The sequence below is a fragment of the Spinacia oleracea genome, chromosome 4, assembly GCF_020520425.1.
Source record: "Spinacia oleracea cultivar Varoflay chromosome 4, BTI_SOV_V1, whole genome shotgun sequence".
Taxonomy (NCBI): Eukaryota; Viridiplantae; Streptophyta; class Magnoliopsida; order Caryophyllales; family Amaranthaceae; genus Spinacia; species Spinacia oleracea.
In genome coordinates, this window is record NC_079490.1 from 121,521,533 (window position 1) to 121,593,621 (window position 72,089).

Consider the following 72,089-nt stretch of genomic DNA (forward strand, 5'->3'; position numbering starts at 1 on the left):
TTCTGTTTCAGTTACACAATTTTGTAGTTTTTGCTTCCTTTTTTAAAAATGTATTGTGAAATTGTTGAGAATTTAGGGGAATTTGTGTGAAAGTGTTAATCTGAATTGTAGAATTTTGTGAGTTTTGATAGAAGTGAAAACCCTAACCCATTATGAAAGTACTCAAACATGAAGAGGGTCCATTAAAGGGGTTGTCGGAAGATCTGATCCTTGAATCAACCCTAAAATCATTAGGAAGGCTCAATCGAAATTCAAAGTAATTATCTCTTATTCATAATTTTCTGGGTTATATATCAGTTTTAGGGTTTTAATTCCGATTCCAATTCCAATTCCAATTTTAATTTTTTATTTCAGTAATTGGAAGCAGGGGAATAAAATATAAATGAGTTCTTATACTCCAATTGATTTGATTCCTCTTCTTGCTAATTCTTGTGAAGACTGACCCCTCTTTCCGGTCTTAATTAGATATTTGACTCCTCTTTCTAGACTTTTGAACTAGTTCCAATTTATTCTAAAATAACAGGCACAAAGTTCAGTTTTATGGTTTTTATTCTGAGATCGTATTTTGTTGATTTATGCTCAGTTTCTTCATAAAGAGCTTCATATTCGAATTTCCCGCCAGCTATTGAACTTGATAATAAGTTATTGAATTCGGGTGAGATTTTAACAATTTTTTTATTAAGTAATCAGTTTTTTCGAATTGATTCTGAAGATTTTGTTGATTTGATGTGTTTTTTTTCCTATTTTTGTTTGAATTTCTTAACAGGCTCTTCAATAATCAAATGGTATGACATCTTACCTAATTTCAGTTTAAAATCTAGCACCCACTATTTAGATATTATTAAATTTTTGTGTAATATTTCGTCTTTCGATAGGATTTTGAAACCTGTAATGGCATTGAGGAAGTTGCGGAATTATTAGAATCAATCAATCATTTTATTTTCTTAATGTTAGTATTTGTATAAAGTTGTTATGTTTAGTTGATTATCATTTCCTTTTTTCCAGATGGAAATTTGTATTTGATTGTTGATGATGTAATTTTGTTGTGGTTTTTTCACCATGATTTGGAGCATCCTGTGAAGACTGACTCCTCTTTCTTGGTGATGAATAAATATTTCCTTGGTATGAATATCTTAATGTTCTGCTTTAAGGAACATATATTTAAATGTGAGTACTTCATTTTTTTAATGAAAATCAATGGTAGTTGTTGGATCACAATTTTGATGGTACATTTTGTTTTTGTTCATTGATGAGACCATTCCCTCTGTATTTTCGGGGTGTTGATATAGTTACGGAATATGTCACAATTTATATAGGTCATTTTTTCTTTGTTTTGATGTTTTTTGTGTTCAAAGTTTTTATTCATTGTTGTGTGTCCATGTCTCTTCTAATCCATTAACCCACCATTAAATAAAAATGGTTTAAATTTTGACAAATATAAAAAGAAGGGTTAGGAGTATGTAAAGTATAGTACGGAGTACAAAGTATAAAATGGTAATTAAGTGACAGTATAAAATATGAATACGTATACGGTGATAAAGTAATGTTGTTTATGTACTTTTGGGGTTTTTCGGAACAGTATACATGTAACACTATTTGGGAGATAAGATGCTGAAGTTGGAAATGAGGTAAAATTCAATTCATTAAACAACTAAAATCTTTTTAGGCCATTTTATCAAAATGTAGAATTGGAGGAAAGTGATTGTTTTGAATTTGGTGGTTCACAAGTATGTAGTTTGGTCTAAAATGCAGATTTAACATGTAAACGAATGAAAGTTACAATTATGAGCTTTGGCTTGTTACTATTTCTTTGTTGCTAACTTGGAATTCTTTTAAAAAAAAGGTTTTAAGGATGATATTGTTGTTTTTCGTTCTTAATCAGGTATCGATCAGTCAAGAGATAGCATCCAAGAATTTTAGCAAAGAGATATTGAATAAGTTTGTACAAGATCACTAGTCATTTTTGGGGAACAAGATTATGGCATATGATGGAAATAAGAGCATCTACACTGCAGGTCCTTTGCCTGGCCTTGTTGCAGGTAATGGTTTATTCCTTATTGTATTACTACTACTGATGTTTCACGAACCCAAGACTAAGATCGAATTTGGTATACATCATGGCATGTCTTTGTGGCTTATGTTGTTAGTTAGATGTTGTTTACTATATTTAGTATGATTAACTTATGTTGATATGTCAATGTTTTGTATTCTATATTCTAGGATTGATTGGAATCATTTTGTGTTATTGATATTGATCGTGTCCATTGGAGGTACCAAAGAAGTAACTAATTTGGATGCGTCATATGTATGTTGTTATGGTTCGCTAGAAATGATCAGAATTCAGAATCCCTTGAGTTTGCTCTGAAACATTTTTAAAATATGTGTTGTCAGTGTGAATGTGACCCTTAGAGAGAAATAGAATAGAGTGATGATGACTAGGATGCATACCGTGGCTGATATATTATGTGTGGGAAGTGGATCAATTGTGAGATGGAAATATGTAAGCTAAATTATGCATGCTGAAATTCTATCATTTCTCATGTAAAGTACGATTGGATAAATGTATGCCGGTTTAGTTACTGTTGTGGAATGTCATTCTTTCAGGAGATTTATCATGAAAAGAACCAGAAGTACAAAGAAGGGAAATTCGATATTGATTTATCATATTTATATCATTTCGCAGCAAATTGATCTAATTTCTTTATTTTTGTACGCAGATTTAGATTATTTTTCATGTGTAGACATGATTAATCTGTTTCACTATTTAGATGTATGATTATATAGTATAACCTTAATTTTTTTTAAATATGAACTTTGTGAACATTGTTTTATCTAATATTTATATTTAGTGGTAATAATACAATTTTAAGTTTTTATATATGCACGCAACGCGTGCATATAAGAATAGTTTATAATATGGAACTTGCCATCTAACTTGCAGAATTAACAAACTTAAAGCAAGTAAAGAGATAGTGCACTTTAAAAAAAAAGAAAAGGAAAGAGACAGTGCAAAAGAGATTTGCGAAAGGAAAACTTCTTATACCCAATGGGCTAGTGAAAATCCTCACCCATAAGGGACTTTTGACTCAAACATACTTCTTCACTAACACGGCCAAAGACTCTGTACAACTAATAAGAAAATCCCTTTGATGGTAGCAGCTTTCAAACTTTCCTCAAAGTTATCTCTCTTGACTCTAAACTTCACTCATATCCTTACTCTCTCTCTCTCTCTCTTTGTCTCTTAAGCTTAATTTAAATCTCTATTCATTCTAGCTCTTGCCCATATCTCTGATACAAGAGTTTATTCAAACCCTAAACTAACTTTTAAAATACAGGCATTCTCAACCCTTGCTCGCCTCTCAAATATGTACTACTTATATAATAAAATGATAAAAGCTTTCTCTATAATACGTGCGGCCCTGAAAAGGTACATAATATCTTATTCCAAAGTACAAGGATACACCGTCAAAGTTACATCTATAACCTTTAAAAAGTGGGCCTATGAATAGTGTTCACATGTCTGACTTACCACATGCGAGTGGAATGTATTTTCTTTATTCCCCCCTCCCACACCTGTCTCCTTTTGCCCCTTCTCCTTCACTCTTTAGTGAGTCACAAATTTATGAAATACATGTTCACTTTAACGGAAAATCAACAAGTCAACCCGGATAATAGTTAAACAAAAGATCTTGTACGCAAAAGGTGTTCAATACATTTATTGTACACCAGAATAACTTTTACCCAACTGTAACTTTTCGTATGTGTTGATTAACTTTTATATTATAAAAAAAGTTCATAATTAACATTTTAAAGGATTACATGATTAATATTATGAAGGAAATAGTGCCCTTGGTCCAAGTATGCATATAATATTAAGTCTAATAAATGCGGTTCAGTATTAATTAACAAGTTAATAATTCAGTGAGATCAAGTGAGCTGAATGCCTAGCTAGAGGCCGCTTCAGTTCAAGTGGAATTAATGATATTAATCCACAGCTTACTCTTGACTGAACCCGTAGGGTCACACAAATAGTACGTAAACGGATCAAGTATTTAATGGCATTAAATACTCCATCTATGGATATTCGGAATCGACGGATCTTAGGTTTCAGTGGGAGCTGAGATCGTCACAGGCAAGAAATGAATGCTCCGGAAACGATGATATTGCCGGAAACGGAAATATGGATCGTATCGGAAATATAAATATTATCCAAGTCGTAGATGTTGCCGGAAACGGAAACATGGTACGTATTGGAAAATATTATCGAAAATGGAAATATTGCCGGAATCGGAAATATTGCCGGAAACGGAAATATTGTCAGAATCGGAAATATTGTCGGAATCGGAAAATAATTCCGGAAACGGAAATATTAAATATTTGTTCGAAACGGAAATTAATTCCGGAATCGGAAATATTAAATATTGTTCGTATCGGAAATGAATTCCGGAATCGGGAAATTAATCGGAAGCGTATCGTACGAATTAGCATTAGACGAGGCCTGCCAAACGAAGGCCCAGCACGAAGCCGGGCCATCGCCCAGCAAGCCAGCGCACCACAACGCACCAGCCAAGGCTGCGCCAGGCCCACCGCAAGGCAGGCCCAGCGCGCGCCAACGCTGCGGCAGCGTGTGGGCCTCGTGGCAATGGGCTGCGAGCTCGCGGGCTGCGCGCGCGCGCATGGCGCCCCTCGTGGGCTGCTGTGCGTGCGTGTGTGTGTTTGTGTGCTATACGAATCCTAAAGCTATCAGGTTTCGACATATAATTAAATTCCTAAACCTAAAAGGATGAATTAATTAAATAAGAATTCTATTAGGATTCTAGTTTAATTAATTCGTATCCTAATAGGATTACAATTCCCTTTCCATACCTCTATAAATAAAGGCCTAGGGTCATTATTTTGCATAGAGTATTCAAGTATTCAAAGTGATTTTTGAGAGCAAAAATTCAGTCATATAATTGCCTACATTAGCCGAAAATTCTAAGTACCTTAAGGGCGATCCTAGTTGGTCAAGCTTAAGGCGGATCCGGACGTGCTGTGGACTATCTACGGAGGGACGACACTTGGAGTCCTAAAGACTTGTTCTTGTTCGGTTCGGGTGCAGCTAGGGAGGGCACGCAACAAAGTGTATGCATCTAAACTATGCTAAATGATTATGTGTAAATAATATGCTTTCCTGGCTTTATGGTTTTTCCGCATGATTTATGAATTATCATATGTATCATAACCTAACAGTGGTATCACGAGCCTCTTATTATTTTCATAATCTAAATTGCATGAACATGGTTAAATATTACAAAATTGCAAGAATTAAAAGGCGTGATTAATTTTCGTAATTGTTAATTAATTGCAAATTGCGTTTATTTAATTATACGTACGCAGTTTTTCGGCAGTTTCTTCGTTACTCATCCAAATCGAGTGATTTTTGTGTCAATTCCGCATGTAAAAGGCATTCTAAAATTTTGACAAAAAAAAAATATTTTTCGGCCGAACCCAGAATTCTGAAATTCGAAGCCTAACTATGACTTTTCGGAGGTTTTAGTTTTTCGAATGCAAAATTTCGTAAAATTAAGATGTTAAATTAAATATTTGCGATTCTTGTTGATAAATCTTGAATTTTTGATTGACCTACTGTTTATGTTTAACAAGTTTGAATGCCTAGCCTTGTTAATTATGCAATCTAATTTGTAATTATGATTAATTTGTTGAAAATTGGAATAATTTAGAATTAATTTGATTTTCATAATTAGTTATAATTTAATTAGATACCTATGATTAAAAACCACCATAAAAATTGTAAATTTATGTTAAATTTTAAATTTTTATGACCTAGACTTGAATCCATGTTAATCGGAAATCAATTAAATAATAAATTTTCGATTTTTCGCCTTAAAATTATGAAATTAATATTATTTATTAATTTGTCATTAATTTTGAATATAAATTTTTAATTTTTATGCGATTCGCTCATATAACTTGCACGCACAAAGCAATGGACGCTACGTGTTACCCTTAAGGGGTGTTGTATAGTGCGGGCATGCGATGACGAGCAAGGGAGCTCGTCGCCCATGCGGTACGAATGCAGCGAGCAAGGGCATGGTGCACGAGCACAAGGCAGCAGACCTGCCTTGTGTCGTGGGCTGTGAGCAATGGGCGCATGGGCAGGGGCGAAAGCAAGGCACGTGCAGTCGCGTGTGGGCAGCAAGCGTGCTGCGCCACAGCGCGCACTGCCTCGCGCAAGCATGCGGAGCCTCGCGCGCAGCGAGCGCAAGCTCGCGTGCCACGAGCCCTACGCACAGCGTCGATGGCTCGCGCGCAGCGAGCGCCAGCTCGCATACTGCTGCCTCGTGCGATGAGCGCAAGCTCGCGTGCGGGAAAGGCAGGCGCGCAGCGAGCGATGGCTCGCATAAATCGAGCGCTGGGGCGCGCAGCGAGCGATGGCTCGCGTGCATCGAGCGCTGGCGCGCGCAGCGAGCACCAGCTCGCGTGATGCCTTGCGGTGGTGAGCAGTAGCGATGCGACGCAGCGCATGGGCTGCGCGCACATGGCCAGCGATGGCTGTGTGCGTGTGGCCCATGGGCGTGCGTTGCGTGGGGTTGTTGCGTTGCGATTAGATCGTTTTGAAATTTTAATTTGAAATTTTCAGTTTACGTAATTTTAATTAATTTTAAAATTAATAATTTAAATTATTTTCTTGGATTTTAATTTTGAATATTGTAATTATAATAAATTTAATTTATTCTAATTATTTTACTAAAATTAAAATCATGAATTAATTTAAATACGACTGAAATTAAATTAAATTTTGGATTCAATTATAAATTTATATGAGCTTTAAATTTTAATTAAATTTGTATGTTTCCGGTTAGACTAGAAATACATTTTTATGTTTAAAATTAGTAAAGCATATGAATTTATTGGTTTAAGTGGGAGCTCTTTTTAGTCATATACTCTTGATTAGGTCTACAAATCCTTAAGGTTAAAACAACTTGATTAGAATTAATAAGGACTGAATAATTTGTAGATTATTGGTGCCCTTGATTAATTGCTGCAAATGTTTATGTGATGCATAATGTGTTTTACTAACCAGCTATGTGGGCCATTCATGATAATAAATGGGTGAATGGTATATATTGTATATGTACTGTTTTGCAGGTTATGAAGTGACTAGTATGGCCCAAATAGGATAGAAAATATGGTTTGCGAACCATTAATTTGAATGTAATTGGTCTAAAGTACCAAAGTTGTTTTTCAATTCAAATATGGTCTGCGTACCATCAAATAGTTGTAATTAGTTTTAATTATAGCTTATCCTATTTGAAGAAAATGGTGCCTCCCACGGAGATTTTCAAGACGTACTTTGAAGTTAAAACTTCAAGATGAAGTCGGGCCATACTAGATCACATTTATCTTATGCATGTTTTAAGTTATTTATTGCTTTTAAATATGTCTTAAAATGCATGAGATCAAAGCTTGATTATGTTGCATGATTAATGATTTTAGTTCACTTAAAATCTAACCAACATAGTAAGAGCCTTAAGTTCCAAATTTAAAAATTGAGTTAAAAGGTGCCATGCCAAAATATACACTTGCTTGGATATCCTTTACATCAATCTAGTAATAGTTTTCGCTCAGCGAGGTGTTACTTATTGGTCCTAAAGGGGCAAGGTACACAAATAATTGTGAGTACATGTTAGTTTTGGTGAAACTCAACGATATAAGTAAGGAGTCCTTTTATGTCGTGGCAAAATCGATAGGTTTACCTAATAAGTTCTTAGACGTACCTATCAACCAAGAGTAGTTTCTAGACTATTAGCAAAAGGCTTTTGCTTACCTAAAATGTTTTAGAATTGAGTCGACAAACTGTGCTTAATTCTTCAATGGTTTTAGGGTCTTGGAATCATTTTATTCACACCTGCCGGAACACATAATTCGAATAAAATGCTAATGACTTGTTTAAATGGCATGATTGCTTTAATTTTCAAGTTATTACTCATGATAAATGTTTAGACTTTGCATGCTTCAATGTATGTTTTAATTATTGTTTATAATTAAATATCTTGCACTGCAATAAATCCTTTTAGAAAGGTAACAGTAAATTTCCTTGATTGGTAATGAATCCAAGAACGATTCACGGAAATGAGAGAAAATGAGCAATTTAAATGTACGTTTCTTTTAATGACTTTTATGGTTGTTTTCGAGTATCAAAATCGAATGGCAAACCGATTGGTGCTTGTGAATTCAAAATACAATATAGTTTTGAGATCATAAAGCATTGAGTTTAAACACTCAGCTTTACCAATGGTTAACAACCTAATATCTTTGTCCATTTAATTCTCGAATGAGTCTAGTCCCTAGACATTCGAATAGATCGATGCTTAGAGAACTTTAGAAGCTTCTGGTAAGATCATCTAGTTGAAACAGAATATTCAACATAAATTAAAATGGTAAAGAACCTTGTTGGTGACATTGGACATGTCTAACAAAGTATAAAAGTCAACACTAGAGAATTCAATTCTTAAGACTATAAGAAAGGGTACAAGAAATAGGAAAACGAGGAACAAATGAAAGGAATTTACGATTACGTTTCTACCTATAAGTTTATGTTTAAAGAGAAGTGACCTAGCAATCAAACTTCCTTGGTATCATATACCGCTTGAGGTTCTTACTTCGGTAATAACTCAAACAATGGAAGCTAGGATACACTAATGGCCTACAAGTGGGGAAATGAAGCATGGCAATGCTACATTAGTTGTAGGGTCATCTAGTTTGTTTTAAGTCCTTTCAAATGCTGGAACTTAATGGCTATTTTGTTCCATAATCAACTTACCTAAATTTCTGTTTTCAAACACAGAAAGACTCACATTCAAGAAAAACAAAAACAATGTTTGTTTGTTTATTTGAATGAAATGGTCAATTACAGGTTGAGTCAATATTCTTGATTAAAACAAACAACTCTTTAAAGAACTTTACTAGGTTCAAATCAACCCCTTGATTTGAGTTCCACTAATCTTTGGCATTGTTGCTTAGACCATATCAACAAGTTAACATTCAAAAGCTCTATTTTAATGGACTTTTGAAAGTTCATTGATTTCTAGATCAATTTAAGACGACTAGTCTTACTTGTTAAAAGTAACAAAATATATGAACTATTGTTAGAACGCCTAGACAATAGAGTTCAAAGCTAAAGAAAGATTTTATGACTTTATATGGATTTGAGTGAATATAGGTTTATTTACTCAAATGTGATATAAGTTGAATCTGTTTGACTAGTTCAAAGATTCAGAAGTATAAAATCCACTTGGCAAGAAATCATAAAGATCTAGGTTATATCATGTTGATGATTACTTGAGACCAAATATGATCATCAATGATTGTGTGTTGTAATTTCACAATCTAGGTCCATAAGATATGGCATATCTTAGTTGGAATAATCGAAGTCAATTAGTACTTGATTCGATCAATGATGAATCATAAAGACTTTTCCTATAATTTCTAAAACAAAATGCTCAACTACCACCAAACTAAACCAAATACATCAAAGCTATTGAAAAGTAATTTCAGGATATCTTTTCAATTATTTATATCTAAAGAGTTGCTAAACTCAGTGGGAGCTTAGTGTTTGTTATTCAACAAACTAAGGCCCAAGTCTAGATATATGTTTCATTGTGATTTATTCAAATGAGACACAAGGGTATTGTTTCTACCACGAATTTTTGAGAACATAATGTTTGTTTGCTCGAAATAATGTCCTTTTGGAGATTCGTTTCCAAAATGACAAGTGGGAGAAAATAGACTTCGAAAGTCTTCGAGGCGAACAACAAACATAAACGGACATTCCGGAGGCTTTTCGAAGTGCTTCAGAAAATCCGAACTTATTCTTTGAAGACTTCAGAAGTGGCTTTAAAGAATAGACATCTCTTAGAAGACTTTACAAGTGCTTCAAGGAGAACAGAATATTTAAAGGACTTTCAAGTGGCTATTGATATTCTATTGTTTGATGTTCTATATCCAAGTAGGCATAGAGTTCAAATCACTGAAACTATGAGATTCTTCTATTAGATAGTAAAGAAACATAGAGTTCTGGTCAATGAAACTATGAGATTCTTCTATTAGATAGTGAAGAAACCTACAACTTGCAGTCAAACTATTATCATGTAGATTAATGAGTTTGTGACTTGTAAGAAAGCTATGACGAAACCTAGATTCCCTAAAATGGTTAGAGGCCATATATAGACTCAAATGTTTTAAATGGTTAGAGGCCATAAAACATACTCAATGTTTTGATGACAAAATTGAAATTTTGTTGATTTGCAAGAATAGTTTCACACCTATTGGTTGCAAGTTTGTTTTAAGGATTAAAACCATCAAACATGGAATTGTGTTCACACACAAAGCTAGATTAGTTGCTAAAGGTCACAAGCAAATTCATGACATGGATTGTGTTGAAACCTCATGCATAATCGTAATGCTTAAGTCTATAATTCAAGTAATGATTGCATATTGGTACATATGGCAATTGGATGACAAAACGTATTCCTCAATCAAATGTTGGAAGAAAACTATGTACATGGCATGTCATAGGATTTGTGGATCCAAATAAATGCTTGAAAATGAATGCTAGCTTATAAAATCTAAGTACAGATTTAAGCAAGCAATTGGGAATTGGAATTGTATTTTAGTGAAGCTAATAAGCATTTTAGTTTCATAAAATGTACATGATTCTTATAGATATATAAGAAGTTTAGTGGGAGTACGTAAAACTTATTTGGTCCTATGTGTATCACACATATCTCTCTATTGTGAAATAACATTCAAATGTTAATGACTTAGGTTTGAAATTATTCATCAATGATGGACCAAGGCGAAACTTAGTACATACTGGGTATTAAGATCTATTTACAAAGATCTTATATTAATGTTTTGGATTAAGTAATGGCATTTACTAAATCAAACCCGAAAGACTCCATTGGAGATATTCGATCCATATGAATAAATCTAAGTAATGAATGTTTGAACTATGTATAAGCATTTACTAAGTTAAACATCAAAGAATCTAATGAGATTCTTCACCTATATTATATGTCTAAGTAAAGATCAACTAGATTGAGATCAAGAATACTTATGGTACTTGAAAAGGTACATAGGAATAGTTCTTGATTCAAGGAAATAAAGATATGCTAAATATTGATGCTACACGCATAAACACTGGCAAAGGATCAAGCAAGACCCTTTGGAGTTAACCATTGACAAGGCTGAGCTAAAGAGCATCGTGTTTTGAAATGGCAACATGGATTGAAGACCATGAGTTGTTGCGTGGGAAATTAAAATCATAATTTCTATGTTCTAAGATATAGTTGGAGAGTCTTCCACATATCTGTGAACTGCTTGGATAAGTAGATCCAAACAAAGCATCACTAACAACCTATACAGTTGAAGTAAAAGTAATTATTGCCTAAGAAGCAATAAAATAGAGTTGTTTATATGAGTTCTTCATTGAACTTGGGAAGATCACATGTCTGTTGACTTAATGGTTCTTCATTGCAAAATGCGTAGAACCACTAATGTAGCAAGAAAGACTAGATCACAAAATAAACATACTCAAAAGTTCTTATCATCATATCTCGAAGAACATTCGATGAAAAGGATGTTAAGATTGGCAAAGCGTGATAACTAAACCTATGCAACAAGTGAGAAGCAACACTCACGTTGTAGCACTGGAAATCAAGCATAGCTTTGAATTCCATGAAATGTTTTAAAGATGGGTTAGAGGCCCATGGTTGTAAAACAATGGGGTTGAACATTTATCATATATGAAATGTATTTTCATATTCCATTTAATCTTGGTTTAGTATTAAATGATGAGTCCCTTCAATTTGACGATATATTCAAGATAGACTGTCAGGACCAGTCCTGTGACTAAGAAATGTCTATCAAGTGAGCTTGAATGTCAAAAGTTGAAAATGGTCCCTAGTCGGAGTTTTCTATAAAATTGGACGCATAGAAAACGTTAGACGATTAGAATGCAAGATGACTAGTAGTTCTGTTTCTTGAACTATGTGGACATGGCAATGTCATAATCATTTTCATAGATACTTACTTTGGGAAGACTAGTATCGGACAAGACCTATGAAACTTTACTGTAAGAGATGAAAATCTGTCATAAGTAAATTTCATTAAAATTATTAGACACTAAATCCTCAATACCTGAGTGATTTGAGATTACTTGTTTGAGAACTGGTTGCTTTGACGTTGACCAACCGTCGCACCGTAAAAGGAGGCTATAAAGGCAACGCTCAGGTAATCACCTATCAAACGAAGTCTAATCTCAAGATCGCAAGATTGGGATTGTCCTCCCATAAATCGGGATGAGATGCTTAAAAGTTGTACAAGGCCACTCGGAGAGCTAGAAACTGTGAAATGCATGGCCGTGCTCGGATGAATCATAGGCTATGATTATCTGTTTATTTGATCAGTTGAACTCTGAAACCGAGGAACACCTCTGGACATAATAAGGATGACAACTTTTACCTTATGTTCAAGAGCAAGCATCGAGCGACAAAGGAATTAGGAAATGCACACTTGTCCCTAAGGACAAGTGGGAGACTGAAGGAAATAGTGCCCTTGGTCCAAGTATGCATATAATATTAAGTCTAATAAATGCGGTTCAGTATTAATTAACAAGTTAATAATTCAGTGAGATCAAGTGAGCTGAATGCCTAGCTAGAGGCCGCTTCAGTTCAAGTGGAATTAATGATATTAATCCACAGCTTACTCTTGACTGAACCCGTAGGGTCACACAAATAGTACGTAAACGGATCAAGTATTTAATGGCATTAAATACTCCATCTATGGATATTAGGAATCGACGGATCTTGGTTTCAGTGGGAGCTGAGATCGTCACAGGCAAGAAATGAATGCTCCGGAAACGATGATATTGCCCGAAACGGAAATATGGATCGTATCGGAAATATAAATATTATCCAAGTCGTAGATGTTGCCGGAAACGGAAACATGGTACTTATTGGAAAATATTATCGGAAATGGAAATATTGCCGGAATCGGAAATATTGCCGGAAACGGAAATATTGTCAGAATCGGAAATATTGTCGGAATCGGAAAATAATTCCGGAAACGGAAATATTAAATATTTGTTCGAAACGGAAATTAATTCCGGAATCGGAAATATTAAATATTGTTCGTATCGGAAATGAATTCCGGAATCGGAAAATTAATCGGAAGCGTATCGTACGAATTAGCATCGGACGAGGCCTGCCAGACGAAGGCCCAGCACGAAGCCGGGCCATCGCCCAACAAGCCAGCGCGCCACAACGCACCAGCCAAGGCTGCGCCAGGCCCACCGCAAGGCAGGCCCAGCGCGCGCCAACGCTGCGGCAACGTGTGGGCCTCGTGGCAATGGGCTGGGAGCTCGCGGGCTGCGCGCGCGCGCATGGCGCCCCTCGTGGGATGTTGTGCGTGCGTGTGTGTGTTTGTGTGCTATACGAATCCTAAAGCTATCAGGTTTCGACATATGATTAAATTTCTAAACCTAAAAGGATGAATTAATTAAATAAGAATTCTATTAGGATTCTAGTTTAATTAATTCGTATCCTAATAGGATTACAATTCCCTTTCCATACCTCTATAAATAAAGGCCTAGGGTCATTATTTTGCATAGAGTATTCAAGTATTCAAAGTGATTTTTGAGAGCAAAAATTCAGTCATATAATTGCCTACATTAGCCGAAAATTCTAAGTACCTTAAGGGCGATCCTAGTTGGTCAAGCTTAAGGCGGATCCGGACGTGCTGTGGACTATCTACGGAGGGACGACACTTGGAGTCCTAAAGACTTGTTCTTGTTCGGTTCGGGCGCAGCTAGGGAGGGCACGCAACAAAGTGTATGCATCTAAACTATGCTAAATGATTATGTGTAAATAATATGCTTTCCTGGCTTTATGGTTTTTCCGCATGATTTATGAATTGTCATATGTATCATAACCTAACATATTATACATTCTTAGTGATTTTAAAAATATACTTTTAGGCGACTCTCTCGACCCCCATGGGAAGACCTCGCAAGGAACCTAGCCAACCCATAAATGGGAAGAAGGACAAGGATACTACAATAATGGCGCGGCCGGTGACTCGCTCACAAGCTCAGAACATCCCTGCACCATCAACGGAGGTATTGGATGATAACTCTGTTTTGACAATTTCGCACCCAGACATTGAATAATTGCTCGAAGATCAAAGTCTCTCACCCGAATCTGGTCTCCGTGATTTGCAGCAGCAATCTCAGGTGAAATCTAACTTCAATGCTTGGTTATCTGGACTTAATAGTGGCAAGAACATTTGTACCCATTTTTCTGGCTGGAATGGAACTGAATGAAATTTGTCCTTCACCCAAGGTGCATTAATTCTAATACCAAGGTTCAGATTAATTGCGAACAATTAATTCAGTGAGATCAAGTGATCGGAACAGCTAGCTGGAGCAATGCTTCCGATCAGTGAGTTCTAATGGATATTGAACTCACAACTTACTCTTGACTGAACCTACAAGGTCACACCAATGACACGTAACAGATCACCGGATTAAATGAATCGGAAATTCATTTAATAGCTTTTCGGGAATTAGTTGGAAACGTATTAAACGATACAACCTTTGTCGGAATCGTATATCGTATCGCGAATATTCGTAAGCTGGGCGACACGAATAAATCGTATCGTACGACGGTGATTCGTCGTATACGAACCGATAAATAATATATCGGAAATATATTAAATCGCGAATACGAAGGGCATCGGAGTTGCAGGCCCGTCGAGCCAAGCACGTAAGCGTGCAAGGCCCAACGAGCCAGCAAGCTCGCGAGCAAAGGCGAGCAAGGCCAGCCAATTGGGCGCGAGCACGCACAGCACGCAACATCACAAGCATCGCAGCGACGAGCGAGCAGGCCCACGACCCAGCTGCTCGGCGCGCGCGCTGTGGGCTTCGGCCTGCAGTGTGTCGCTGGGCGCGGGGCTGTGCGGTCCGTGGCTTGCGTGATGTGGCCGGTCAAGGCCTTTGGTTCTTGGCCGGTTACATCATTAATACAATAGGCATATTGTATTTTCCAAAAACACACAATTCATATTACTCAAACCCTAGAGACACATAGAACCCTAATTCTCTCTGTGCCTCCAAAGTGAGTTCTTCCCAAAAGCAAAGTATCTTGATCGATTGTCTAAGCTACGATAATCAAGACGGATCTGATCGTGTCGGTGAACCAAGTAGAGGAACGACAAGTGGAGTTATTTGTTCGTGTTCGTTGACAGATTATTGTGGAAAACACGCTTAGAATGTAAGTTTGCTTAATCTGTGCTTTATACATGTTTCCTGGCTTTGGGGATTGTTCCGCACATGTTATTATGTTTAACTGTATTCCCCTACAGGAACCATTTTTGAATCCTTAACACCCTGACTAGAAGCTGCTAATAATCAAACTAATTTGAATAATATTGCAATTGAGAACCCTAATCTAGTTCAGATTAAATTAGAGGATGTGGAAGATGAAATCTCGTATTGGCAATCCTCTATTGTTTGTTATGTTTAAGGTGCAAACCCACCTCAGAACGTCATGATTGGGTTTGTTCATCGCATTCGGGGGAAGTATGGAATTGATAAGGTGTTGCTAGTAGGAAGGGGGGTGTTTCTCATTTGGTTTAAAACAAAAGAGAATTGTCAGAAGGTATTGCAGGGGAGCACACACTTATTTGATTCAAAGCCTGTTATGATTAAACCATGGATTGCTGATCAAAACTTTGCCAAAGACCTTATCAAATTGCTGCCTATTTGGATCAAGTTGATCAGCCTAGGTGTGAAATTTTATGGTGAAAAGAGTTTAAATAAGATTGTTGGCCTCATTGGTCGAATTATCAAGGTAGATCAAGCTACCTTGCATAGAGATAAGCTGATATATGCTAAAGTTCTAGTGGAGTTATGTGTTGATCAGGTGTTCCCCACTGAAATCCAGTTCAAGGATGAAAAAGGGTGATTGTTCATCAAACTATGGAATATAATTGGGTTCCTACTACTTGTGGGGTGTGTAAGGGTATTGGACATAAACAATAAGTTTTTTCTAGGAGGAACACTCAGACTAGAAGAAGGTGGCAACCTAAAGCAGTTCAGCCTACAAGACTCCCTCCCACTGCTTTTGTGATCACTGAACCCATGCTATCCCTAATCACATTCCCACCTCTCCCAAGCATGATGGATTTTTAATGGCGAATGGATTTAGTAGATAGAGATGTAATCAACTTAAGAATGTGAGTATTGGGAACAAATTCCAAGTTCTTGAAGATGTTGAGACCATGGCTGACAGCAATGAACATACTCAACCTTTAGAGGGTCTAGTAGAGGCATCAGGGAAGGGGGTGAGATCCCCTTAGCCTGATGGATATCATTCTTTGTTGGAATGTGAGAGGTCTGAACAAGAAAGATAACCAAAATGTGGTGAGAGGCATGATTATGTGCTTGGAATTACAAGCAACTAGGTGAGGATAGGGTGTTCTCAAGGATAGATAGAGTGCTTGCTAATGCAGAATGGGATGCACTACATGAAAATATGGAATCTTCTTTCCTCCCTGAAGGAGGGTTTTACCACTGCCTTATTGTCCTCTCATGCTATGTAACAAGAGCATAGAGGAAACCTTTTAGGTTTTTTAACATGTGGACCACTGCCCCTTCCTACACTGAGTTAATTGAGAGTAACTGGAATAAATATGTCTATGGTTTCCCTATGTACAACGTCTTGTAGAGGATGAAAGGATAAAAGCTGATCTCAAAACCTTGAACAAGGAAGCTTTTAGTAATGTGGAAGCTGAAAAACACAACAGCCACAAGGCTTTCTTGGAGGCATAGGAGCATATGCATGTTGATCCCTATAGTGCTAACCTTGCCACTGAAGAAAAGACTGCTTCACAGAATTGCAGGATTGCTAATGACAGATGCACCTCCTTTTTACAACAGACTGCAAAAGTCCATTGGTTGCAACATGGAGATGAAAACTCTAAGGCTTTTCACCAGAGTATAAAACAAAGAAGGAAGCAAAATCGAATTCACTCTATTCAAAATGAGTTTGGTGAGTGGATCAGAACAGAAGATGGGGTGCAGGCTGCTTTTGTTCAGTTTTATAATTCTGCTCAGAGAAAGAGAATAAAGTTAAGGTTCTGCCTGAGATCCTAGATAGAGAGGCAAGACTCACTGACAATCATAGGAGTAAGCTTCACTGTCAATTTTCTGCTAATGATATCAAAAGAGTTCTTGATGACATTCTGATAGGGAGATTTCCGGTCGTTGACGAATATCACTCAATCAAACAAAATTTATAAACTCCTAAACTAACCGACTATATTGGTTATAGAGGCAAGCAAGGGATCGTCCCAAGAGAAGGGATATATTTGATTTTTTGAACTAATGCATTCACAAGCTAGCTCAAGCGGAAAATGTATGTATGTATGTATGAATCTATTGAAATCAAAATGTAAATGGAATAATCTAGGGAATTGGGGATTGGCTTGGGTTCATTGGGAAAGGTCGAAGTTCAATCAATCAACATTGCAAGGAAATGATAATTAGGGGGAAAACCGACAAATATTAGATTCGCCACCTCTCCGATAGAGTGCATTGAGTTGGCTAATCCAAAGTAGAGCTCTCGCATGACCTCTACACTAGGCACCTACCAATTAGAACTAGTTCATCCCATATGCCTATACTAATCCTCGATCTTTTAAAAAATTAGCATAAAACATTCCAATCAACTAACTAGAATTAGTATTTGCAACTACCAATCTAATTAGACATGGAGATCCTAATCACCAAATCAAAGTTTAATCACAACATCATCATGAATTCACTTCAAAAATCCCTAATTAATCCCCAAACTTCACCCCTATTCTCTAGACTATGACTCCTCAATTAGCATGATCAAAATCAAGATTAAACTAAAACTAATCCTAATCATGAAACTAATTGCAACAACAAAACTAATTGAATGAACAAAATTCATAAAATTCAAACATCAAAATTAAGCCAAAATTCAACAAAATTCAAAATATAAAACTAATTAAAATCAAACAATGAAATCAATGCATAAACGAATTTGATGAAGTAATTAAAGAATTAAGAACGAATTAAAGAATAGAGTTGAGAATTATACCAAATGAAGCTTGAAATTGAAATTCAAAAGTGTTGAAAAGTTGAGGAACAAAATTTGTAAATTGACATGAGAAGAGCTACGAATTTGAAGAACAAAATAGAAATCTAGTGTTTGAATTGTGGAATCAAAGCCTAAAATCTAATTCTAATCTACTCTAATCTATTTCTCTCTCTAGGCCTAAAATAATTTTGAAAATAAATTCTAATTAATGAAATCCCTCCGGAACAATGCTGCGATTTTTGCTTTTAAACATCAGCTCCTCGTAGCTGTGCGCCCGCATAAGAGGGTATGTGCGCCAGCACAGCCCTTGTCGCACAGCCCTTGTGCGCCCACACAGCAAACCTGTGCGCACGTACAAAAGTTACAGGAACTCCTGTTGTTCATGTGCGCCCGCACATCCTGTGTTCTTGTTGTTTCATTGCTGCACTTTGTTAGCTATTGTTGATGCACTTTGCTAGCTTCTCGGCTTGCTTCATCGCTGCACATCAAAACTCGTCGCTGCGCACAACAAACAACGCATAGCTAAGTTGTAAAATCGCCTAGCACATTTATTAAATCGCATAGCATATTATTAATTCGTATCGCATTTTTACAAATCGTAAAATCATATTAAACTTAGTCAACCATCATGACACATTATTTAACACGTTAATACTCAAAATTACCTTTATGCAATAAGAATGCGCACAAAAGGCACGTTTAGAGAAAAAACGACTAAAATATACGCAAGATGAGAGAATATTACCATTAATGCAAAAATGCGATAAACGAACTAAAAACGATAAAACTAAGCAAAAATAATAATAAAATGCTAATAAAATGAACTAAAATTCTAAGCTAGGAGCGACATAAATGCCGCTCATCAAACTCCCCCTCGCTGAACCTTTGCTTGTCCTTAAGCAAAGCTAGAATGAGAAACGGGAAGGAGAATGAGCTTATTTATTCAAAATCAAAATTACGAAAATAAGAACTACAAGAATGCACACTACCTAACTGTTGCAGGAATCACGGTTGAATTTAAGCACATGCAACAAGCTCTTTGAACCCCACAATCGCTCATGAGGGCGAGGGGGCTCTCGCAAGGGTTTCCTAAGAGTTTACCCCATAACTCTTCCAGAAATTGGCCAAGGCGAGACCTAAAAAGGAAAACAAACCAAAAACAAGCAAAGAAAAGAGAAAAAAGAAAAACAAAACAAAACAAAACTACAAAAATCCAAGAACCGGGCTTTTATTATTGAACGAGCACAAGAGGATGCAAATATTCCAAAATCGACAAACGAGCACACGCTAATCAATGTCTAAGGTCGAGTGAAAGATTCAAAAGTAAAGCATAGAGAACTAAGTAGTTTACACTCCTCTATCCCTCTACAACCAAGCATACCGCGTCCACTCTCTAGATAAAATCTACCATCAAAGATAGCTTCTCGTGACGCCGCGAAGGCGCCGGAAAAGACAAGAATTTCAAGAGGGGAAAGAAATCTATTCGACAATCTCGGCATGACAATCCCGCTCTATAAGCTTGACAACTTCCTTTCTCCACAGGCAATGACTCAACTCCCTAGGGTCAAGAGGTCTTTTATGGTGTAACGTTTAGGCTAGGGGTAAGGGCGTGGATAAATATGGTATTTGGAGCTCAATCCTAAAGTGAAGCATAAAATGAACTCAACTCGAGCAACAAGATCAAAACCAAATCATACCACTTATTTGGGACTCCCCCAAGCTTATTCAACGAATAAAATAAAACTATACTTCTATTTTGTAATTTCCTTATTTCATTTTCTCATTTTTTTTGTGTTTCAAGTGAAACTTTTCAATTTACCTTGTTTTTCTCTATTTTGGCTTTTTCTAAACTTTATGCTTTGCCTCTTTTATTCAATATTATACAACATACTTCTCCAAACTTTCCTTTAACCAATATCCATCATTTCTCACCATTTTGCATATTCAATCAAAATCACAAAGCACAATAACACTAGGCTTCACTATCACTTCTAAGGGTGAAAATAAAACAAAGGCTAATCGGCTTGTAATGAGCTTATAAGAAATGAAGGGATAAGTCTCAAATGGCTAGCAAGGGGGAAAGTCAAATAAAATACAAGAGAAAAATAAAAAATTATGTCCTAATCTATAAAAAGAAAATAGTCAGCGAAAGAAATGCCTCTATCGTCCCCTAAAGTAGCTCGGTCGCGGTCTCATGAAGGAGAATTGCAAGTTCTAGATATAGGAGGGTCAATGCGAAGGATCCATGCCACTCATTCAATGTGTTTGTGAAATAGGCTAGAAAGAACAAAATCCTCACACATAGGTAGCAAATACTATCCTCTCCGGTTTTAAATCACTAGAGAGAGCGACACCATCTTACCACAATCAAGAGTTCAAGAATTGTGCTCTCCGAAGTTCTATCGACTACCTTAATCCTAGACTCGAACAAAGACATTCAAAACCGTGCACAACTCTACCAATTAGGAGTAAAAGAATTCTAACCTACAAGTTCCAATTTTATTTTGCCCGAATCAAGAATAAATCCTCAAAACTAGAAAAACTTGCCTTGACTAAAAGGAAAAAGGAAAGAAAAAGAAAAGAAAAAGAAAAGAAAAGAAAAAGAAATGAAAGAAAGAAAAAGGAAAAAAGAAGAAAGATAACAAATAAGAAAGAAAAAAGAAAATAAAATCAATGAAACTAATCAAGAAATATGCACAAAAGCACACAAAAGAACGCAATCTATCACATGGAGATCATAGTGGCAACCACACCATAAAATCTGCCCCCAAGCTCGAATTAGGCCATGTCCTAAAGGCCTAAAACGAAACAAGGGGAGGCACAACTACCCATCCAACCAATGCCCCAACATAAGGTATGCCCGATCCCAAAGAATGCAAAAGAGTTAGAATGATATTACCGGAAATGTCGTGGGAGAAAGTCCCGCAAAGAACCGAAATAATGATTGAACTCTCCAATATGATTACCGGGCATGGCAATGGTAGATGAAATGAATTCCACAACAAGAAAGCGCAAGGCACACAAACTCAAAAATAAAGAAAAAATTAGTATACAAGGGCCAAATGGCCAAAACCACGGGTTGCCTCCCGAGAAGCGCTTCTTTTACGTCATTAGCTTGACAACTTTTAGCTCTAGAAAGTACCCCGACAATGATCGTAATAGTTTGTCAAATGCATTGGCAAACATATCAAAGAAAATCAAATATGCAAGAGTCTCTTAAGAAGCATGCACAAAGTTGAATGCAACTCTATGCCTATGGGGGGTGGGGAGCCAAAAATAATAAAAAATCAAAAATCAAAAGGAAAAAGGAAAAATAAGAAAATAAGAAGAAGAATCAAAACTACAAACTCAAGGAAAAACAAAAGAAATACTCCCTTCTTCTTGCTCCTTTGGGGAAGGATAATTATTAGGATCAATAGAGGAAAAAGAATCCTCAACCAGTGGGAGTTGGGCTGAAAAGGGAAAAGAGATGGGAAATGAAAGATAAATGTTGAGTTTCTTAATTCGCAAAAGGGTATGAGGGAAGGGAGTGGGAACAAAAGTTTCACAAAAAGCTTCACACACATCACAAATAGCACAAGAAATCTCAACAAAGGATCCTTCATTCAAATACGGGACTTCCACATCCTCAATTCCCTTAATACCTTGAAGAAATTGTTTTTGGTTGGCAAATTCACTTTCATCCTCAATATGAATCGACTTAAGAACTTCAAGGCAAAAGGGAGAAAAAATATTTTCATCAAAATCATCAAGGCATTCACTCAAAGAGGAACGAGTAGGAACAAACTCTCCAATACTCAATTCCTCAATGTCATGCATCATAGGTGGCGATATAGCCTCAAACTCATCTCTTCTCCGCGTAACATCCTTAATAGACTCTTTCATTAGGTTAGAAATTCCCAAAAATCCTTTTACAACTCGTTGGGACATGACCTCAATTGAATTCAAACTAGAATCTTTTCTTGGTCTTCTTGAATTTCAAAATATTTCATGAAAAGGAGCATCTCGCACAATGATTTGGTAGATTCATCTTCCAAAGAACTTAATAACTTATCATGGAGATAGAGAAGATCATCAAGTGTAATCGATTCATCATTTTGAGAAACAAAGGTAGTTACCATTTTTTCGGTTTTCAAAATTTTGTTCTAAAAGACAATAAAAAGAAAATGAAAAATGATCTAGACTAGTGAACTAGAATAAAAAATCAAACAATGATGTCATTCCCTAGCAACGACGCCATTTTGATACGGCGTTTTTTGGTCGTTGAAACGAACTCCGCCTACCAAACAAAATTTATAAAACTCCTAATCCGACACACTATATTGATTATAGCGGCAAGTTTAGGGATCGTCCCAAGAGAATGGATATATTTGACTTTTCAAACTAATTCATTCACAAGCTAGTTCGAGCGAAAAATGTATGTAAGTATCTATGTATGTATTGAAATCAAAGAAAGTAAATGGGATAATCTAGGGAATTAGGGATTGGCTTGGGTTCATTAGGAAAGGTCGAAGTTCAATCAATCAACATTGCAAGGAAATGATTATTAGGGGGAAAGACAACAAATATTGCATTCGCTACCTCTCGGATAGAGTGCATTGAGTTAACTAATCCGAAGGAGATCTCTCGCATGACCTACCAATTAGAAATAGTTCATCCCATATGCCTATACTAATCCTCAATCTCTTGACAAATTAGCATAAAACATTACAATCAACTAACTAGAATTAGTATTTGCAACTACCAATCTAATTAGACATGGAGATCCTAATCACCAAATCAAAGTTCAATCACAACATCATCATGAATTCACTTCAAAAATCCCAAATTAATCCCCAAACTTCACCCCTATTCTCTAGACTATGACTACTCAATTAGCAAGATCAAAATCAAGATTAAACTAAAACTAATCCTAATCATGAAACTAATTGCAACAATAAAACTATTTGAATCAACTAAATTCAGAAAATTCAAACATCAACATTAAGCCAAAAATAAACAAAATTCAAAATATGAAACTAATATAAAATCAAACAATGAAATCAATGCATAAACGAATTTGATGAAGCAATTAAAGAATTAAGAACGAATTAAAGAATAGAGTTGAGAATTATACCAAATGAAGCTTGAAATTGAAATTCAAAAGTGTTGAAAAGGTGAGGAACAAAATTTAAATATTGACTTGAGAAGAGCTACGAATTTGAAGAACGAAATAGAAATCTAGTGTTTGATTTGTGGAATCAAAGCCTAAAATATAATTCTATCTACTCTAATCTATTTCTCTCTCTAGGCTTAAAACTAATTTTGAAAACTAATTCTAATTAATGAACTCCATCCGAAACAACGCTCCAATTTTTGCTTTTAAACATCAGCTCCGCGTAGCTGTGCGCCCGCACAAGAGGGTCTGTGTGCCCGCACATCCCTTGTGCGTCGACGCAGCAAACCTGTGCGCACGCACAGAAGTTACAGGAAATCATGTTGTTCTTATGCGCCCGCACAAGCAAACTGTGCACCCGCACAACCTGTGTTCTTGCTGTTTCATTGCTGCACTTTGTTAGCTTCTCGGCTTGCTTCGTCGCTGCACATCAAAGCTCGTCGTCGCACACAACAAACAATGCATAGCTAAGTTGTAAAATCGCCTAGCACATTTATTAAATCCAATAGTATATTATTAATTCGTATCGCATTTTTACAAATCGCAAAATCCTATTAAACTTCGTCAAGCATAATGACACATTATTTAGCCCGTTAATACGCAAAATTACCTTTATGCAATGAGAATGCGCACAAAAGGCACGTTTAGAGCAAAAACGACTAAAATATACGCAAGACGAGAAAATATTACGATTAATGCAAAAATGCGATAAATGAACTAAAAACGATAAAACTAAGTAAATATAATAATAAAATGCAAATAAAATGAACTAAAATCCTAAGCTAGGAACGACATAAATGCCGCTCATCACATTCCAAGTAACAAAGCACCTGGCATGGTTGAGTTTGGTAGCCTTTTCTTCAAACACTCTTTGAACATTATGAATGATGATATTCATGCTGATGTGAATGATTTTTTCCTCATAAGGAGAATTATAAGAGAGATAAATGTCACAAATATCACCCTGGTGCCTAAAGTCAGTGTGCCTGCAACTTTGGGGGACTTCACACCTATTGCATGTTGCTTTGTGCTTTACAAGAGTATTTCAAAGTTTTTGTGTAGCCAACTCAACTCTGTGCTCCCTGATATCATTTCTCGTAATCAAGGAGCATTTGTGGCTGGCAGGTCAATTCTTCACAGTGTTCTTGTTTGTCAGGATCCAATGAAGATGTATAGGAAAAGTCAATAGGCTAAGTGATGCTTAATGAAGCTAGAATTAAGGAAAGCATATGACACAGTTGAATCGGGGTTCATTAGGGAGATCATGATAGACTTGGAGTTCCCAACTCACTTTGTCAACTTAATCATGACCTGCCTTACAACCACCCAACACTCCATTTTGATCAATGGGGTGCTAACTGATCTCATCCAGCCTTGGAGAGGCTTAACAAAAGGTGATCCCCTCTCTCCCCTCTGGTCCACTCTCTACATGGAATATTTCACTAGGGCTATGGTTGCTGTTAGTGAACACCCTAACTTCAGTTACCACCCTAGATGTAGAAGAGTAGCTCTAATAAAAAAGATCAATGCCATCTGCAGAACTTTTCTGTGGCATGGTAACTATGATGACATCAGTCCTGGATCTGTTGCAAGGGATAAGTTGTGTTGGCCCAAAATCCAGGGTGGATTGGGGTTTACAAACCTTATGATATGGAATCAGGCAGCTGTACGCAAGCTAGCCTGGCCCATTGATCAGAAAAAGACAACCTATGGGTAAAGTGGGTTCATGCCTTGTATGTTAAAGATAATAATTGGGTTCAGGTCACTCCCTCTTCTTCTGCAAGCTGGGTTGTGAAGCATATATGTCAGGTTAAGAACTATTTCATTTAGCAGGGCCATACTCAATGGCTTATGGCAACTAGTTGCTCCATTAAAGAGATGTACCTGAAGAATCTAGCTCAAGGAGATAAAGTTCAATGGCACAGATATATCTGGAATAGATTGTCTATTCCTAAACATAGGTTCATCCCGTGGATGAAAACACTAGACAAGCTGAAAACCAGAACCAGGCTACACTGAACGGGGATTACTACTGACTGTGTCTTTCCAATATGTGGAGCTCATCCAAAAAATGTGGATCACTTGTACTTTGGGTGTAAATATAGTGTTGACTGTGGTAATGCAGTAATGAAATGGCTTGGGTTTTCCCATTATAAAACTGGCCTTAATATATTGTTCAGGTGGTTACAGAGAACTGCACCTAGTGAGTTAAGAAGGGGAGTAGCTTACACCACTGCTACAACAATTGTATATCATGTGTGGAAAGCCAGAAACTCTGGCATCTGTCAACTGCAAGTGCCTACCATTCAGAAAACAGTTTAAAAAATTCAGGGGGATGTCAGACATAGAGTGCATAATCTTATTGGCAAGAAGGTCTCTACCAGTGATCTTGTTTGGTTTCACAGTTTGTAATCTATGTGTTTCAGTTGTACAAAGCTAGGTGCTCTTAGCCTCTTGGTTGTTTTGGGTATGTTAGAGCTCTCTCCTCTCCCCATTATTGTTTTAAATTAGTGGTGATTGATTAATAATATCTTAACTTGCTTACAAAAAAAAAAATTATTAAATGAAAAAGTTAACTCTAAAAAGTTGATGTTCATATTTTTACACGATAAGATATCAAGTAAGTTCTTTGGCATTAGTATAATTATTACACATAGAGAATCAGACCAAAATTACCGCGAGATTATGTATTTCAAACATATCGCGCGTCATGGGCGCTGCTAAGCCACTAATTTATCAAAAAAACATACGGAGTACAAACTTTTAGTATCCTTATATCCCAAACATCCAGTGATGAATCTTGATCATATACTCTATAGTATAAATACACGAGGGAAAAAGGTAAGAAATGTATTAGGGCATATATTGTATTTGGGCCTCAAGTATATAATTGTATTTAATATATTTAGCTAAGAGCCCATAGCTTAGTTTGTATTATATAACTACACGTTGATGAGAAATACAATTCAAGGAAACTGATTACCCTAATTAATTTGTCATGGTATCAGAGCTAGCAGCCTATCAAACCCTAAAACCTACAAATTTTTTTTTCCGTTTCTTTCTTCTTCTCTTCCGCTTCTCTTCAAGGTATCACCAGTGTGTTTCTCTTGAACAGTCATGGACAACGAAGGTAAGATCGACCCCGCATCTCCGTATTACTTGGGTTCTGGAGATCAACCGGGCACTATAATTACCCACGTAATGTTACGGGGTGATGAGAACTATATGGCGTGGGCTAGGGCAATGCAATTGGCCCTACAATCGCGCCAAAAATTTATGTTTGTGAATGATTCGATGACCCAACCTACTGACAAGACCAAGCAACTCGATTGGGTGACAGTTAATTCTATGCTCGTCTCGTGGATGTTGCGGAGTATGGACCCAAAGGTTGTTGCATCTATTCCTTTTCACGACAATGCAAAGAAGTTGTGGGACTTCTTGGCTAAGAAATTTGGGGTTGCGATTGGCCCTCGTCTACAACAACTTCGTGGGCAGATTGCATCGTGTAAGAAGGGGAAGGGCGTGTCCATGGAGGAATATCACACCATCCTCACAGGTCTATACGATGACTTGGTTCAATTTAAACCACTGCGAACCTGTGAATGTGGACAATGCTCGTGTAACATGACGGGCAAGCTCGCTGCCGATCGGGATGAAGAAGTGCTGCACCAGTTTCTCATTGGAGTCAATGATGATTTGTATGCTACGGTCCGCACGAATCTCTTGTCACGAGTGCCTATGCCTACGCTGGATGAAGCGTACCTTGCATTTGTTCAAGAAGAGTGTTCCTGTGCCATTGCAAACTCTAAAGCTATAACTGACAGTGTGCAAACCCAGTCCATATTTTCTGTTCAGGCTGAGCATTCAAAGGGCAGGGTTCACAGGCCGGATAAGTCTCAGCTTCACTGCACTCACTGTAACCGAGACGGACATGACAGCAGCTCTTGTTTCAAGCTCCATGGTTATCCGGAGTGGTATGAAGAGATGAAAGCTCGTCAGACAAAGGGGACAACTTTGCGTGCGGGTCTGTCCAGTTCTGTGCCTGCTCAGAGTGGCCGCGGTGTGACTGCCCGGGCCAACGCGGTGTTTGGCAGCAGTCTGTTGGTGGACGGCAGTACCGGGGTTGTGGCTTCGGGTGTTCCAGGAACTCCTGTGGAGTATTCGCAGGACCAAATTCGTGCTTTGCTAAATATGCTCAATAATAACAGTAACTCCCAATTGGATAAAATGACTGGTAAGTGTTTTACATTACCATGGATAATTGATACGGGCGCCTCTCGGCATGTCACTGGTGATGCTTCTCGATTAACGAATATGGAATCTATTGTTGCCTCTCATGTTGGCTTACTGGACGGCAATACTGTCATTGCTACCATGGAAGGCCAAGCAGCACTATCAAGCACATTAATACTTTATAATGTCTTATATGTTCCTAATTTACCTTGCAATTTAATATCGGTGTCGCAAATGATTGATAATTCAAATTGTATCGTTAAATTCACTGATTCTCTTTGTGCTATACAGGACCAACATTCGGGGAGCCTGATTGGAGTCAGTGAACGGAAAGATGGACTCTATTATTTTCGAGACATACCAACAGTGTGTGCGGTGACCGTTCCTGTAATTTCTACATTTGAGTTATGGCATCGTCGACTGGGGCATCCGTCTGATAGAGTTCTCAAGTTAGTACCTGCAATTAAGAATTGTTCCAGTAATGTTTTGAAGAAATTAAATAAAGCTTGTGGTATTTGTCCTCAGGCCAAACAACATCGTGACAGTTTTCCTGTTAGTGATAGCAAGGCTAGTCGAATTTTTGAGTTAATTCATTGTGATTTATGGGGCCGTAATTCTATTCAATCTACTAGTGGTGCCCATTATTTTTTGACTTTAGTAGATGATTTTTCTAGAGCAGTGTGGGTGTACTTATTACATTCGAAAACAGAAGTTTACCAAGCTTTTCGATCTTTTTTTGCTATGATTGAACGTCAATTTGATACTACTGTTAGATTTGTTAGAAGTGATAATGGCACGGAATTCAAATTTATGTTGAATTATTTTGATGAAAATGGCATTATATTTCAAACTTCTTGTGTTGGTACTCCTCAACAAAACGGTCGGGTTGAACGTAAGCATCAACATATTTTGAATGTTGCTAGGGCATTAATGTTCGAGGGCAATCTTCCAATTTCTCTTTGGGGGGAATGCATTTTGGGTGCAGTTTACTTGATTAATCGAACGCCTTCCGGCTTGTTACAAAATAAGACCCCTTTTGAGATTTTGTTTGGCAAAGAGCCCGACTTGGATAATTTACGGGTTTTTGGTTGCCTTAGTTATGCATATAATCAAAGAGCCAAGGGTCATAAATTTGTATCTCGAAGTAGGAAATGTGCTTTCGTTGGTTATCCGAATGGCAAGAAGGGGTGGAAAATGTACGACATGGACACTTCTGAAATATTCGTCTCTCGTGATGTCAAATTTCACGAAAACGAATTTCCATTTATTGATCAACAGGCTGAAGAAATTGGTGATGCAAATGTATTAAATGGTGGAAATTTGGGTGTTAATGCTCCTCTTTTGGATGAGTTAGAAATCCCTTTGCACAATGACGTGCCTCACAATTTGGACTCACCCCACGGTGAGGCAGTGGCATTCACTGACTCTGAGCTAGAGCCCAGTCCCACTCCATCTCCTTCATAGGCCCAGGCGGACCTTCCTCTTGCTGGCCCAATTTCTACTGCTCCACCGGGTTCTCCTTGCTCTCCCACTACTCAGCCTGCGTCAGCTTGTCTTACTGGGCCGAGTGGCCAGCAGGCCCATTCCAAGGTTGCAGCGCTGAGTGATGATAATCAGTCCATTGATGGACCTATTGGTTTGGGAAATGGTTGTCGTCTCAAGCGTCCATCGGTCCTACTCAAGAATTTTGTCACGCTCACTGTCCAAGCTACGAGTCCATCCACCCGTTCATCATCCTCCACCCGCTCCTCAGGTACTCCCTATCCTATAGCACATTTTGTGAATCTTGATAATTTTTCCTTGCGACATCGTATATTTCTTGCAGCTGTGCTTGCAGGCCTTGAGCCTCGGACTTTTAATGAGGCCATGAAAGATCCTGGCTGGAGGGAGGCTATGCAAAAAGAAATTGGAGCTCTAGAGGATAATGAGACTTGGGTGATGGAGGAATTACCACCGGGAAAGAAAGCTCTTGGTTGCAAATGGGTCTATAAGATCAAATTTCATGCAGACGGAACTATTGAACGTCTGAAAGCACGTTTAGTTGTCTTTGGCAATCATCAAGTTCAAGGTCTTGATTACAACGAGACCTTTGCGCCAGTGGCTAAAATGGTTACTGTTCGGGCTTTTCTTGCGGTTGCGGCAACAAAGAATTGGGAATTGCATCAGATGGATGTTCACAATGCGTTCTTGCATGGTGATCTCGATGAGGAAGTGTACATGAAATTACCCCCAGGATTCAATGCGGGAAAGCCGGGAATGGTTTGTCGTTTGAAAAAGTCTCTCTATGGTTTGAAACAAGCACCTAGGTGTTAGTTTGCTAAGTTAGTTGCATCTTTACGGAATTATGGTTTTCTTCAGTCTTATTCGGACTACTCACTTTTCACTTTTGTTAAAGATCAGACTCAACTCAATGTGCTAGTCTATGTGGATGACTTGATTATATCTGGTAATGACTCTTCCGCTATTGCTTCTTTTAAACAGTATTTGGGAGAATGTTTTCATATGAAGGATTTGGGCGTCTTGAAATATTTTCTTGGCATTGAGGTGGCTCGCAGTCCGGAGGGGATTTTTCTATGTCAAAGAAAATACACCCTCGACATTATCGCAGACACGGGCTTATTAGGCTCAAAGCCAGTTGGTTTCCCGATAGAACAGAATCACAATCTCGCTCTTGCGTCTGGTGCTTTGCTAGAGGATCCGGAGCCTTATCGCCGGCTCGTGGGTCGTCTCATCTATTTGTCTTTCACTAGGCCCGACTTGGCCTACACTTTACATATTTTGGCTCAATTCATGCAGGCGCCGCGACAAGAGCATTTGGATGCTGCTATACGGGCAGTACGGTACTTGAAGGGGTGGCCAGGTCAAGGCATTCTTCTACTGGCAGAATGTGATTTGTTACGTTACTGTCCGGGTGGTGTGATTCTGATTGGGCAAGTTGCCCTCTGACGAGGAGATCTCTCACACGTTGGGTTGTGTTTCTTGGTGGTTCACCCGTGTCCTGGAAAACTAAGAAACAACACACTGTTTCTCGCTCGTCTGCAGAAGCCGAATACCGTGCTATGGCTACCATTACGTCAGAATTGAAGTGGCTTAAAGCTTTGCTCCATAGTCTCCGCATTGATGATGCCCGCGCCATGCCCTTATACTGTGATAGCAAGTCCGCTCTGCACATCGCACATAATCCTGTTTTCCATGAACTTACTAAACATATTGAGATCGATTGTCATTACGTTCGGGATGCTATCCATGAGGGCGTTATTACTCCAAGCCACGTCTCTACACATATTCAGCTTACCGACATCTTCACGAAGGCATTGGACAAGCGTCAGTTTCTCTTCTTACTTCGCAAGTTGGGCATTTGTAATCCCCATGCTCCAACTTGAGGAGGGGTATTAGGACTTATATTGTATTTGGGCCTCAAGTATATAATCGTATTTAATATATTTAGCTAAGAGCCCATAGCTTAGTTTATATTATATAACTACACGTTGATAGAGAAATACAATTCAAGGAAACTGATTACCCTAATTAATTTGTCGAAATGGCTTCTGGCTTAGCCGGAGACTATTGTGTAAAAGTAAATAAACTTGGAATTCGATTATCGGTGAGATCCTTCAATCTAGAAGTTCTTTTAGGAACCACTAGTAATTTGCCATTTGTTTCTAATCTAATTAATTTAGTCACAATCTTTATCTTGTATCCCTAAGACCTAAGTAACTAATTTTTTTTTTTTTTTTAAATAACCTAAGTAACTAATTAATTAACTTGAGTATATGATAAAAACAATTACTTCGTATTAGACAAAGTTGGCTGCAGAAAGCTGTGACTTGTCTTCATTTTAGCCTTAATTAATCAAGTATATTATGTCTACGTGGAAGTTGATCATTTCAATTTGTCTATGTATAATCTAATTATTTAATTAATTGAAATAAACAAATTCTTAATCTTAATCTTAATATAATTGCACCGTAACACATGTCCCCCAGGATATAATTACACAATTTAGTACTCACGTAATTACGTTGTATCCCCCAAAATGTAGTGGATGTACTCTGAATATGTGTTGGGTGTTGGGTGTTGGAGTAGATTCCAACTAATTAAATTGGATTTTATGTGCGATGCACTTGATAACGATTGACCTAAGCTAGTGCAGATTGCCTACGTATATCTATAATATGGTCGTCAACTATGAAAATCAATTGTAGGGCCAAGGAGTTAGTAATAAAATACGATCCATATACAAAAGTACTTCGTATTATTTTATTCTATTTACTTGATTTTTATTTATCTAAATTTCTTTTACATTTTCTGAAATTATGTTAGTTGAAATTTGAAACCCTTATTTTATTCGAATTTCTGAAATTGGTTTTAATTCCTGAAACAAAAACTTCCTAGAAATAAGGTGAAAAAACCAATAGTGCGTTGTAGAGCTAGTCACATTTTAATATAAATTATCAATTATATGTTGGTCTAGTGGTGATTGGGGCTGAACTTAGTAGGAAGGACCCATATTCGATTTCCCATAACAACAATTAGGAAGGCCTGAAACCTATTCACCCATAACTTACCCTAAATCCGGATTAGCCCTAAGGGTTAACCGGGTGCTAACATCAAATAAAAAAAACACGTTAGTATAAGTTAACTTCCTATTGATACAATGAATTATAAGGAATCTTATAATTAAGAAGTACTTATCATATATCCATCATTCCATCTTCAAAAATGGAATTTGGTGAACAAAACATGTGGAGAAAAGGAATCTATGTATGTTTGCTGGGCTGCTTTCATGTGACATATTATGTAACCAGCCAACCACTCTCCGTGTTACAGATCTAAACCCACTCTTTGATAGACTATAGAGAACGATAATATTGATTGACGATAATATGATTAAATGGCTTAATCATTATTTGGTTACATTATTGGTTTATATAGAAAACTATACATAACTCTATTAGATTTAGGACTTTATTAGATTTCTAAACTAACACAACTCTAGTTTCCTAAACATACTAGAATCCTAGATATACCATAACTCTAACACTCCCCCACAATCGTAACGGCAGTAACACGAACGGTACGATTGAAGTGTAAAATCATGACGACAAAACCATCGATTTGATGTCGAGACAAACAGGTACACTCCTGTTTCTTTGTTGTGGTACACTCCGCAATAACTGGTGAAGGGTTTGGCGATGCTAGGACACGTTGAGCACCAACACAAAAGCAGGTACACTCCTGCTTTGGATTCCGCGCAAAACCAACGAACAGGTACACTCCTTGTCCGATTGAAACTTGCACACTACATCAACGATTAGTCACACTAGCGCAGGTACACTACTGCACACGCGATTGCAAGTACACTCTTGCACGCACAAAAAAAAACCAACTCTAACAGCAGCAACACCAATCTAGTTTCATCTCCGCTTTATATTTAATGTCAACCAAAACATGAAAAATTACACTCAAAGCATAGTCACGTCAATGAGCAAAGCATAGTCACGTCAATGAGCAAAGCAAACACCATCAACAAAAACTAACCGATCACCCTTTATTAAGTTCTAGATTACGCTTAATTATATAGGAAAAAAAATATTAGAGAGTTAACAAATCCAGCCGGTGGGTTTTTAACTCATACCCACGACAGGAGACTATTTGCGGAAGCGTAGGATCAATCCAAAATTATATATGGATAGCTCTGACACCATGATACACTATAGAGAACAATAATATTGATTGAAGATAATAAGATTGAATGGCTTAATCATAACTTGGTTACATCATTGGTTTATATAGAAACCTATAACATAACTCTATTAGTTTTAAGACTCTATTAGATTCCTAAACTAACACAACTCTAGTTTCCTAAACATACTAGAAGCCTAGATATACCATAACTCTAACACTCTTCAAATCGATATATATATATATATATATATATATATATATATATATATATATATATATATATATATACTTTCTCTATTCTTATTTATATAACACAATTGGGGTTTTGACACTATTCACACAAGCTCCTTTGATTTCAATTTGTGATTTATACTTAAGAAAAAACATAGTCGTGTGGGGTCTTGTTTGATTCGTCTCAATAAATACTTTTTTTTTAAAATATCAACATTTTATAATTTTTTCTTATTCATAATTGAAGATATTAATGTTTGAAATCGTGCATTGACAAACGTAACTAAATTATTGTGTCATATAAATAAGAACAGATGAAGTATATTTTTCCCAGTTTCATGCTTTGAAAAACCCTTTACGGGGCAAAGGGGCATTTTGTGGTTATTAATCCAAGTAGTAATGATTGCCAAGTTAGTGATGCATGATACCTTTTAGATGTTGAGATAGTTTAACGTTTTGATTAATACCGTCTTTAAGTCTTACGAGTATAAAACTATATATACATATATTTTATGTTATCAAATACAATTTTATATTAATAGTTATGGATTTTGATAGAGAAAGAATCTCTTAGGATATTTTTATATAGAATTTTAGTTGTATTAGGTTTTCTAATACAGTTAGGACTAATGTTGTAATCCACTATATATAACTGATCAATGACAACACTCCAATTAACAGAGTTCATAATATCTAACATGATATCACAACGTAAGGTTTAGGTCTTACTTCCTCAAAAAAAAAAAAAAAAAAAAAAAATCGATCTTGGTGTTGTGATGAAAGACATAAGTGGTCTGAACTCTTAATGTTTCATCATTTTCCTCTTGCTTCAATCAAGCTTCACTCTATATATATGTGTCTTGCTTGAGGACGAGAAAGAGTTTAGCTTAGGGGTGCTTGATATGCTTGTAATTTGCACATCATTAGGAGCCAATTAGGATCTAGCTCTTTTGTGTACGTATTAGTGTAGTATAGTTGCATATAGTTGCATTTAGAGTTGTTTCTACTCTATTACCTTTCTTTGCTTGTTTTCGATGGAGAGCTCCTCTCTCCTACTTTTAGGCCAAGTTAAAGCGGCGCACGGAGTATGGATGTCCCGCTAATCTAAAAGAGAGATGGACCACACCAATTGGGTCCGAGTTCAAGTTTCGCGGCATCCTCGTCATCCCATCTCATCACTATCATTGAAGGCTCTCGCAAAGGAAGAGAAGTATGGGTGAAAAGCTTCCACTAAGTGATGAGCGACATTTATGTCGCTCTAAAACTTTATTTTCTTATCGTTTTCATCTAGTTTTCGTTCTTATTTCTTCTTTTATTCTATGATTTTACTTATATTTTTAATTTTAATTTCTTCTTAATAAATCTTAGCTTAGACCGTTTTCCTTAGTTTTATTTCGTTTTATTCGTTTATTTTAATTTTGTAGGAACTTGGACGAATTCAAAGGAAAAGAAAGGAATTTAAGCAAGTGGTGTGCCAACACCTAACTGTAAGCGCCCGCACTGCCTGCGTATTTTCCAGCATGGCCGGTGCTCCCGCACTACCTGCAGCTGCAGTTCAAAAATAACACGATTGTTGCCGTTGATTGGAGGGTCGGTGACGAGCGATTTTTTGCGTCATTAAACAACCACCACTAAGTCAAACAAAATTTATACAATCTTAATTAAACAAACCAACTATATCAGCTACAGTGGCAACTATAAGGATCGTCCCAAGAGAACGGAATGGAAATGAGTTTAACAAACTAAGGCACGTGCTAGTTTAGAACGAGAGAAGAATATAGTTCACTAACATGCTAACAAGGCTAACAACTATGGAATAGAAGATTAATAAGGAAACAACTAGGGGATTGGGGATTGATTGACATGGTTTCATTGGGATAAGGCGAAGGATTTACAACCTCAACATTGCCAGGACATGAATTAATGGGAGCAAACCATAAATATAACATTCAACACCTCTCGGATATAATGCATTAGTCATCTAATCTCAATAGCATGCTCTCACATCACCTTAAAACTAGAGAGACTCATAAAATCAACAAGTTGGCCCATATTCCTTTACTAATTCTCAATTCTTGACAAACTAGCAACAAGCACTCTAATCACTAATCAAGCTAGACATGGAAATCCAAATCAACACATCATTATTTATTCCCAAAATTGGCATTAGTTCCCTTCTAATTCCCCATTTACTACCCAAGCTTCACCCCTAGCCCTAGCAAGCAATTATTCTAAACCCATGGAAGTAGAATGCAAGCTAACTATTGAAATCAAACAATGAATCATGCTAATTAATCAAAAACGAAATTAAAATCAACAAAATCAAATAAAAATATTTTTGAGGTTTTTTTTAGTGTGGAGGTAATCAATACTAATCACAAAGTGAACAAAATTGAAGAGCAATATTGAAAGAACAATAATGAAAGGACAAGATTAAGGAGAAAGAAATTTATTGGAAGCTTCAAATTGATCTACACATGGAATGGATTCTTCAAAGAAACAAACCTAAGGCTAAGTGTTTATCTCTCTAAATTCTAATTATTCTGAAAATTAGAACAATAATCGAATCCCCCAAAAATTGGGGAAAATGAGTATTTATAATCTTTCCTAAAAAGGAAAACATAAGCTAAGTGATAGAAAAATCCGGACAATGGTGCGGGCGCACAAATAAGGCGCGGGAGCACCAAAAAGGCTATGCAAGGGCGCACAAATAATGGGTGTGGGTGTACCGATGAGTGAGCGGAAACCCAGAATTTAAAATAACAAAAAATGGTGCGGGCGCACGTCTCCGAGGGGCTAATGCGTTTGAAGGCGCAATGGAAAATCTGGGGTGCAACTACAAAGGCCGGTGCGGGCACACCTCGCTAGAAGGCTCATTTTGGCGACTTACAATAGCATTATTAAATTTCTTACATGGAGGCTTCCCTTCGTGTTCGGGCGCACTGATTTGGGTGTGGACGCACCACTCTGCAAAGTTCATAAATTCTGGAAACTCCTCTGTGAGCTTGTGTAGCCGTGTATAATTGGGTGCGGGCACACCACTTGCCTAAATTATTAAGAATTAAACTAAAACTTAAAATATAAGTAAAATCATAAAATAAAAGAGGAAATAAGAACGAAAACTAGAAAATAAAGTTTTAGAGCGACATAAATGTCGCTCATCTAACTTGCCCATGCTAAACCTTTGCTAGTCGTCTAGCAAATCAATCATGAAACGGGAGGAGAATGAGCTTATTAAGAGAAGATCTACCAAGATCTAAAAGGATGAACACTAACACAATGTCGTAAGAATCATGGTTGCATTTAAGCACATGCAACAAGCTCTTTGAACGCCACAATCGCTCATGAGCGGGAGTGGGATCTCGCAATGGTTTTCTAAGCGATTGACCCATAACTCTTCAAATATGGCCAAGGGAACATCTAAAAAGAGAAAGCTAAAAACAAGAAAACAAACAAAAAGAAAAACCACAAATGTTCTAGAATGGTGCTTTTATTATTGAATAAGCAAGAATGGATGCAAATATTTCTAAGTCAATGAACGAGTGTACGTACGCTAATAGATGTCCATGCAAGGCGTAGAGAACTAAGAAGTTTAATCTCCTATATACCCCTACAACCATTCTTACCGCGTTCTCTCTCTAGTTTGAAATCCAGCTTTAAGGATGGCTCCTCATGGCACCACGAAGGTGCCGGAAAAGAATAGAGTTTTAAGAGAGAAGAGAACGCTACACGAAAATATTGGCATGACAAACTCACTCCATGGGCTTGACTTATTCTTCCCTCCACCGACTATGAATCAACTCTTTAAGGTCAAAAGGTATGTTAAGGTGTAATGTTATGCTAGGGTGAAGGGTGTGGAAACATTTGGGATTTGGAGCTAAAACCTAAAGTGAAGCATCAAATTGAACTTAACTCAAGAGAATAGGACCAAAACAAACTATACCACTTATTTGGGGTTCCTCTAAGCTTATTCAACAAACAAAATCAAACTAAACATCTTTTTGAACTTTTCTTTGTTTCCTTTTTCGTTTTTTTGTGTGCGTTTCAAGTGAAACTTTTCTATTTGCCTTATTTTTTCTATATTTTTTGCCTTTTCTCTATTTTTGGCCTTTTCTTTTTATTCAACATATACAAGAAACTTTCCCACACTTTCCATTTGAACCCACTTTTCATTCCTCTTTTCAAATATAAACCACAAATCACAACTCAAAGCACAACAAAACTAAGCTTCACTATCACTTCTAAGGGTGAAAAACAAAACAAAAGCTACCGGCTTGTAATGAGCTAGTAAGAAATGAAGGGATAAGACTCAAATGGATAGCAAGGGGGCAAATACAAACAAAATATAAGAAAAATGATGTCCTAAAACTACAAAACGAAAATAGTCACCGAAGAAATGCCTTTATCTTCCCCTAGAGTAGTTCGGTCGCAATCTCGGGTAGGAAATCAAGTTCTAGATAAGAGAAATTCAATGCCAAGGATCCAAGACGCTAATGCAATGTGTGTTTGAGAAATGGGTTAGAAAAATCAATATCCTCACACAAGGGTAGCTAATATCATGCTCTCCATTTCAAAAAACTATAGAGAACGACTCCATCTTCCCACAAGCGAAGGGATCAAGAATCATGCTCTTCAAAAACAACTACCTTTGCATGAAAATTATAGATTCGACCCTAGACATCCAAGACCGTGCACACCTCTACCAACTAGGAATATAAGCATTCGAAGTCACAAGTTCCAATTTAATTATGCCTGAAACATGAACAAAACCTAAAAAAACTAGAAAAACTTGCCTTCATTAAAAGGAAAATGGAAAATATTTTTGGATGTTTGATGTATGTTCAAAGAAATAAAAAGGAAAGAAAAAATGAAAGAAATAAGAAAAAGGAAAAAGAAAAAGAAGAAAATAAAAATAAATAAAGGAAAGTAATAAAGAAAATAAACGAATGAAAAAGAAAGAAAAAAAAAGAAACAAGAAATAAATAAAAATCAAATCAAATCAAAGAAAATCAGCAACAAATTATTCACAAAATTACGCAATCATCAATCAGAGATAATCAATGGCATCAAACAATCAAATCTCATCCCCCCAAGCTTGAATTAGACAGTGTCCTCAACGCCTAAAAATAAAACAAGGGGAGGCACAACTACCCATCCAACCAATTCCCCAACATGAAGTATACCCATTCCACAAAGAATGCACGAGCTAGAATGATATTATCGGAATTATCATGGGAGAAAGTCCCGCAAAGAACTGAACATACAAACGAAGTCACCATAAGTACCATCAGGATCGACAATGGTAGATAAATGACCTCCAAATCAAGGAGGCGTTTGACAAACAAACTCAAAAAGAAAACAATATTAGTATACAAAGGCTACCTTTGCCAAAACAACATCTATCAACAAGAAGTCAACAAGAATGCAATCCCACACGACATGGGCAAGAAGTAACAAATAAAGAGAAAAGGAGCTTCCACCAACAACCCCCCAAGCTAGGCAAGACCATAAGAAAACAAAACAAACGTAGACCCCATGTAGCTTACCTCTCCCCCAAGATAATAAAGTGTAAGGTTATGAACAATATAATTCATGTAGAAAAACCATAAAAGCCAGGAATCCAAATTAATTTTCACGTAGTCAATTAGCCTAATTCGGTATACACTCTATGTGATGCGTGCCTTACCAAGCTGCTCCTTAACCAAACAAGAACAAGTAAAGGACTCCAAACGTCGTCCCTCCATAGCAAGTCCACAACACGTCCGTATCCGGCTTAGATTCAACCGACTAGAATATTCTATAAGGTATTATGTGCACTCGGGAAAACCACAAATGTGATATGCAAATATTAAATTCTCCCTTGAATATAATGTATTAAATGTGATGTATAAATTGTGATCATGAACCACATATTTATAGGGTGGAAAATAGAGAATTGTAATCCTACTAGGAATCAAATAACTAAACCTATTAGGATTCTAGTTACCTATTTCCATTACAATTCTAGGATTAGTTAAATATATAGAAGTCCAATTGTTGTAGGATTAGGAAAACAATCTTACTTATGGCCCAAGTAACTTGGCGCCTAAGTAAAGCGTGAGGGGCATCGGGCCTTGGCGCGCAAGGGTTGTTGGCCGCCCACGAGGCCTTGCAGGCCCATGGAGCCTTTGTCGTGCACTGCAGGCCCACGGTTGTGGTTGTGTGTGCTCGCCGCCCTTGCTGCCTTGCAGGCTACGTTGTGGCTGCTAGCCCATGGCTGCTGCTCCGCGCGCGCTGGCCTGCTAGGCGCCGGGCCTTGCGTCTCGCAGGCTTGCTCGTCGAGCAATCGCTCGTCCTGCCTCCGATTCATTTTTCAATTCCGAAATTTATTTCTGATTCGAACAATATTTAAGTTCCCGTTAATAGTTTCTATTCCGATAATCTTTCCGATTTTTACTATGTTTCCGATTCTGGTAATATTTCTGTTTCCGGCAATTTTCGATTCCGGCAATATTTCTATTTCCGATAATATTTTCCGATACGAACCATATTTCCGTTTGCGACAATATCTTCGACTTGGATAATATTTATATTTCCGTCATTGTAGACGCATACATTTGTCCCTAGTCCCGAAGCGGTGTGTTCGATGATGAAACTATAACCCACTTGTCAACAATGCACTCTGATTAGCTGAAGAACGACCCTCAACTGACTGAAAAGACCATCCGGTACATAACTTATGAAATATAAAAACTCTATAAATAGAAAGCTTCCTGAAATAGAATGGACACATATTTAGTCGCATTCGCATCCCGATACGGCTTAATATGTGGTTGCATTGATAGAAAGATAGAATGTGATATCCGCATTACAGCACACCTGTGCGCGCCACAATGTTCTAGTTCTTGCCTTCAAGCTCTAGAATAACATATCTCATACAATGACACTTCTCAAACTTATACTTACTGCGCACAATACATGTAAATGTTAAGCCATGTTACTTAAAATGCTTACGAGTGCCTAGAATACGCTCGTTAGCCCGTTTAGCAAATGATACGTCCTTATGAAGTTAAAGTCTATCTTATAAATTAAATATTTGGATCATGCACATCACATGATTGAATAGGTCTTGGAATTAGCTTTCCATAGACTTAACATAAGCCCAAATCCGATTTAAAATGAATAAGTTATAACGTTTTTACGTGGTCTTTGCTGAAACGGACCGACCTCAACTCTTTGGGCCATACCTCAAGATTTAAGAAGCCCATTGATGCGAGACCAGCGACAATGAAAAGCAGGATTCTGTAGATTTCCAACAAGATATTATTTGCAAGAATCTGAGTTTGTTTGAAGAAGTTATGAGCTGTTAAAGATCGAGTTTTCTGGAATCCGCAGATGTGCCTGCGCTGGAAAAATTCCAGCGCTCTCAATTTAAGCGCCCCTCTTTTCAGCACTGCTATTTGATTCTGACTAAAACTCAAACTCTTCAAATCCTATCTTATGCGCGCTAGAAATTTCTAGCGCTATAGTGTCAAGCGCTGGAAATTTCCAGCGCTTACAAAGCGAGCACTACTTTTTTTCGGCGCTAGAACTCTTCAATATCTATCTTATTTCGACTACCCACACTATAAATAAAGCCCTTCCGCACCCCGTTTTCAATCATCAATTCAGTCTCACTCCTCTGATATTCTGAATTCTCTATTCCCTCTCTGGTATACTAAAATTATGTTGACGTCCCACCCCGTATTCGTAACAGTTCTGCCGTATTAACTCTTGTTAAGAAGAACTCTGTCCGTACAAGTATTCAAACAATCCCAATTACTACCGAGGTTCTAGACAATTCATAAACCAAAACCAAGGAATCTAAGAGGAAACTCTGCCAGAATTAAAGGAAGGATAAAGAACTAAAAGTTAGTATAAAGGTTGTTCTAAAGCTAAAAGGAGGCTCTGCTAAGGCAAGTGCTAAGTGTTCCGGAGAACCGCAGTATAGCTAACGCTATACTGTAACATGAAATCTACATTTTAATTGCTTTCATCACCCTATAAATATGTTCACTTAATCTGCTTATTTAATCACGCCTAATAAGATAATCTTTGGACAAATATGATTATTGCTAAGCACCTTAAATCAACCTAAATCCCCGTTTTGACATATGTTTAGTAATATTTGTGCATTAAAATCAATCCAGAGTAGTAAAATAGCATTACGCATGTCCCATTATCGTCACAATTGAACTAGTCACTAGTACAAAAAAGGTATGTTGCTTCACCTTAGATGCATCGAACCTAAACATGCTCGAAGCGTTAAGTAACATTTACTTCGGTACTATATTTGGGACCGAGGCATTTACTACGTTTTAAAATGTTGTCAAGTATATTGCGTCGCGTTTAATAAACATCAAAGCAATTAAACCTGAAATAAGCACGCCAAAATATTTAAGAATTTTGCTAAAAAGAAAATAATTCGGACTTATTTGAAAACGATGCAATATGATTATTGACTTGTATGACAACAATTTACGCAAACCATAATTGGGTCGGACGTGGAAAGGGCCCGGGGTATTTGAGACACAGGTAAACTGTAAACCCGCGTTTCACCACTTTTTTTTTTTTTAAACAACAACCTCTCTAGAGTCTCCACTCTCCATGGAACACCTAAAATTTTTGAAAGACAAACTCAATTAACCGCTTAGCAAGAGCTGACATGGGTTTCACATCGACCGGTTCTTCACTCGAAAGTTCATCGGAATTGGAAGGTTAGTTTCTTATCGATTTAATTTTCTACAATTTATTAATTATCTTATCTAATAATTTCAATGTTAATATCAATATGAAGAACAATTTCGTCATACAATTGCAATCGTAGGTTGAATTAGGATATGAATTTTACCAAATTTTAGGTTGTCTTATTCAAACTCAAATTGGAACAAAAGTTCAATAATGATATAATTATTGGTAATTTGCTGTTTCTAAGACCTGATATAGAGGGTTTTATCAAGTTTCAACTTTGCCCGCCAAATGTTTGTTTCAATTTCTCAAAGAAGTATCATACACTAGTAGAAAAATATTAATTTGCTGCTATGACTTAGCGGCGTTAATTTAAAAACGCCTATAATTAAATGATAAAGAATTCATTGGCGGCATTAGTTGTAATTATAACGCCTCAAATCAATACTAATAATTAGTTAGCGGCGTCATATTGTTTAACGCCGCAGTGTTATGTCCCCGACAAAATATCACCCACGCTTAATTCTTTCTTTGGGTTCTCGTCGGTAGACAAAAGCTCCTCCTTCTTCCTTCAAACTAGGTATGACTCTGACCTCCACACTTTCTTCACCATCAAATCTCGCCAGGAAAAGTGAAGCTTAAGATTCATATCCACCGTCACTAGCCTTCGAACTCATCTCCACCACCGTCGTTTCTTACTTAAGGTAAATGATGCTTTTACTCACCCCTCCTCCTCCTCCTCTTTGCTGGTTTTCCTTTCAATTACCCTATTCCTTTCGTTTCAGTCTCTCAATTTACATGAACTATCGAATTATTTTTCTCTTGCTCTCTCCTCTCCTCTCCTCTCCTCTCCTCTCTCCCGCTGAAGCATAAAACCCTAATTATCAATTTTAATTTTTCGCATAGAGAAACCTTCAAAAAATTTCGAATTTGAGGTTAGGTAATTTCGTATATCTAATTTCGTTTGCAAATTTGATATAGTTCAGGTGCTTCGAAGAAAGAGGAGCGCAAATTTGAGAAAAACACGAGTTTTGTTTTCCAGTAAGACATCTTTTTTACTTTGCTAAAATTCTACTTAATTTTGTGGGTTTTACTTTAATTGTTGAATTATTTATATTTTCTAGGTTTGGTTTGAAATGAGTGCAGAAATCATGGAGGCTGTTGCAACCTCAAGTGCTAAGAATATAATTCACAAGGTGAATTTTTAAATTAAACTTCTTGATGTGCTGTCTTCTGAAGAAACACGGAGGCTGTTGCAACCTCATATTCATTATGAAGGATATGTTTTGATATCTTTAGTCCCATTTTAAGAATAATGTTGTTTCCTGAAATTAAATTCGTGTCATGCTAGGTTAGTTTAGGGTTGAATTAGATTCGTTTTATGCTAGGTAGTGTGTCCACGTGGACTGAATTCGTTCTTGGGTTACATTTGGGTTTTCATATGCTGGCATGCTAGGTAGTGTGCCCACGTGGTTTGCTTAGGTTGTTCTCTGATCTGCTATTTAGCTAAGTTTTGATCTGCTTAATAGTTGTTGTGGTTGATCTGCTTGCTGTTGTTGCTTGCTGTTGTTGCTTTCTGTTTTGCTGAAATTCTACTTAATGGTTTGGATTTTACTGTAATTGTTGAATTGAATATTTATATTTTCTTGTTTTGGTTTGGGATGAGTGCAAAATCAGGGAGACCATTGCAACCTTAAGTGCTAAGAAGACAACTCAGAAGGTAAATTCTCGTTCCGTTAATTTCTTATACACAAACTTGCAACGTGCATCTGAATAATTTCGACTTCTTTTTTACAAGGTTTTTTTTACTTCTTACTGTCACATTTGGTCACTTGAAATTTGATTATTTCTTTGCCAGAAGAGAAAGAGTGCAATAAGACGAAAAACAAAGTGAAGGGATATGACCTATCCATCCAAATGAGTTCTTGCCTAAGCTGAAAAAAGAACAACAGCTTGCTCTTCCACCTAACGAAGTGAACTGCAAATCCAGACAAAACCTATTGTAAGGGATACTTTAAAATTTTCATATTTCATCTTCGTCATCTTAATTTTAGTTGATAAACTTGATTGGTTGATGTTTCAAATGTGGGGTTTACAAGTCGTACCGGTTTGTGATAGGTTACTTAGTAGGTTATCACTGGGGGTGTTCTTGTTTTATGGTGTTGATTTGTGTGTTGGTATGTATATGCTGGTATGCAGTTAGGTGTTATGCATAATGGTTGATATGTGTTCTGCTTATATATTCCAATTTTGTATAGTTCAGTTCTATTTCGCGAAGTTCAATTTTGGTTCGGTTACTTTGCTTGTAACTTTACTCTGCTTTTGGAACTCTAGCATGACTCTTAATACATTTGCAAGTGTTGTTATAAGTGCCTGCATTGCTTTCATATCGAAAGCACTATTATAAGGTAGACAACACTTGAAGTAACCTGATTAAGGCTCTGGTTTGGCATGCTGGTAGTGATAGGTTATGATACATATGAAAAACATAAATCATGCGGAAAAACCTTAATGCTAGGAAACATATTATTTACACATAATCAGTTAGCATAATTTAGGTGCATACACTTTGTAGCGTGCCCTCCCTAGCTGCGCCCGAACCGAACAAGAACAAGTCTTTAGGACTCCAAGTGACGTCCCTCCGTAGATAGTCCACAGCACGTCCGGATCCGCCTTAAGCTTGACCAACTAGAATCTCCCTTAAGGTTCTAAGAATTTCGGCTAAATAGGTTGCAAGTGTTTGGCTGATTTTTGCTTCAAAATCTTACCTTTGAATACTTCAATGTTGTATATAAATTTGTGACCCTAGGCCCCTATTTATAGAGTTATGGAAAAGGACTTATAATCCTATTAGAATACTAATTTAGTTTAATTAGAATCCTGCTAGGACTCTATTAAATAAACTTTATCTATTAGGATTAGAATTTAATCATATGTCGAATCCCGATAGCTTTAGGATTCGTATAGCACGCACACGAGCATCGCACAAGCACCGTACACCCGCGCGCAGGCCTTGCGGCCCACGCTGAGCGCACAGCGCCTCGGCCCAGCTCGCTGCTTGTGATCCGCGCGCGCGCCCAAGGCCTTGGCTGGGCCTAGCCTTGCGCTGGGCCTGGTCGAGGCTTGGCGTGTGGTTTGTTGCGTGTGGCTTGCTAGGCGATGGCCTGGCTTCGTGTTGGGCCTTCGTCTAGCGAGCCTTGTCCGATGCTAATTCGTACGATGCGCTTCCGATTAAATTCCCGATTCCGGAATTCATTTCCGATACGAACAATATTTAATATTTCCGATTCCGGAATTAATTTCCGTTTCGAACAAATATTTAATATTTCCGTTTCCGGACTTATTTTCCAATTTCGATAATATTTCCCATTATGACAATATTTCCGTTTCCGGCAATATTTCCGATTCCAATAATATTTTCCGATACGTACCATGTTTCCGTTTCCGGCAACATCTACGACTTGGATAATATTTATATTTCCGATACGATCCATATTTCCATTTCCGGCAATATCATCGTTTCCGGAGTATTCATTTCTTGCCTTTGACGATCTCAGCTCCCACTGAAAACAAGATCCGTCGATTCCGAATATCCATAGATAGAGTATTTAATGCCATTAAATACTTGATCCGTTTACGTACTATTTGTGTGACCGTACGGGTTCAGTCAAGAGTAAGATGTGGATTAATATCATTAATTCCACTTGAACTGAAGCGGCCTCTAGCTAGGCATTCAGCTCACTTGATCTCACTGAATTATTAACTTGTCAATTAATACTGAACCGCATTTATTAGACTTATCATTAAATGCATACTTGGACCAAGGGCATTACTTCCTTCAGTTTCCCACTTGTCCTTAGGGACAAGTGTGCATTTCCTAATTCCTTTGTCGCTTGATGCTTGCTATAGAACATAAGGTAAGAGTTGTCATCCTTATTACATCCAGAGGTGTTTCTCGGTTTCAGAGTTCAACTGATCAAATAAACAGATAATCATAGCCTATGATTCATCTGAGCACGGCCATGCATTTTACAGTTTCTAGCTCTCCGAGTGGCCTTGTACAACTTTTAGCATCTCATCCCGATTTATGGGAGGACAATCCCAATCTTGCGATCTTGAGATTAGACTTCGTTTGATAGGTGATTACCTGAGCGTTGCCTTTATAGCCTCCTTTTACGGTGTGACGGTTGACAACGTCAAACTATGCAATTCTCAAACAAGTAATCTCAAATCACTCAGGTATTGAGGATTAGTGTCTAATAATTTTAATGAAATTTACTTATGATAGATTTTCATCTCTTACAGTAAAGTTTCATAGGTCTGTCCGATACAAGTTTTCCCAAAGTAAGTATCTATGCAAATGATTACGACATTGCCATGTCCACATAGTTCAAGAAACAGAACTACTAGTCATCTTGCATTCTAGTCGTCTAACGTTTTCTATGCGTCCATCTTTATAGAAAACTCCGACCAGGGACCATTTTCAACTTTTGACATTCAAGTTCACTTGATAGACATTTCTTAGTCACAGGACTGGTCCTGACAGTCTATCTTGAATATATCATCAAATTGAAGGGACTCATCATTTAATACTAAACCAAGATTAAATGGAATATGAAAATACATTTCATATATGATAAATGTTCAACCCCAATGTTTTACAACCATGGGCCTCTAACCCATCTTTAAAACAGTTCATGGAATTCAAAGCTATGCTTGATTTCCAGTGCTACAATGTGAGTGTTGCTTCTCACTTGTTTCATAGGTTTAGTTATCATGCTTTGCCAATCTTAATATCCCTTTCATCGAATGTCTTTCGAGATAGGATGATAAGATGTTTTGAGTTTGTTTATTATGTGATCTAGTCTTTCTTACTTTAATAGTGGTTCTACGCATTTTGTAATGAAGAACCATTAAGTCAACAGACATGTGATCTTCCCAAGTTCAGTGAAGAACTCTTTATGTAAACAACTCTTTTTCATTGCTTCTTAGGCAATAAGTACTTTTACTTCAACTGTATAGGGTGCAAGTGATGCTTTGTTTGGATTTGCTTATCCAAGCAGTTCACAGATATGTGGAAGACTTTCCAGCTGTATCTCAGAACATAGAAATTAATGTTTAATTTCCCACTGGTCTCCAATCCATGTTGCCATTTCAAAACACGATGCTCTATAGCTCGTCCTTGCCAATGGTTAACTCCAAAGGGATCTTGCTTGATCCTTTACCAGTGTTTATGCGTGTAGCATCAATATTTAGCATATCTTTATTTCCTTGAATCAAGAACTATTCCTATGTACCTTTTCAAGTACCATTAGTATTCTTGACCTTCACTTAGATCAGTAGAGATTGGTATATGTTCGTCATGCCTAAAGTCATACGATACGTTTTTGGCGTTCCTCATATTATATCATACATGATAAATTCTTTTGCAGAATAATTCCCAATTGAATTCTATTCATGTAACTTTAGCTCATTCTAGTTTCAGTAGATACTAAATCCAGCTAAATTCTTCGACATATAATATAGGTTAAGAATCTCACTTAGATCCTTTGATGCTTAACTTAGTAAATGCTTATACATAGTTCAAACATTCATTACTTAGATTTATTCATATGGGTCGAATGTCTCCAATGGAGTCTTTCGTGTTTGATTTAGTAAATGCCATTACTTAATCCAAAACAATATTATAAGATCTTTGTAAATAGATCTTAATACCCAATATGTACTAAGTTTCGCCTTGGTCCAACATTGATGAATAATATCAAATCTAAGTCATTAGCATTTGAATGTTATTTTACAATAGAGAGATATGTGTGTGATACACATAGGACCAATTAAGTTTTACGTACTCCCACTAAACTTCTTATATATCTATAAGAGTCATGTACATTTTATGAAACTAAAATACTTATTAGCTTCACTAAAATACAGTTCCAATTCCCAATTGCTTGCTTAAATCCATGCTCAGATTTCATAAGCTAGCTTTCCTTTTGAAGCATTTATTTGGATCCACAAAAATCCTATGACATGCCATGTACATAGTTATTCCAAAATTTGATTGAGGAATACGTTTTGTCATCCAATTGCCATATGTATCAATATGCAATCGTTGCTTGATTTATAGACTTGAGCATTACGATTATGCATGAGGCTTCAACACAATCCACGCCGTGAATTTTCTTGTAACCTTTAGCAACTAATCTAGCTTTGTATGTGAACACAATTTCATGTTTGATGGTTTTCATACTTAAAACAAATTTACAACCAATAGGTGTGAAACTATTCTTGCAAATCAACAAAAAATCAATTTTGTCATCAAAACACTAAGTATGTTTTATGGCCTTTAACCAATTAAACATTAAGTCTATATATGGCCTATAACCATTTTAGGGAATCTATATTTCATCATAGATTTCTTACAAGTCACAAACTCATTAATCTACATGATAATAGTTTGACTGCAAGTTGTAGGTTCCTTCACTATCTAATAGAACAATCGCATAGCTTCAGTGACCTGAAATTCATGTTTCTTCACTATCTAATAGAAGAATCTCATAGTTTCAGTAACTTGAACTCTATGCCTACTTGGGTATAGAACATCAAACAATAGAATATCAATAGCCACTTGAAAGTCCTTTGAATATTCTGTTCTCCTTGAAGCACTTGTAAAGTCTTCTAAGAGATGTCTATTCTTTAAAGCCACTTCTAAAGTCCTTAAGAATAAGTGTTCGGATTTTCTGAAGAACTTCGAAAAGCCTCCAGAATTTCCTTTTATGTTTGTTGTTCGCCTCGAAGACTTTCGAGGTCTATTTTCTCCCACTTGTCATTTTGGAAACGAATCTCCAAAAGGACATTATTTCGAGCAAACAAACATTATGTTCTCAAAAATTCGTGGTAGAAACAATACCCTTGTGTCTCATTTGAATAAATCACAATGAAACATATATCTATACTTGGGCCTTAGTTTTGTCGAATGACAAACACTAAGCTCCCACTGAGCTTAGCAACTCTTTAGATATATATTATTGAAAAGATATTCTGAAATTACTTTTCAATAGCTTTGACGAATTTGGTTTAGTTTGGTGGTAGTTGAGCATTTTGTTTTAGACATTGTAGGAGAGTTCTTTATGATTCATCATTGATCGAATCAAGTACTAATTGACTTCGATCATTCCAACTTAGATATGCCATATCTTATGGAGCTAGATCGTGAAATTACAACACACAATCATTGATGATCATTTTTGGTCTCAAGTAATCATCAACATTATCTAACCTAGATCTTTATGATTTCTTGCCAAGTGGATTTTATACTTCTGAATCTTTGAACTAGCCAAACAGATTCAAGTTTATATCACTTTGAGTAAATAAACCTATATTCACTCAAATCCATGTGAAATAATAAAGTCATAAAATCTTTCTTTAGCTTTGAACTCTATTGTCTAGGCGTTCTAATAATAGTTCATATCTTTTGTTACTTTCAACAAGTAAGACTAGCTTGTCTTGAATAATCTAGAAATCAATCAACTTTCAAAAGTCCATCAAAATAGAGCTTATGAATGTTAACTTGTTGATATGGTCTAAGCAACAATGCCAAAGATTAGTGGAACTCAAATCAAGGGGTTGATTTGAACCTAGTTAAGTTCTTATTGTTAAAGAGTTGTTTGTTTTAATCAAGCATATTGACTCAACCCATAAATGACCATTTCATTCAAATAAACAAACAAACATTGTTTTTGTTTTTCTTGAATGTGAGTCTTTATGTGTTAAACATAAATTTAGGTATGCTGATTATGGAACAAAATAGCCATTAAGTTCCAGCCTTGAAAGGACTTAAAACAAACTAGATGACCCTACAACTAATGTAGCAATGCCATGCTTCATTTCCCACTTGTAGGTCATTAGTGTAGCCTAGCTTCCATTGTTTGAGTTATTACCGAAGTAAGAACCTCAAGCGGTATATGATACCAGGGAAGTTTGATTGCTAGGTCACTTCTCTTTAAATATTAACTTTTAGGTAGAAACGGAATTGTAAATTCCTTTCACTTGTTCCTTGTTTTCCTATTTCTTGTACCCTTTCATATAGTCTTTAGAATTGGCTTCTCTAGTGTTGACTTTTATACTTTGTTAGACATGTCCAATGTCACTCCAACAAGGTTCTTACCATTTAATTTATATTGAATATTTTGTTTCAACTAGATGATCTTAACAGAAGCTTCTAAAGTTCTCTAAGCATCAATCTATTCAAATGTCTAGGGACTAGACTCATTCGAGAATTAAATGGATAAAGATATTAGGTTGTTAACCATTGGTAAGGCTGAGCGTTTAAACTCAATGCTTTATGATCTCAAAACTACATTGTATTTTGAATCTACAAGCACCAATTAGTGTTTGTCATTCGATTGATATTCGAAAACAACCATAAAAGTCGCTAAAAGAAACATACATTTTAAGCTCATTCTCTCTCATTTCCGTGAATCGTTCTTGGATTCACTACCAATCGAGAAAATTTACTGTTACCTTTCTAAAAGGATTTACTGCAGTGCAAGATATTTAATTATAAACAATAATTAAAACATACATTGAAGCATGCAAAGTCTAAACATTTATCACGAATAATAACTTGAAATTAAAGCAATCATGCAATTTAAACAAGTTATTGGCATTTTATTCGAATTTATTGTTCCGGCAGGTGTGAATAAAATGATTCCAAGACCCTAAAACCCATTGAAGAATTAGGCACATTATGTATTTAGACTCAATTCTAAAATCTTTTAGGTAAGCAAAAGCCTTTTGCTAATAGTCTAGGAACTACTCTTGGTTGATAGGTACGTCTAAGAACTTATTAGGTAAACCTATCGATTTTTCCACGACATAAAAGGACTCCTTACTTATATCGTTGAGTTTCACCAAAACTAACATGTACTCACAATTATTTGTGTACCTTACCCCTTTAGGATCAATAAGTAACACCTCGCTGAGCGTAAAACTATTACTAGATTGATGTAAAGGTTATCCAAGTAAGTGTTATTTTGGCATGGCACCTTTTAACTCAATTTTTAAGTTTGGAACTTAAGGCTCTTACTATGTTGGTTAGATTTTAAGTGAACTAAAATCCTTAATCATGCAACATAATCAAGCCATAATCTCATGCATAATTAAGACATATTTAAAGCAATAAATAACTTAAAGCATGCATAAGATAAATGTGATCTAGTATGGCCCGAGTTCATCTTGAAGCTTCAACTTCAAAGTCCGTCTTGAAAATGGATTGGAAACTCCGTCTTGAATTTCACCATGGGAGGCGCCATTTTCTTCAAATAGGATCAGCTATAATTAAACTAATTACAACTATTTGATGGTACGCAGACCATATTTGAATTGAAAAAACAAACTTTTGTGCATTAGACCAATTACATTCAAATTAATGGTACGCAGAACATATTTTCTATCCTATTTGGGCCATACTAGTCACTTTCAATAACCTGCAAAACAGTACATATACAATATGTACCATTCACCCATTCATTATCATGAATGGCCCAGATAGCTGGTTAGTAAAACACATTGTTATGCATCACATAAATATTTGCAGCAATTAATCAAGGGCACCAATAATCTACCAATTATTCAGTCCTTATTAATTCTAATCAAGTTGTTTTAACCTTAAAAGATTGTAGACCTAATCAAGAGTTTATGACTAAAAATGCTCCCACTTAAACCAATAACTTCATATGCTTTACTAATTTTAAACATAAAAATGTATTTCTAGTCTAACCGGAAACATACAAGTTTATTTAAAATTTAAAGCTCATATAAAATTATAATCGAATCCATTTATTTAATTTACTTTTCAGTTGAATTAAATAAATTAAAATTAATTCAAGGTTTAATTTTAGTAAAATAATTAGTATAAATTAAAATTTATAATAATTATAAAATATTCAAAATTAAAATTCGAGAAAACAATTTAAATAATTAATTTTAAAATTAATTAAAATTATTTCCGAACTGAAAATTTAAAATTAAAACGAAACGCATCAATAGTTTGCAAGACGAGGCACTTGGGCTTGCGCCCAAGCCCCATCGAGCTACGAGGCCCATTGCCACGTGCCATTGATCGTTGCCCATGGCTCGCACAGCGACATCACACACACGCCCCATCGCCACGCACACACGCAGCCTTGAGGGCTACGCTGCGCGCAGCTTGGTGCTGTGTCGTGGCTACCTACCCTTCGGCAGGCTTGGTGCGTCGTGGCGCAGCGCACTGCTGCCCACACGCATCATGCTTAGCGTTGTGTGCCCAATGCCCTCGCCCATCGCCTAGCATGCACGACTAGGCCTAGAGCCTTGCGTGCCGCATAGCTCGTTGCTCGCTGCATTCGTACCGCACGGGCGACGAGCTCCCTTGCTCGTCGTCGCGTGCCCGCACTATACAACACCCCTTAAGGGTAACACGTAGCTTCCTTTGCGTTGTGCGTGCAACATTTATGAGCGTTTTCATAAAAATTTAAAATTTTTAATTTAAAATTAACGACAAATTAATAAATCATATTAATTTCATAATTTTAGGGCGAAAAATCGAAAATTTATTAATCAATTAATTTCCGATTAACATGGATTCAAATCTAGGTCATAAAAATTAAAGTTTAACATAAATTAACAATTTTTATGGTGGATTTTAATCATGGATACCTAATTAAATTATTAATTAATTATGAAAAACAAATCAATTCTAAATTATTCGAATTTCAACAAATTAATCATAGTTACAAATTAGGTTGTATAATTAACAAGTCTAGGCATTCAAATTTGTTAAACATATACTGTAGGTCAATCAAAAACCCAAGATTTATCAACAAGAATCGCAAATATTCAATTTAACATCTTAAATTTACAAACTTTTGCGTTCGAAAAACTAAAACCTCCGAAAAGTCATAGTTAGGCTTCGAATTTGGAAATTCTGGGTTCGGCCGAAAAATAACTATTTTTGTCAAAATTTTATAATGCCTTTTACATGCGGAATTGACACAAAAATCACTCGATTTGGATGAGTAACGAAGAAACTGCCAAAAAACTACGTACATATAATTAAATAAACGCAATTTGCAATTAATTAACAATTACGAAAATTAATCACCCCTTTTAATTCTTTGAAAATTTGTAAAATTTAACCATGTCATGAAATTTAGATTATGTAAATAATAAGAGGCTCGTGATACCACTGTTAGGTTATGATACATATGAAAAACATAAATCATGCGGAAAAACCTTAATGCCAGGAAACATATTATTTACACATAATCAGTTAGCATAATTTAGGTGCATACACTTTGTTGCGTGCCCTCCCTAGCTGCGCCCGAACCGAACAAGAACAAGTCTTTAGGACTCCAAGTGTCGTCCCTCAGTAGATAGTCCACGGCACGTCCGGATCCGCCTTAAGCTTGGCCAACTAGAATCGCCCTTAAGGTTCTAAGAATTTCGGCTAAATAGGTTGCAAGTGTTTGGCTGATGTTTGCTTCAAAATCTTACCTTTGAATACTTCAATGTTGTATATAAATTTGTGACCCTAGGACCCTATTTATAGAGTTATGGAAAAGGACTTATAATCCTATTAGAATACTAATTTAGTTTAATTAGAATCCTGTTAGGACTCTATTAAATAAACATTATCTATTGGGATTAGAATTTAATCATATGTCGAATCCCGATAGCTTTAGGATTCGTATAGCACGCACACGAGCATCGCACGAGCACCGTACACCCGCGCGCAGGCCTTGCGGCCCACGCTGAGCGCACATCGCCTCGGCCCAGCTCGCTGCCTGTGATCCGCGCGCGCGCCCAAGGCCTTGGCTGGGCCTGGCCTTGCGCTGGGCCTGGTCGAGGCTTGGCGTGTGGTTTGTTGCGTGTGGCTTGCTGGGCGACGGCCTGGCTTCGTGCTGGGCCTTCGTCTAGCGAGCCTCGTCCGATGCTAATTCGTACGTTACGCTTCTGATTAAATTACCGATTCCGGAATTCATTTCCGATACGAACAATATTTAATATTTCCGATTCCGGAATTAATTTCCATTTCGAACAAATATTTAATATTTCCGTTTCCGAAATTATTTTCCGATTTTGATAATATTTCCGATTCTGACAATATTTCCGTTTCCGGCAATATTTCCGATTCCAATAATATTTTCCGATACGTACCATGTTTCCGTTTCCGGCAACATCTACGACTTGGATAATATTTATATTTCCGATACGATCCATATTTCCGTTTCCGGCAATATCATCGTTTCCGGAGTATTCATTTCTTGCCTTTGACGATCTCAGCTCCCACTGAAAACAAGATCCGTCGATTCCGAATATCCATAGATGGAGTATTTAATTCCATTAAATATTTGATCCGTTTACGTACTATTTGTGTGACCCTACGGTTTAGTCAAGAGTAAGCTGTGGATTAATATCATTAATTCCACTTGAACTGAAGCGGCCTCTAGCTAGGCATTCAGCTCACTTGATCTCACTGAATTATTAACTTGTCAATTAATACTGAACCGCATTTATTAGACTTATCATTAAATGCATACTTGGACCAAGGTCATTATTTCCTTCAGGTAGTCCATGCCAAAGCTGTCTAAAACTGCAGTTTTGATGAGGTGGAGACTTCAGATTATCAAATTGGTAGCAACTCGCTTTGCGTATTGGCATTAGCAACATTCTGACGGGTGGGTTTTGACACTGAACTGAAGTACTGAACTTCACTTAACTGTTGCTTGATAGATGCTTACTGTTGGAAGATTTTGTTTGTTGTTGTTGATGATGTTGTTGACCTTGATCTCAATTCTTAGTGTTGCTAGTTATGTTGTTCATCTTGAATTTCACGCTAAATGCATCAATGCTTTTGTAGAAATTTTAGGCATAAACATTTTCTGAGAACATCATGTTGTCAGAAACCTTTTAACAATGACAATGCGGTAGTAAGAAATACGAATAATCAATCATGTTGATCTGCAAATTGTGTTCAGAGAGGTGTTTTCAGCTATGTGTAAGTTTATCTGACACAGCACAGCAGAACACACATATAGCACACACACACACACACCTGAAATACACACAACACACTCAAACACACAGCACAAGTAACACAGACAGCAGAACACACACACAACAGAACACACGCAGCCATTCTATTTGCATGTTAGTTCTGGTCAAAGTTGACCAGGATTGACTTTTTTGAAATTTTGGTCAAAGTTGACCAGCGTTGCAGTGTGGAGGTAACTGCCACGTAAATAAGATTTGATATTTATAGTTTGTATAGAAAACAATTTGGCTTCATTAGTTGAGAATAAGGAGCGAAAACAACCATTATAGTCAAAATATGTCATATAACGAACAAACGAGCCTTAAATGTGCATAACTTGACAAAAAAAAGATAAGAATGGGTCTTAGCAACCTAATACTAAGTATATTAAAGATGTAAAGGGTTTAGAATATCTATTTAGCTTCATTAGTTGAGAGTTGGGAGAGAAAATAACCATTATAGTCAAACTATGTCATATAACGAACAATCGAGCCTTAAATGTGCATAACTTGACCAAAGTAGATGAGAATGAGTCTAATAAACCTAATAATAAGTATAATAAACATTTAAAGGGTTTAGAATACCAATATAATTTCACGGGTTAGAGTTGGGAGCAAACACGACTATAACAGTCAAAATATGGCCTATAATGATCAATAAAGTCTTAAACGCGCATAACTTGACCAAAGTAGATGAGAATGAGTCTAAGTAACCTAATACTAAGTGTATTAAACATTTAAAAGGTTTAGAATACCAATCAAAGTTCACGGGTTAGAGTTGGGAGAAAAAACGACTATAAAAGTCAAAATATGACCTATAATGATCATTAAAGCCTTAAACGCGCATAACTTGACCAAAGTAGATGAGAATGAGTCTAAGAAACCTAATAATAAGTATATTAAACATTTAAAGGGTTTAGAATACCGATCTAAGTTCACGGGTTAGAGTTGGGAGCAAAAACGACTATAACAGTCAAAATATGACCTATAATGATCATTAAAGCCTTAAACGCGCATAACTTGACCAAAGTAGATGAGAATGAGTCTAATTAACCTAATCCTAAGTATATTAAACATTTAAAGGGTTTAGAATACCAATCTAAGTTCACGGGTTAGAGTTGGGCGCAAAAACGAATATATAACAGTCAAAATATGACCTATAATGATCAATAAAGCCTTAAACGCGCATAATGTGACCAAAGTAGATGAGAATGAGTCTAAGTAACCTAATCCTAAGTATATTAAATATTTAAATGGTTTAGAATACCAATTTAAGTTCACGGGTTGGAGTTGGGAGCAAAAACGACTATAACAGTCAAAATATGACCTATAATGATCATTAAAGCCTTAAACGCGCATAACTTGACCAAAGTAGATGAGAATGAGTCTAAGAAACCTAATAATAAGTATATTAAACATTTAAAGGGTTTAGAATACCAATCTAAGTTCACGGGTTAGAGTTGGGAGCAAAAACGACTATAACAGTCAAAATATGACCTATAATGATCAATAAAGCATTAAACGCGCATAACTTGACCAAAGTAGATGAGAATGAGTCTAAGTACCCTAATACTAAGTATATTAAACATTTAAAAGGTTTAGAATACCAATCAAAGTTCACGGGTTAGAGTTGGGAGCAAAAACCACTATAAGAGTAAAAATATGACCTATAATGATCATTAAAGCCTTAAACGCGCATAACTTGACCAAAGTAGATGAGAATGAGTCTACCAAACCTAATACTAAGTATATTAAACATTTAAAGGGTTTAGAATACCAATCTAAGTTCACGGTTTAGAGTTGGGAGCAAAAACGACTATAACAGTCAAAATATGACCTATAATGATCAATAAAGCCTTAAACGCGCATAACTTTACCAAAGCAGATGAGAATGAGTCTAAGTAACCTAATACTACGTATATTAAACATTTAAAGTGTTTAGAATACCAATCTAAGTTCACGGGTTAGTGTTGGGAGTAAAAACGACTATGACAGTCAAAATATGACCTTTATTGTCATGAATATGACTATAACAGTCAAAATATGACCTTTATTGTTTCAGTGAACGAAGTTTTATTGATGGAAAGACACATGATTTTTGGTTCCTTTATTTTCATGAATAATGTTGTTGTCATGTTGTCAAGGTTCTTGATTCTAAGGGCTTCGCCCTTCCATGCTTAGCCATGGTTCGAGGACGTAGGAGAGAACAACTTTTTAGATCATCTAACCGAAGATAACTAATTTTATGATATATATATATATATATATATATATATATATATATATATATATATATATATATATATATATATATATATATATATATATATATATATTATTTTGTTAGGTTTGCACATCACTGAGTGGAGATCCTTTCACCGATGAGCAAATTGATGAAATACGAGACAAATGGGCATCATACTTCACCGAACATTGTGTGTAATTAACGCTTCATCAATATCTTTTTGTGGATGTTTCATGCTATTAAAATCATATATAATTGCCTTATTTTATTTTTGGTGTAATTTTGTAACGTATGAAGTGTAAAAGATATATTATAGACTTGAAACTATTTAGGTGGGTTATTTTTGTAAACATATGATGGTTAACTTATATGTAAAAATCAAAGTTTCTTGGAAGTTATTGGTGGTTGATGACACTTTTGGACGTTGTATAAATGTGGCGTGAGTACAGGTTCTATATTTTTGGGATTGTTGAATATACAAAAAATATATTATTTATTAAAAAAAATTACACATTATTCGCGGCGTATAAACTCCAGCATTTTACCAAAGTTTGAGGCGTTTAGGTAGAAACGCCGTCATACAATACAATTCATTTGAGGCGTTTTTTATAAATTACGCCGTAAATGAATGATTAATTTGAGGCGTTTTTTAACGCCGCAAATCAATACCATTCATTTGCTGCCACTCTATTTGTTGCTACGCCTAAAACGCCGCTAATGAATATAAAAGTGACGCCTCAAATGAATGTTTTTCTACTAGTGACAACATCGGTTTAATGAATTTATATATTGCGTTGTTTTTTAGATATGATATTCAATTATGTGTCCATGACTGATTATACTAATAATACTCCATAAATAATTAGAATGTTAATTTGGTGTAGTTGTTTTAGATTGGTTGCTTAAAGAGGATGGAAACTAGTAATTTGCTGAAAGTTTACCCGAATGTCGAATTTGATATACTTTTGTGGTTGTAGAGCAGCCAAACAAAACAACATGGGCCGATCTTCTAAGTCCAATCAAACTAGACAAAGATCATTTACACTACTGTCCTTACATTTAACTGTCCTAATATCAGGATATTTTAGGGGAGATTCCTTGCCTTAAAGAAAGAACTAAAATTAGAGACGAGCCTCTGAGTTTTTCTAATTCCCTCAAATCTTCCTATTCCCCTTAAATATTTCTCATTCATCATTATCATTATCATTACCCCTATTGCCTTAAAGAGGCTCCCGCAAGAAGCGGGGTAAGGGGGGGTCGGGTGTACGCAACCTTACCCCTGTAATTGCAGAGAGGTTGTTTCCAATTGACCCAAAAGCAATAACGGCACGACAACGGAACAAACATCTTCTACTCTATGGAAAGGGAGCGAAGAGGTTTTAAGAGCCATTTTGATTTAGTCCATTACATCCCACAGCCAAAAGAACAAATGAATCTTTGGCTGGAAATATTTCTAACACTGAACAAATGAATCTTTGATTTAGTCCATTACCCTTAAATATTTCTAAAACTGTAAATTTTTTACTAGATACCCCTTCACTTCCATGGGCAACATGTTAGCTAAAATATGTCTCTGCTCCTAAAACATCATATTTTACAAGAATGCCATTTGCAAATTCTTGCATTGGTTCATGGCCCATAAGAACATTATACTTTTTGAGTAACTTTTAACATTCCTAAGCGCTCATTTATTTCTTAGCTTGCAGTCAAAGGTAAACTGATATTAGGTGCATAATTGGTTAGACTTCTGATTGTAGTTTAGCCTTCAGTCTAGTGGCCTAGGTTGTGGTTTGTTGTGCTGCTTATTGAGGGTAGCAAAGTTCTGCTAATGTTGATTGTTTTTTTGCTTCTGTTGACTGTTATCTGCTTCTGCTTCTGTTGACTGTTGTATGTTGTTGTCTGACTGCAGTCTTCAGTCCTTAATTTTCTGCTTTGTTCAAGGGTGTTTTGTTGGGGCTGCTGTTGATGTAGGAACTAGGAAGTCACGGAGTGTAGGTCTGCAGTTCCAGTTTGTTGGGTTGGTTTTTTTTATTGTTGTTGTCTTCGCCTTAGCTGACCTCTGTTGACTCTTTAGCTTGGGTCGGTTGCTGCATTTTTGTTGTTAATTTGTTTTCTTGTTTTGTTGGTTTTCTAGATTACAAATTGAATACTGATACCTTGCGTTGACATGGTAGTAGTTGGTTAATGATTGGAAATTTTAAATGTACGTTAAAAGACGTATAACTAATTTTATCATCAATGAAGAACTTCATTTTTTAAGTGGCCATCAATCGTAAATATCCCTTGCTATATTTATGAGATAATTTCCATGCTTTGAAAATCATTTCTAGTTTTTGAGAAAAGCCATGTTAGATCAGTTTCAGGTGCAACAACCAGAAAAGGAAGAGAAATCCTTCTTCAGGTACTTGCCAAATTTTCTCATGTTATGTTACAGACTTAGAGAAGGAATATCTGAAAATGATTTTTTGCTTCTTTCCATTTAGCAATGTACTTTCGTGCTCAAAAATATACAATTCATATCACATAAGATAGGACTGATAGTTGCGCATTACTTAAAGTTATCACAATATTCCTCAAAAATGACTACAACACTCTTATCTTTGTTAATTCTATTAAAAGAAACTCATTCTAATTATAGATGGTTACTTGGAATAAGATAAACTTTTTTATACATTATACATTTTCTATAAGTTATTTTAAACTTTACTTATTTTTTATTATCTCTTACAATATTTCTTCTATAATATATATACATTTTTCTCTTATCTTACTTTCATTAATTCCAATTTCTCTTCCTTGTTTTTTCTTTTTACTTCCTGCTTCTTTCTGGTTTGATTGGTGACAATGACGATCTCCTACGACGATTCATGTTAGCCGACCCCAAATCATTTTGGGACTAAGGCTTTGTTGTTGTTGTTGTATACATTTTCTATAAGGTTGCATACGTCATATTTATTTGACAATTTCTCCTTTAAGTGATACTTATTTGGGTTCTATATCAAGAAGTCTTTGCTGAAAATTTGAACAAGAATTCAACTATGATGCATGAAATTACTTATTATTTTCTGTTTCTAAGACCAAAAATTTGATGGTGTATAATGAATTTGGAACTGGGAATATTCGTATATTCTCTGTGTGTTTTGACTGTTGAATCAAGTGACTCTATGTTAAATTTTGGTCGCTACTTGATGACAGTGACACGTAATTTTTTCGGTTGATATCTCTGTGTATAGTCCATTTGGGGAGAAAGTGGAAGTTAGATAATCCATGATGTTAACTTTTTGTTTTTTTTTTAATCTGGAGGTGACCATATACAATGTAAACTTACACTAGAGGTACCAATGAGGTCTTGACTTTAGTGTTTATGACTGAGTGTATGTGTACGGTAGGTTTCAAGTTCATTCCTTACTCCCATTTAGGCTTAATTTAGTGGGTACATTATTCAGTCCTTAACCAATGTGCAAGGAAAAAGGTGATGCTACTAGAAAATAACAATAAAGTATTTAATGATGAGCTCATGAGTTTAAAAAATGTAAGGTGGTACTGGTGAGTGATTGAGCTTAAATGCTTTTTTATTTTGCTAATTACGATGGAGCAGTTGTGCTTAAATGCTTAGTTTATACTTGGTAGGATTTTGTTTTTGTGTTGTTATATTAGGTGTCTTTTCTTTTAAATTACTGTTGGGTTATGGGTATTGAAATTTTGTAGTCTTGATTTTATTTTGTGCTCGTTCATAGACATGGATACTTCAGCCGGTCAAGGACTCTACCCATTGCACCACTGTAAAACTATTCATTTAATTGGTTTGTGTTAAACTTATACTCCTTTCTGTTTAACACTCTATATAGTAGGCATCTGAGGCTGATTTTTACGAAAAGCATTTATACATGATTGTCATATGTTTGATGGATGGAAATATGATTTCGACAGGTAAGACATGCGCAAGGATTTCACAATGTTGCGGGAGAGAAAGATGTTGAAGCATACTTATCCTATGACTATCTTGACGCAAGTCTAACTTCTCGTGGTTGGGAGCAGGTTGTAGATCCAACTCAACCTTCGATAATGCTAAAGAAAATCTATGACATTGTGTGCTTCTTTTATTGTTGTGTTATCTCTTCTTTATTCTCTCTTTTTTGTCTAATAGGTTGATCATTTGCGGAAGCATGTCCAAGGAAGTGGACTATCCAAGAAAATTGACTTAGTAATCACATCTCCTTTTTCAAGGTATGTATCTACTGAATATCGAAAGTTATTCTAGATTTTTCTTCTGAGAAGTGAGAAGTGAGAATGTTGCTGTCAAATATCCCTTTTATGTACACATCGAGAATCTCAGTTCAATTTTAATAACTCATATTACTTATCTTGATTATCTCTGCTAATTGGCCAAATCGTTCAATGAATAATCTTTGCAAAAGTGTTTTTATGTGATGATAAGCTGTTTTTATCTTATGAAAACGCAAAGAGACCCAAGATGCAGTACTGCTGCAAAGGACTAGAGAATGAATAGTTATTGAATACGGATGGGGGGGGGGGGGGGGGGGGGAGTTATGTACGTAGTGTGTTCCGAAGAGTCTGATGAGTTTGAAATCTTTTAGTTCTTTAGGGTCAGTTGTTCAATTATCATCTTCTGAATTTATCTTGTGAATAAGTTTTTGCACTTCTTTGTAGGATCATCCAAACTGCAGTCGGAGTTTTCGGAGGGGGTGCTTATACTGATGGTGTTGATGTTATGCCCCTCATGGTAGCAGATGCAGGGAACAGTGGTCGCCCTGCAATTTCTAGCTTTGGCTGCCCTCCATTTCTAGCAGTTGAACTTTGTCGAAAACACTTGGTATGTCATTTAATCCTCAAGTAGAAGAGTTTTTGCTAAATTAAATAAGTTTCCTGGAAATCATTATCATCTTTTGCACGTATATTCCATAAGTTTGCTATTGGTTAGATAAATTGTCACCCTAACCTTGACACCAAACGAGTGTCACTGAGGATTTTATTTTTCTTCCCTTAATGGTAACCTTTTTAGCTTAAGTACCCTTTTGTTTGCTTGAACAATGAATGGATTTGCAGAATTTCTTTTATAAAAACTACTACCTGTTGATTTAAAGACCTTCTGTTGTTAGTTGTACACCTATGTGAGCAAAGCCTATGGTCATATGAAGTGATAATTGGTAGTTATTACTTATTGAAACATGATCCCCAGTTCCTCACTGCCTGAGATTGAGCTATAACTATATAAGTTGGTTTTCAGAAAATTGCATTTGTTTAGTGTTGGACTTGCAGGGTCTGCGGGATTCACACTGTTAACACCAAAATAATAATAAAACTATACCTTAATTTTTTTAATGTTGAAATACATAGAAACTTGGGTATATTGTTAAGCCATCCTGTATGGAAGGGATAATCCAACAAGTGTCATTTGACAGCAGAATGCCACCATGAAATTCTTTGATAATTATTGTATTGTATGTGTTTCAGTGCATCTGTGATTGGGTTTTTTTCTCCCCTATTTTTGTTTGCAGGGTGTCCATCCATGATCCATGCGGCAAAAGGAGGAGTAAGACAGAGTATGAAACACTGTTTCCTGCAATTGATTTCTCGCTGGCAAGTAACTTTCCCTGCCTAAGGTTTTATATATGAGAATCAACTACTTATTGCATCCGGACCGCTTGTGTGATCCTAGTACTCCCCCTGACTTGTGTGTGTTCTTTTCTCACATGCAAAATATCTGAACTTCAGATTGAAAACGACGAGGACATATTGTGGAAAGAGGATTTAAGAGAGACGGATGAAGAACTCGCCAAAAGAGAGGAATGAAATTCCTGAATTGGTATCATTTGCTCATGATTTCAAATTAGTGTACTACTGCACTCTGCTTTACTTAACATTTTTTAATTTCTGTTACATCTATGATTAAGGCTATGGACCCGGAGTGAGAAGGAGATTGCTATTGTTATTTGTTAGGCACAGTGGTTTTCTGTTTCATAAACTCGGTGCTTTTGAAAAAGATTGTCATCAGGTGGTGAAAGATGAAATATGTACACAGTAAGTTCTCTACCGCCTTCTCCTTAAAATGCTAAACATGAAGTACTTAGAATTGATAGTATAGCTTACAGCTTGTTCATTATCGTTAAATATTTTGTTTGCTTAAAAACTGAAAACAACTTTTTCGAAACTACATGAATATATGTAGTTATATAAAATTTGTTTATGAACAATGAATTGATAACTAATGTTAAGTTCATATTACAACTTTTACACTCATCATACGAATTAACAAAAAATGAAAACTGAGATTGCTAGGCTCTTAGCATTTCCTTTAGTAGAATAGATAGTAGTCCTGAATTTTCTTTGTCCCCTAATTTTGACATCGTAACTGCATCTCTGACTATACAATTACGCTTCTATGTTGTGCTCATTTTAATTGTGAACTGCGTTCAATGGTTTTTGTGGACAAATGGTGAGCCTATCTATTTGAACACAGTTCCTGAACTACCTTTTACCCTTGTTCGGGCCCCCTGTGGGACCCACATTTTTACATAAATTACCAAAATACCTTCCTAAAGGAAAATACTGAAAATACCCTCAAACACAAACCTCCTAATGGGCTCAAACCAGAAGTTAGGGGCCCATATCTCAGCCTCCTACAAGCCCAAGAGTCCATACCCCTACACTTGCCTATATTTACTAATAATGTCATCCTGCATTACTATAAATACATTTCACCTAATCATTACTCAGGTATGCAATTATTCTCAGACTGACTCTCTCACTACTTTCTCTCTCTACAAGGACTGACTTGAGCGTCGGAGAGGGTTTTCTCGGGAACCCCCCCGAGCCAGTTTACGTTTACCGTTTTTGTAGGACAAACCACGACCGATCGGAGGAAGACAACAGCCTGGTTGACGAGGCTTCCCCTATTTTTACACTTAAGCATTTTCTTCGCAGAAACAGTTGGCGCCGTCTGTGGGGAAGTCAACTACAAGCCATGGTTAACACTCGACGAACCAGGCAACACTCCTCCTCTCATCGATCAGAGTCCCATCCCAATTACGTGTTGATGCCTACTTCGAGGAACGGAGATGATCACGATGGTGATCAGGACCATGAGAATCAACAGCCCCATGTCGAGGGTCACCCTGAGAACTTGGTCACCCGAAAGGATCTAGAGTATTTGGCTGCACAAGTCAATGAGGCTATCCACAACCTCCAAGGAATGGGAGAAGGACCTTCAAGGAAACATCCAAACCACCCTACCAGCTCAAAGGTGAGCACAACATCGCATACCATCCACAGGGCACAGCCCCGAAGTGTGAAGGACAGGCTAGGTGACAGGGGTGGGGCACAGCCTCGCCCTCGCCAATCAAGGGCCAGCCAAGATGCACGCCGGGTAATTGAAGATCGACAACTGCACAGAGGAGACCTTGATGCTCGAGACCTCTTGCACAGAAGGCGCCTCAAACAAGCCAGAGAAGCCATCAGGAATGATAGGATCACCCGAGGTCTATCCCCCTCTAGTGCTAAGACTACGACCTCCGCACGAGACCACCCCACTCCTTCAAGACAAGTCAGACCGATCGAGGTCAGCTCTCGAAGGACATCTCTCAGGAGGCACTCACCTTCTCCTATAAAGAGATGTCACTCACCCTCTAGCCGGGCTAGAGGCCGTTCCTCCAGGACAAGGGTTTCACCCCTCGATCAACAGCCAGGGGCTCATTCATCTTCTCATCGCCCAAGGCATCGCTCACCCTCAAGAATAGGAAGGATCCCTCCACGCCGTGAGCGAACATACTCACCTCTCCCAGAGAGTAGAGGTAGGCATACCTCCTCAAGAGGAAGATGGGACTCCCCTCCACCAAGAACTGATAGGCACAGACATACCTCGTCATTGCAAGAGGCTCTCACTCCCTTCTCCCAAGAAATAATGAACACCCCCCGCCGAGACAAAGTGAAGGTCCCTACCATCGAGCCTTTCGATGGAACTACGGATCCAGAAGAACACATGGCCGCCTATGCGGCTCAAATGAACGTTCAGACTGGATGCGGAGCTACTTGGTGCAGATATTTTCCAACCACCTTGAAGGGTCTTGCCCTTATATGGTTCAACAAGCACGTACCAAAGGGAAGCATCAAGAGCTACAATGAGCTTGAAAAGGTTTTCATCAGCCAATTCGCGGCGGGTCGGAGGCACCAAAGGACAAGTGTCAACTTAATGGCAGTCAGACAGGGAGAGACGGAGACCCTTCGCAATTATATTAAGAGATTCAATGAAGAAGTCCTAAAGATACACAATCTCAAGGACGAAACCAAGTTCGCAGCCCTCTTGGCAGGTCTTCAGCCAGATGACTTCAAGTTTGAATTGGTCAAGTCCGGGGTGTCCAACCTCGAGGAAGCAATGGAGAAGGCCCAAATGCACATTCAAGCCACAGATATTTGTAAGATCAATTGGGGTGGTGAGAGTGGAACAAGGCAAAAACAAAAGCCAAGACCTAGCGGCACCCACGACCAAACTCAGCCCTCCCTCAAAAAGTCGGTTATGGTTGATGACCATGGTGAGGATCCGAGGTACAACCGCAATAGGCGGGAGATTTACCTTGATCTCAAAGGAAAAGACATCCTCCCTAAGCCACCTGCAATTCGTACGCCCGAAGCAAAGCGAGACAAGTCACTTTGGTGTGAGTTTCACCACGAGTGCGGGCACACCACAAAGAACTGTAAGGAGCTGAAAAAAGCACTGGATCACTTGGCTGACAAGGGCAAGCTGAATAATTACTTAAGGAAGAATCCTCCCCCAAAAGCAAAAGCCAAAGAAAAGGAGTCCCTTAGTGATGATACGGGAGACTACATTGGAGTGATAGCCGGAGGCTTGGCAACAGGAGGGTCTGTGGGCAAGGCGAAGGATAGCTTATGGGCACTGGAACATCAAGTCCTAAAAGTGGCATCGGCTTCTCAAATAGCCCCGGTGATGACATTTGGTGGGAACACTAGCCATCCAATTCAAGAGTCCCATGACAATCCGCTGGTCATCGAGATGAAAGTCGCTAACTCAACGGTAGGGCGAGTGTTAGTGGATAGTGGATCATCCGCCGACATCATTACTCTAAAGTGTCTAGAAGGGCTCAAGTATTCCAAAGATGATCTGAAAACCATCTCCCAGCCACTCACTGGATTTGGAGGTCAAGCCGTCCATCCTCAAGGCACCATCAAGCTACCTGTCAGGTTGGGTCCTAAAAACAAGGGAAGACGGTTGTTGGTAGACTTTCTTGTCGTGGACATCTCCCTACCATACAACATCATCTTAGGCCGACCTCTACTAAGCAAAATAAAAGCCGCAATCTCTGTGTACCAACTTCTCATGCAGTTTGAGTTGGAAGATGGCTCCGTGGGAAAAATCTTTGGGGATCAACAAGTGGGAAGGCGATGCTACGTTAACAGCCTCAAGAGAGGGACAAGTGCCCCCCATCCACTGGCCAAGAAAGCCAAGACAGAAGCCCCTCCCTCGCCCATGGAACGCCAACAACCTTAAAAGGTTTTATGTTCAATCTCCTAAGAATTTCTCCCTTCCTCAAAAGTACTTAGTTTTATAGCTCACAGCCATAGTTTTCAATGATGAAAGTGGGGGTAAGATACATGTAAGCCCGCCATAGGCTAAATAACATCCCATCATTGTAAACAAAGCTTTATATCTTCAAGGCAATAGTAAAGAGCTCGACCAGTAATATTACTTAGCAAATTTCGTTCCTAGAATGTTGCAAGTAGAAGGCAAACATTGGCCATGCAAGCGCAACACACGTCAAAAGGAAAAGACAAGCCAAGTTCAAGCACATGAACTCATACTTAGTGAAATAATCTAAGTCATTTTCTAGAATGGTGTTTCATCGTTCGCCCAAGCATGGGGCTCATTAGTCCCTTTGGAGAACAACAACCCATTCCCATACTTAGCAAAAATATCTAAGTCATTTTCAAGAATGGTGCATCATCGTTCGCCCAAGCATGGGGCTCATTAGCTCCTTTGGAGAACAACAACCCATTCACATACTTAGCAAAATAATCTAAGTCATTTTCAAGAATGGGGCATCATTGTTCGCCCAAGCATGGAGCTCATTAGCTCCTTTGGAGAACAACAACCCATTCCCATACTTAGCAAAATATCTAAGTCACTTTCAATAATGGTGCATCATCGTTCGCCCAAGCATGGGGCTCATTAGCTCCTTTGGAGAACAACAGCCCATTCCCATACTTAGCAAAATAATCTAAGTCATTTTCAAGAATGGCGCATCGTCGTTCGTCCAAGCATGGGGCTCATTAGCTCCTTTGGAGAACAACAGCCCATTCCCATACTTATCAAAATTTATCTAAGTCATGTGCGGAAAGTAGAAGCCACGACACCATAAGTAGAAGCCATGGCACCATCATGCGTATGACAAGTAGAAGCCATGGCACAATCATGTGCGGCGAGTAAAAGCCACGACACCATCATGCGCGGCAAGTAGAAGCCATGGCACCGTAAGTAGAAGCCATGGCACCATCATGTGTGGCAAGTAGAAGCCATGGAACAATCATGTGCGAAAAGTAGAAGCCATGGCACCATCACGTGTGGCAAGTAAAAGCCATGGCACAATCATGAGCGGAAAGTAGAAGTCATGGCACCATCATGTGCGACGAGTAAGAGCCACGACACCGTCATGTGCGGCGAGTAGAAGTCATCGCACCATCATGTGCGACTCTCTCTCACGCACCGCACCCGACATCGGGCGACAAAACAGCAGCCACGCCAAGAGAAAGCATCAGCCACCATCCTAAAAGCCAAGCCCATCCTTGTGCCCGCGCCCTTGGGGCGGAAAACAAAAGCCAAGCCCAGCTTTGTGCCCGCGCCCTTGGGGCGGAAAACAAAAGCCAAGTCGAGCCTTGTGTTGGCACCCTTGGGGCGGAAAACAAAAGCCAAGCCTAGCCTTGTGCCCGCGCCCTTGGGGCGGAAAACAAAAGTCAAGCCGAGCCTTGTGCCCACGCCCTTGGGGCGAAAACAAAAGCCAAGCCTACCCTTGTGCGCCTTCCCCCTTACGGGCTCGGCCGGGAAGGAGCAGCCACGCCCGACTTCGAAAAAAAAAAAAAAAAAAAAAAAAAAAAAAAAAAAAAAGGAGCAGCCACGCCGAGGAAGGAGCAGCCACGCCCGGCATGCCTTCCCTCCGCCCGGCTTCGAAAAAAAAAAAAAAAAAAGGGGAGCAGCCACGCCTGGCATGCCTTCCCTCCGCCCGGCTTCGAGAAAAAAAAAAAAAAAAAAAAAAAAAAAAAGGGAGCAGCCACGCCGAGGAAGGAGCAGCCACGCCCGGCATGCCTTCCCTCCGCCCGGCTTCGAAAAAAAAAAAAAAAAAAAGCAGCAGCCACGCCGAGAAAGGAACAGCCACGCCCGGCTTCGAAAAAAAAAAAAAAAAAAAAAAAAAAAAAAAGAGAAGGAGCAGCCACGCCGAGAAAGGAACAGTTGCGGCACCACCGCCCGCCCTCGACCGAACAACGAACAGCCAATACCTTTGGCGTGCTCATGTAGGCGCGCATCACGCTGAAAACAACAGCCAAGCCTCGGCTGCCCACTCAAGTGCGCATCTCGCGTAGCAGCAACCGCCTAACCCGACCGAGGGTCCCTCCCCCGTGGCACCTCCTACGCGCGACATACGCGGAAACATGAGGCATAACACATCAAATGCCCAACAAGACTTAGCAAAAATCTATAAAATCTTGAAACCGCGAAAAACAACCGCCAAGCCCAGCCTTGTACCCGAGTGATGAAACGTCGGCTCAATCGAGGCTCCGATCGCTCAAACGTCTCCCACATTATGTAACGAGACTCCTCGCACACCTTGTGCGCCAAGATGCAAGCAAGAGAGGGCACGACCCTCGCCCCGCATAGCCAACATGAAAAAGAGAAGCCACGCAAGGGAGCATCAAAATCACTCAGCCCCCCGCGTGCAAGATAACTGCCCAGGCTTGGCCGATCACGTCAGCCACGCCAAGTGGTGGGGCTTGGCACGTCACGACAACAACAGCCAATCCTACCCCAACCTTGTCCGCCTAGCATGGACCTTGCCCAGCTCATTCTGCAAGCACTAGCCGCCAGGTTGCACGTATCTATCGCCCAGCCACAAGCCTCGCCCAACATTGCCGACTTGGCACCATCCCACCTAATGCACTCTGCACCCCCCTGCACCCAAACAAAGCAAACGCCCAACTTGGGCCTATCAAGCAACTATTTGTCTTTAAGCCCAGCCACATCAGCCACGCCCACAATTGGGGCTTGGCACATCACGACAACAAATAGCCAAGCCATGGCGCATAATGCCCGTCCCAGCGACAGTTCCTTAAAAGCCAAGCATCGCCGTTCGCTCAAAACAAACAAAGAGGTTTAGAGCTTGGATATTCCGCCAAACTCCCGAGTCCTTAGCCAAACTCGCAAATTTGGCGTGGGGCTAATGTTCGGGCCCCCTGTGGGACCCACCTTTTTACATAAATTACCAAAATACCTTCCTAAAGGAAAATACTGAAAATACCCTCAAACACAAACCTCCTAATGGGCTCAAACCAGAAGTTAGGGGCCCATATCTCAGCCTCCTACAAGCCCAAGAGTCCATACCCCTACACTTGCCTATATTTACTAATAATGCCATCCTGCATTACTATAAATACATTTCACCTAATCATTACTCAGGTATGCAATTATTCTCAGACTGACTCTCTCACTACTTTCTCTCTCTACAAGGACTGACTTGAGCGTCGGAGAGGGTTTTCTCGGGAACCCCCCCGAGCCAGTTTACGTTTACCGTTTTTGTAGGACAAACCACGACCGATCGGAGGAAGACAACAGCCTGGTTGACGAGGCTTCCCCTATTTTTACACTTAAGCATTTTCTTCGCAGAAACAACCCTCATATTGTTTTGATGGTTACATTCTGACAATGCAGTATGGCATCTGCTGATTCTCCGATGACAAACTTCCCTGGAAAAATTTCAAATGGACTTGATCTTCCAAGTGATGTTGCAGCTGAGAAACTCGCATAGAAACCACAGTTACTCTGATTTGATGACAAAGATAGCAGTCTGGTCTGCATGATTGATTGATTATTGAGGATTCGAGCACCAACATAGGATCCTCCCTTGATTTTAGATATGAGATTGAGAAACTATTAATCAGTATTCTGAAACTTTTTTAGCTGGAGTACTTGAAATTATAGAATTGAAAGTTTGAAGCTGAACCCAGCTTGTTGGGTTATAAACACGGGTTCTGCTCATTTGTAATGATGCAAATGACATTGTGGCATCTCTGAAAGAATGCATACAATTTCTACGTCTTGGAGATTCACAAGTTGTGTATAACTTAATATTCAGTTCTAAGTGATTAAACCGAAATTTATCCTTGCATAATGTTAAAGCCCAAATATGTAATTAGTAATGGGCTTTATATTCAAAGCCTAATAGCTACTGTTTTAGGTTGTATATAATTGCAAAGCACTCCCGTAATACAAGCTAAGGAAAACATATTCCTAACATGATATCAGACCTATCAAAACCTAACCCTAAAAACTGATTTTTTTTTTTTTCCTCTCATCACTCGACGCACACCATGGACGAAGGGAAGCTTGACCCATCTTCTCCATTCTACCTGGGCTCCGGTGACCAACCCGGGAACTTGATTACTCACGTAGTCTTGAAGGGTGAGAAAAACTACCTTGCGTGGTCTAGGGCTATCACATTGTCCTTAGGGTCTCGCCGGAAATTCGGGTTTGTTGATGGCACCATCACCAAACCAACTAACACAAAGAAAAACTTAGATTGGGTAACAGTAAACTCCATGTTGGTTACATGGATCCTGCGGACTATGGATGACAAGGTTTCTTCAACGATTCCTTATTTTGATGATGCACGGAAGTTGTGGCTCTATTTGGAGAAGCGGTACCGCAAAGCTAACGGTCCTCGGCTCCAACAGTTGCGGGCTGCCATTACTGCGTGCAAGAAAACCAAAGGTATGTCACTCGAGGAGTATTATGCAACTTTAATGGGGTTGTACGATGATCTCAATCAACTCAAGCCTCCTTATGGCTGTGCGTGTGGCAGCTGTAGTTGCGACGTTGCTGGTAAGTATGCCGCGGACAGAGATGAAGAACGTCTGCATCAATTTCTCATCGGTGTCGACGATGATCTTTATGCGGTGGTGCGCACCAACCTGTTGTCCCGACAACCTCCTGCTGACTTAGAACACGCATATGAAACGTTGCTCCAAGAGGAGAACTCCCGTGGAGTTGCTAGGGGTGTGGCAGACGCATCCCATGATGCCACTCATGTCTTTGCTGTACAAACCGATCGCTGGAAGGCCATGGATAAACGAGATAAGTCCAAGCTTCTTTGCTCTCATTGTCATAAAATCGGCCATGACAATAGCTCTTGCTTCAAGTTACATGGCTACCCAGAATGGTGGCCGGACAAGTCCCGAATTGGTAGGCCTCCTGGTTCGAAGGCTACTGGTGTCACACACGATCGTGGGAAACCTTTGGTTCGTGCGAATGCGGTAGGCACAGGCTCGGGGG

At 37.7% G+C, this 72,089-nt stretch overlaps 1 protein-coding gene and 1 long non-coding RNA gene across 2 annotated transcripts; both read left to right on the forward strand.

Annotated features, from left to right (window-relative positions):
* Positions 1-24,181: 24,181 nt before the first annotated feature.
* On the forward strand, positions 24,182-24,535 carry LOC130471836 (uncharacterized). The gene has a single exon (XM_056842163.1). The coding sequence runs from the start codon at positions 24,182-24,184 to the stop codon at positions 24,533-24,535; it is 354 nt and encodes a 117-aa protein (XP_056698141.1).
* A 36,617-nt stretch (positions 24,536-61,152) lies between these two features.
* LOC130472558 (uncharacterized) lies at positions 61,153-61,697 on the forward strand. The gene is made up of 3 exons (XR_008933124.1): positions 61,153-61,323; positions 61,451-61,558; positions 61,668-61,697. It is a non-coding gene; the product is annotated as an uncharacterized lncRNA (long non-coding RNA).
* Positions 61,698-72,089: the final 10,392 nt, after the last annotated feature.

What these genes read in the sequence shown, in the direction of transcription:
- LOC130471836 (XM_056842163.1), top strand. Translation starts at nt 24,182, where the DNA reads ATGGTTGAGTTTGGTAGCCTTTTCTTCAAACACTCTTTGAACATTATG.